The following is a 72,089-nucleotide window of genomic DNA, read 5'->3' as shown; positions in this document are numbered from 1 at the left end:
CCTCATCCAGGATCTTCAGAACAAGGAGTGGTGATTGTGAAGCACAGGAGAGGCCAAGAGGACCTACCCCACGTCCAGGATCAGGATCAGTGTCCTAGAGGAGATACCCCACGTCCAAGGTCAGGAGTGGCAGCTGTAATGAGATACCCCACATCCAAGGTAAGGAGTGGCAGCTGTGCTTTGTTGGAGCAGCCTTGAAGAGATACCCACGTCCAAGTTAAGAGAAACCCAAGTAAGACGGTAGGCACTAAGAGAGGGCATCAGAGGGCAGACAGACTGAAACCACAATCACAGACAGCTAGCTAATCGGATCATACGGACCACAGCCTTGTCTAACTCAGAATATGTAGAAATCTCCAAATACCCAATAACAAAAAAATCAAATACCCTGGTTCAAAACAGGGCAATGGACTTAAATAGACATTTCTCCAAAGAAGATAGAAAATAGCCAATAAGTGCACGAAAAGATGCTCAATATCACTAATCATTAGGAAATGCAAATCACAACTAAAATTAGAGTCTACCTCACGCTTGTATGTAGGTAAGAAGGTATCTAACAAAAAAATCTAGAATATAAGTGTTGTCTAGGATGTGTAGATCAAATTGCCAACATCCGCTGGATCATGGAGAAAGCAAGAGTTTCAGAAAAACATCTATTTCTGCTTCATTGACTATGCCAAAGCCTTTGACTGTGTCGATCACAATAAACTGTGGAACATTCTGAAAGAGATGGGAATCCCAGACCACCTGACCTGCCTCTTGAGAAACTTGTATGCAGGTCAGGAAGCAACATTTAGAACTGGACATGGAACAACGGACTGGTTCCAAATAGGAAAAGGTATACGTCAAGGTTGTATATTGTCACCTTGCTTATTTAACTTATATGCAGAGTACATCATGAGGAACGCTGGGCTGGAAGAAGCACAAACTGGAATCAAGATTGCTGGGAGAAATATCAATAACCTCAGATATGCAGATGACACCACCCTTATGGCAGAAAGTGAAGAGGAACTCAAAAGCCTCTTGATGAAAGCAAAAGAGGAGAGTGAAAAGGTTGGCTTGAAGCTCAACATTCAGAAAACAAAGATCATGGCATCTGGTCCCATCACTTCATGGGAAATAGATGGGGAAACAGTGGAAACAGTGTCAGACTTTATTTTTTTGGGCTCCAAAGTCACTGCAGACACTGATTGCAGCCATGAAATTAAAAGACGCTTGCTCCTTGGAAGGAAAGTTATGACCAACCTTGATAGTATATTAAAAAGCAGAGACATTACTTTGCCAACCAAGGTCCGTCTATTCAAGGCAATGGTTTTTCCCGTGGTCATGTATGGATGTGAGAGTTGGACTGTGAAGAAAGCTGATTGCCGAAGAATCGATGCTTTTGAACTGTGGTGTTGGAGAAGACTCTTGAGATTCCCTTATACTGCAAGGAGATCCAACCAGTCCATTCTAAAGGAGATCAATCCTGGATGTTCATTGGAGGGACTGATGCTAAAGCTGAAACTCCAATACTTTGGCCACCTTATGCGAAGAATTGACTCACTGGAAAAGACTCTGATGCTGGGAAAGGTTGGGGGCAGGAGGAGAACGGGACGACGGAGAATGAGATGGCTGGATAGCATCACCGACTCTGTGGACATGAGTTTGAGTGTGCTCCGGGAGTTGGTGATGGACAGGGAGGCCTGGCATGCTGTGATTCCTGGGTTCGTGGAGAGTTGGACACGACTGAGCGACTGAACTGAACTGAACTGAGGATGTGTAGAAAGTTGCTATCCTTGTACACTACTGATGGTAATATAGAATGGTATAGATGTTGTGGAAAACAATACAGCAATTCCTCAAAAATTTAAAAAATAAAATTACCACAGGATGAAGCAATTCTGCTCCTGGGTATATACTCAAAAGTAATAAAAGCAGGGTCTTAAAGAGAGGTTTGGAGTTTGTTTCTGTGCATTTCCCAGTCTTAACATCCCTTCTCTCCCAGGGCCTCTAATTCTGTGCCATGTGCTGAAGCCCAGAGAAGTTAAGAATCTCGTTTAAAGCCTCAAAGCAGGAGATGCCCGGCACCGGCGGCGCAGGCGCAGACGCGAGAGACGCCAGGCTCCGGCGGCGCAGGCACAGACGTGAGAGACGCCAGGCTCCGACAGCGCAGACGCGAGAGACGCCTGGCTCCGGCGGCGCAGAGGTGAGAGATGCCCGGTTCCAGCGCAACCGACCACGTGCAGAATCGTGGCTGAGATGAGCTACCCCGTGCCCAGGGTTAGGGCGGTGGCCGAGAGGAGCTGTACCACGTTCAGGAGGCGGTGGCTGCTTGGGCACCGGAGGGCCAAGAGGAACTGATCCACATTCAAAACAGGAGGGGCGGCCTTGAGGAGATACCCCTCGTCCAAGGTAAGGTACAGCGGCTGCACCTTGCTGGAGCAGCTGGGAAGAGATACTCCACGACCAAGTGGAATATAAGAATCCAGTGTTCTGGGGAGGAAGGAACAAGATGGCGGAGGGATAAGGTGGGAAGACCACTTTCTCCCCCACAAATTCATCAAAAGAACATTTGAATGCGGAGTAAAGTCCACCAAACAACTTCTGAATACTGGCAGAGGACATCAAGCTCCCAGAAAAGTAGCCCATTGTCTTCTAAAGGAGAGAGAAGAAATCCAGCTCCACCCACCAGAACACCGACACATGCTTCCCTAACCAGGGAACCCGGACAATCACCTGTCCAACCCCACACACAGCGAAGAAACTACGTAATAAAGAGAACTCCACAAACTGCAAGAAGAGGGAAAGGCCACCCCAAGCAAAGCAATACAAGCAAGATGAAGAGGCAGAGAAATACCCAGCAAGTAAAGGAACAAGATAATTGCCCACCAACACAAACAAAAGAAGAAGATATAGGGAATTTACCTGATAAAGAATTTCAAATTTTGATGGTGAAAATGATTCAAAATCTTGAAAGCAAACTGGAGTTACAGATAAATAACCTGGAGAAAAGGATTGAGAAGATGGAAGAAAAATTTAATAAGGACTTAGAAGAAATAAAAAAGAGTCAGTATACAATGAATAATGCAATAGATGAGATCAGAAACACTCTGGAGGGAACAAACGGTAGAATAACAGAGGCAGAAGACAGGATAAGCGAACTAGAAGATAGAATTGTAGAAATAAATGAAACAGAGAGGAAAAAAGAAAAACGAATTAAAAGAAATGAGGACAATATTAGAGACCTCTGGGACAATGTTAAACGCTCCAACATTCGAATCATAGGAGTCCCAGAAGAAGAAGACAAAAAGAAAGACCATGAGAGAATACTTGAGGAGATAATAGTTGAAAACTTCCCTAAAATGGGGAAAGAAATAATCACCCAAGTCCAAGAAACCCAGAGAGTCCTCAACAGGATAAACCCAAGGCGAAATACTCCAAGACACATATTAATCAAATTAACAAAGATCAAACACAAAGAACAAATATTAAAAGCAGCAAGGAAAAAGTAGCAAATAACACATAAGGGAATTCCCATAAGGATAACAGCTGATCTTTCAACAGAAACTCTTCAGGCCAGAAGGGAGTGGCAAGACATACTTAAAGTGATGAAAGAAAATACCCTACAGCCCAGATTACTCTACCCAGCAAGGATCTCATTCAAATATGAAGGAGAAATCAAAAGCTTTACAGACAAGCAAAAGCTGAGGGAATTCAGCATCACCAAACCAGCTCTCCAACAAATGCTAAAGGATCTTCTATAGACAGGAAACACAGAAAGAGTGTATAAACTTGAACCCAAAGCAATAAAGAAAATGGCTACGGGATCGTACTTATCAATAATTACCTTAAACGTAAATGGGTTGAAATTTTCAAAAAGGCTAGGAAACAATTCTCATAGCCATCAATAGTTCAGTGTTGAGTTCATGAATAGTTTTTAAAGTTTGGGACAAACTGTAGTATTTGCTATTTGAAGTACTATTCGTAATTGGCATATTACGATGTAACATTGGTCTTCATTTCCAACTTAAAACGCCTAAAAATGCCTAACACGTTTTTAGATTTGTGAATTTTAGTTGAAATGTATTTTACGATGTTACTAAACCTGCAGAAATATTGAAATATTTCAGAGAACTTATTCACTGTACATTTAATTTATTTTATTTATAAAAGTTATGAACTGTAGAAAGTTTTACTTGTTGGGTCAAATGCTTGTTGCTTCAAATGCTTGTTGCATTTGAAGTGCTATTTACAAGAAAATCAAATACCTTAACTGTATAAATGCTATTAAGTTTTTAAAGGACTCTGGAGTATAAGTAAGTTTGTTTAAAGAAATTTAGTCTGTTCAACTTGAAAAAAAAATTGGATTATTTGATTAAAAAAAATAAAATAAATAATAAAAAAAAGAGAGGTTTATATATCTATGTTCATAGAAGATTATTCAGTGAAGCTAAAATGTGAAAGTAATCCAACTGTCCATTGTTGGATGACTAGATAATTAAAATGCAGTATATACATACAATGGAATATTACTTGGAGTTGGAAAGTGAGGAAATCCTAACACATGCTGCAACATGGAAGAAACTTGAGGACATTATGCTAAGTGAAAGAAGCCAGTCACAAACTGTATCATTCCACTATATTAGGTACTTAGGGTAGTCAAAATCATAAATATAGAAAGTAGAAAGTGGTTGTCAGGGGTTAAGGAAGGGAGAATGGGGAGTTATTGTTTAATGGATGAAAAGAGTTTTATAAGATGAAAAGAGTTATGGAGGTAGATGGTGGTGATGGTTGTGAATATCTTTAATGCCATTAATCTATACATTTAAAATGATAAATATGGTAAATTTTATGTTATGTGTATTTTACCACAATAAAAAAATGAAGAAAAAGGCAATTTATGACAATTCAGACAAAGCACAGAAATCTGCAAAGATTAATTATATTCATAGTAATTTTTTATGTAAATATATTATTATTTCTTCTTGAGCTTTTTTCTTTTTAAATTAACATAAACACAATGTCAGAGCTCTGAATATCAAAGAAATAGAATTTCTGTTATGAACATTTTCTTTGAGCCATGGATTACTTTCTGGAATCTATCACTGCCATAAAAGTGTTCTAGTTCCAAGTTCTTCCAGTTATTATATCTGTAGCTTTGGACAACATATTTGTTTTTGAAGACTTTATTTCCATATTTTTATGTACTATATGTGATAATGACTTTAAATGGTAATTGTTAAGATTAAATATTGTGATAATGCTTCATGAAATGGTTAACCTTATATGTATATGAGGAATTCCTAACATTGTGTGTTTTTTAATCTTCTACATCTAGGGTATATTAAAGGTCAGGACTTATCTTAGATGAATTTTCAATATCATCACCCAAATGTTACTCAGGAATCTCCATCTTAATTCAAAACTATGATATCACCCCACACCTCCTTCCCCCTTCTCATTCTTCTCTAATTCCCAATTGGCTTAATGGCACCATTATCTCCCCATGTTGGAAAGTTGAAAAATATAGTAAACTTCACAGTAAACTTCCTCTTACATAAAAAATCCAGTAATTCCAACTGTTTTGTTATCATAGCTCTCAAATGTGTTCTCTCCATCCATTCTTACTACTTACAGATTTATTTCAAGTCCTTTTGAATTAGGGTCTTGACTACCACGCAGTGTGTTTTATTATCACTCCCTTATGTCTTCTCCTTAAATCCATCCTCCATACCACCATCAGCGTTATTCCTCTAAATTAGATCATATTGCCACCATACTTAAATCTTTTAAGGGTTACCTATCTCCTCTGGAGTGAAATCTAGATTTCCTACCGTGACAAATTTCCTGATTATTTTTCCAATCTTATTTCTTATCAGTCCCTGGTCACACCATGGACTATAATGCACGCTAAGTACAGGCAGTTCCCCAAATGTGCTACGATATTTCTCAGCTGACCTGAAGAACAGAAACTTGGGAATGGAAGGATCAATATTGTTTATAGAAGTGTGAAGCTTTGTGAATAAGGTAGGTCTTGAATTGAGGAAATGTACTGAAAACAATATGGGGCTTGTATATACAAGAAAAACTGTAGTGAAAAAGTGAGCAGACTCATCTAGTTGGAACAGAGGGTTGGATTTAAGTCATAAAAAATAAGCATACAGAGAGAGTGGTGATACATTGATAAAGGACATACATTATCAGTTTTCCTAGGTTAACAAGGTTGAATGGGAAAATAGCAAGTTAAGCAAACAATGAACAATACTGATGAATCTCAACTATTTTAATTTTGTTTACCACACTCATAAAACTATAACAATAATAAACAACAGTAACAATAAAATACTGATTGATTGTGGGTGGTATAAAACCTAGAGTGGTCATTACAATATTAAAAGCATCTATCGTAAGATTTGTCAAAAGTTAAGATCATCTTCTGGAGAAGGAAACTTACACAAAAGATGGAAAGGATTTCTGGTTGAAAAATCTAACTGTACTTTTGAATCATTAACAATACAAAATATTTGTATAGGATTGCTAGAAACGACAGTTTCCTAATTCTAGAGTCTTCCAGAAGCAAAGAAGATGAATGGGGCAATTGTTACTATATATTTTAAAGCAACATTGTTGGCCCCAAAGGACAATAAAGACATAGTAATGTAATGAGAAGAGGGATGTGAGAAAGAATGTATAATAAATAGTGCTCATGGAACTCTGCAATTTTTGAAGTTATTTGCTCATATCCTCAAAACCTTCTTTGCTGTGTCTTTGTCTTTTCCATCTCAACGTATTGTTTTCATTAATCAAGGGCGGAGGTTTTCTCTGCTACCTGTCTGAAGGTTGAGCTGCAACAATAGGGTAAAGAAAACAAACATAAAAACCATGGGAGTTAAAAGTGGTAATGAAAGAAAAAGCATTTTTATCTTCAGACTACTTTAAATAATTATTTAAAGAAAATATTGGGTATCATGGGCCTTGAAAGCTTCAAACCCATGCCCAAGAAACTACTGTGTTGACTTTACAGTTATAGACATAATATTATATATTAAAATACTAAAATAGAACCACATTAATGCTCATTTTGTAACCTAGATATCTGCTAATATTAGGTTGACACAATATTTACTATATTTGATACTTTTAATTACATATTATTAACATATAAATATAATTAACTCTAAATTTTTAATTTTAGGCTCTGATTCTTTTTCATTTAGTAGCTATATGATCATAAAAATTTCTTCATTACATAATGCCTCAGTTTCCTCATCTGTAAAATACGGATAATAGGGAAAATTATGTAATATCATAGGGCTGTTAGGATTAAATAAGCTAATACACATGAAACTCAAGAATGCGTTTCACATAGTGCTATTAAATGTTGGTTATTAAATAGCTGTCTGAAGATTTACCTTAAATTTTATGTATTTTCCAATTTCAATATTGATGTTTCTCCAATATTTTATGTCATATCATATTCTGTTTATAAACTATATTCAATAGTAGTATGAAGTCATGAAAATAGTCATATTGAGAAGTGGATTTTTTCTGAACTTTTGCTTAAAATTCTCACAATTAACAAATCTTAGTCGCAAGTTGAAACGACCCACACCCGCCTTTCATTCAAGTCGAACATCCCTTGCTGGCGACACTAGCAATAGTTCTTCCCCAGCGTCCACAGGCACCAAAACTAACCGGGCAGACCCTAAAAAGTCAGGGAGTCGAGCTGGGAGTCGGGCCAGGAGTCGAGCCAGCAGCCGTCGAGGAAGAGATGCCTCTGACTTTGACCTTTTAGAGACACAGTCTGCGTGTTCAGACACTTCAGAGAGCAGTGCCGCAGCTCCAGGAGAGGGCTCAACAAGCCTTCCAAAATCCCCACCATGTCCAAGAAGACCACCACTGCCTCCCCCAGGACTCCGGGCCCCAAGCGATAACACTGTACAAGCACCCCCAAGCCTCTCTCCACTTTGAATCCTGCTCCATGCATTGGGTGTATATTTATTCTGAATGGGAGAAGTTATATTGTTAAAAGTGTAAAAGAAAAAACAAACAAACAAATCTTAGTCAACTTTTTTCAGATTCAGAATATTGTGAAAGTATTTAGAAATGATCTTTTAAGGGCTTAGAGCAATTCTTTGCTTGTCTGATTATCTACTCTTATGCAGTTAGGATGAATGAAATGTGCTTCTTGGCTGTGACCCATAGACACTGGCAGTATAGCATTTATGAGATGAAATAAAATAATGCTAGTGCTAGTTTCTTCTGTTGTTTACACTTCACTTATTTCTTAACTAACCATATTTTATTCAGGATCTACCAAAATAGAAGGCGTGAATAAATATAGATTTTTCCCAATTTATAAATAAAAGTTGTATTTCAGAAATTCATTTGTAATTTAATCATTTGTAATAAAATTATTTTCTTATTAAAGTCACTATAAAAACTCAGATGGCAATAGCCCTTAAAGTAACACAAAAGCAGAGGAAGTTATATGTGGGGTGTGTGTGTGTGTGTGTGTGTGTGTGTGTGTAGACTTTCTGTGAGATACGGGTATAAAGGAAGTGATGGGGATATATTAGGAGCTCAAGCTTCCAGAGTCAGCAGCTATGCAGTAGAGTTGGCTCAGCACAGCTTGATAGAATAGTTACCTTTTGAGTGGAGTAAGAAGGTCAGGAAGATAGTGTGACCTCAGAAAAGGAAAAACATAAGCTAGCAGTATATAAGTGAGTATCTGTTAAACTAGTGTGCTTATATTTTTGGTAGTTACAACTTTGAAAAGTCTGCAATTGTGTTGTGTGTATGTGATGAGATAAGGGAAGATCAGGAATACAAAGAAAAGTGTTTCTTTTACAAATGAACATAGATTCATATCGGGGTCCAGCCCCGATATGACCCAGGGTATCCTCGGGATGAACGGCGTCGGCGTCAGAGAGAGAGAGAGAGAAAGAAGAGAGAGACAGGGGCTGATGATTCCTTGGTTTACGCTGGAAACCAATAAAACCCCAGCACGGGGCTTGCTCTGTTTACGTAGGCCGCAGGCGCCCTCTCGAATCACTGGAGGCACCCCACCAGGGCACCCCCTCCAGTAAGTCTTAGAAGCCCAGGCAGATAAGTAAACTCAGAGGGCCCAGCGCTCCAAGGATCTCAACCAGAAAAAGGAGAATAGAGAAAAGGATGGAAAAAGAGAAAGAACGACACGGGGAGACCAAGCTTCAGTGAGCAAGGCCCAAAACTTTATTTTCCAGTGCTGCTTTTATACCCTAAGTTATGCGCATAAGAAACAAAGAAAGGGAGGTATAGATTCACACCAAAATCACGTGGGGTCAGCAGTCTTGACCCTTATCAGGATCAGGGCTTATTTTTGTATATCTCATGATAAAAGTTTTTAGGTGGTTTACATCATCTTCTGGCCAGGGGGCCTGCTAACAGTTTATGGCCCTCTCTCCTTACAATAGGTTAGTTAGCAAGTAAAAGACTTTTCTTTTAAGGTGACTTTCCTAAAGTTAGGTGCTAGACACATAACAAAGTTACATTCCTATAAGGCACCGGTGTAGTGAGCTGCAAGAAAGGAACTTATTAACTTAAGATCTGATGTGGTTAAGTCAAAGGATTAATATATTTCCAAGGATACAATAGATAGAGGAAACTGCAGCAAGCATTGATTCAACAATGAAATCTTTTCTAGTACTATTCTAGTGATTTTAACTTCTTCAACAGATTCCTGTATTTTAGGAGCCCGGACAAACTTGTCATGCAAGTTAGAAAGCTATCAGAGGGGCTTGGATTGGAACACTCCTATTAAGCCGAGGAGAACTTTTAAACTACAGCTCTGAATTAATGTTTTCAGAGAAAGGTGGTTGGGGGGAAACCCCCATAAGTATTAGAGGACTTGGTAAGAGGCGTAAGATAGTAAATCAGTCAGATTCCGGTTTTCTTTGGGGTAGATGCTCAGGTAAGTCCAGGGGGCTCCTCGAGTCCTGATTAGCCTTTGCCCGTCAGGCCTCTTCCCCAGTTGACCTTTGCCACGGGTAGGATTTCCCTCGCTGGCTCCCGGCAGATTCAGTTCAGTTCAGTCTCTCAGTCGTGTCCAACTCTCCGCGACCCCATGAATCACAGCACGCCAGGCCTCCCTGTCCATCACCAACTCCCGGAGTTCACTCAAACTCATGTCAATCGAGTCAGTGATGCACAGCCATCTCATTCTCTGTCGTCCCCTTCTCCTCCCACCCCCAATCCTTCCCAGCATCAGAGTCTTTTCAGTGAGTCAACTCGTCGCATGAGGTGGCCAAAGTATTGGAGTTTCAGCTTTAGCATCAGTCCTTCCAATGAACACCCAGGATTGATCTCCTTTAGAATGGACTGGTTGGATCTCCTTGCAGTCCAAGGGACTCTCAAGAGTCTTCTCCAGCACCACAGTTCAAAAGCATCAATTCATCGGCGACCAGCTTTCTTCACAGTCCAACTCTCACATCCATACATGACCATGGGAAAAACCATAGCCTTGACTTAGATTAGCCAGAACATATTGGGATTCAGCAATGTGATAAAACAAAGTAAAGATTACTGAGATCATGTTTATTATTCCACAATATGGCTCTTTCTCCATATAACATTATTTCCTTTGCCTTCTCCTTCAATATACTGCTTTCTTACTGCTGCCTTCTTATCCCCACTCTTCCTTTTATTGAGGAACTGTACTACACTGGATAAACAGGTTTTATCCTTTAAACAACCACTTAATGAACCCAGGTATCTTTAGAAGTAAATTTATTGATTTGATTCATGAGAGACTTCATACTTTGCTTGTTTAATCATTTCACATTTATTGTCTTTGACATCCAAACTCAGGCTCTAAAACTTTGGAAACTTTAGTCTATTACTTGTCCCTCTAAGTAGAAAATGTAACAAATTTAGACACAGCTGTCTTGTTTTTTTCAAACTGGAACACATGGCAGATTATACCGATTCTGCAGTTGTCAAATGCATACTTGTATCACTGCAGCAAATATTTTTGGAATTTAAAATTCTACTGATATCTTTTTGAGAACAAAATGCCTCTTTAGTCAATTATTTAAGATATATGATGCTGAACGACATACTGTCTTTAAGTTCTCCCAGTTTAGTCCTTACCAATATTTGGGCTCAAGTTGATGTGATCGGGCTTTCCTCTGTGTATCTAGATATAATGCATCATTGATCCCATTGCTATATTCGAGGGGGCTGGACCAAAGAACTTGAGCCATTAGGGAAAATATATATTCTGAAATTCCTACAGAAAGAAGGGTATTGGAAAATTTTCTGCAACAGGGGCAGTAACAAAGTGCTCTTTACTTTGAGCTTGGGGCAACTGGTTTTCTTTTGGATTGCCCACCAGAGTCACTGTAGGTTTTATGGCTGGCTCAGAAAACTTCACAATAGTGCAGATAAAGGAAAGAGGCTAGATTCAATCTGAAACCTGCATCTTTAGTTGATTAATGATCATTTTTTCCCAAATTATTCAGGGAGCAGCAGGTCACATTGTCAGCAGAAGGGACATTGTTGATTTGTTCAATATTATTTTGTTATATTCAATTTGATATCTTTTACTGATTCATCCCAAAAGGAATTGACTCTATCACAATTGAACACTTTGAGGACCCTATCTTATCTGACAAGGAATCCAGCAATAAGACACCATGGAAGCACTTTAGTATTATGAAGAAATATTATCAAATTGATGTATAAGAGAGTGACTTTATGAAAATGTTTGGTGCGCAGATGGCCTCAGTAAAGTAGCTTAACAATTAACAGACCTTGATTAAGTTGCCAGCATCTTTGGGTAAGAGGTGATTTGGATGTATCTTAGGCTGAAAATCCCCAGAAAACATGTCTTCCACTGTAACGAAACACAACAAGTTCCTAAAAAGCTAGGAATGGAAAAATAGTTTATTTGCATGTAAATATATTTATTTAAGAAGCTGTTAGGCAAGATATTGCTTTGATTATTTGGAATATGTGGGTACTATATTTATTTGCCTAAAGGATTGGCTTAACTAAAACATTTCAATAAATATTAAGTAGATGAATTAAACTTATTCATGTGCATTCCTGGCTATATAAATGGGAAGGAAGCAATATACTAAGTAGACCATTTTGAATTGAAAGTATGAAAAATTTTGGCCACTTTGAAGACATACTGCAAATTAAGCCTTTCTTGAACAAAGACTTCCTCAAATACTCATGATACTTATAAACAAAAGCATTTTTGTGGTTAATTTTTGAAGCATTTACTAATTCAAGAGAATATTGGTGCAAAAAGCATAACATATTTGATTGGCATTTTCAGACACCCGCTGCTAGGAACGGAGAAGGCAATGGCAAGCCACTCCAGTACTCTTGCCTAGAAAATCCCATGGACGGCGGAGCCTGGTAGGCTGCAGTCCATGGGGTCGCTACAAATAAGACATGACTGAGCAACTTCACTTTCACACATTGGAGAAGGAAATGGCAACCCACTCCAGTGTTCTTGCCTGGAGAATCCCAGGGACAGGGGAGCCTGGCGGGCTGGCGTCTGTGGGGTCACACAGAGTCGGACACGACTGAAGTGACTTAGCAGTAGCAGTAGCAGCAGCTGCTAGGAACGTTTGAATAACTCCATATTCACACAACTCTCATTATAATAGACTGTACTATGTGGAAATTTTTTTTTCAGTGTCACTACTAACTCATCTTTGTACTTTAAAAAATCTACCATTAAATTAGAAGTGTCACCACTTTGAATGACCTTAATGCAACTATTCTTCTGTATATTTGGACCTGTCAAGGACTTAAGTTAAATTCTTGAGCAAATTTTATTAATAAATCAAAGCTATTTTCACAGTTTAAGAAAGGTAGACTCCTAATTTTATCTTTTATATGGAATCAAATTGTTTCTGCAGAATTGTAGCTAAATAACTTATTAAATGACTGTAGATTATGAGTAACATAGTTCTAATACCATTATCCATGGAAGTCAATGATAAACTTCACAAAAAGAAAGAGATTTCAGGAGTTACGATTTTGGTTGTTTCTGAAAAGTGCAAACCAGAATAATAGTCCACACATACACATTTACAACTATTTTAATACATTGGTGATATGTTGTGATCTAAGCAACCAAAATGTTTCTAAACATTCTGGAAACTCAGTAAGAAGCTATTTTATTTGTGTTCATATAGTTTCTACCTTCAAACATCCACTTGTTTTCCTGTTAAGAAAAGTAAACTTCAAGCGCTTTAAAGGGAACTATTTTTTCCACTTAGTCTGTATGTTTTTAAAGCATTCTGTGCTATTTAATTATTAAAAGCTTAATGACTGAATGAATTAAGATGGTATGAATGGATTGACTATATGTTCTGATGCTGAGCTGGCTGTTTGGTTCACTTATAAATGGTAAATAAAAAAAAATTATTCCTTTAAAGTGAGCTTCTCTCACTTCTTAAATTGTTTGAGTGGGGAAAGCACTTTTGTTATCCCCATTATAATTGTGAGGTAAGTATGGACAAGGATATAACAAACCAGGAATATGTGAAAATATCAATGCTCTAAGGAAAAACAATCACCTATTTTTTCCAGAAAAATACTTTGTTAGTGAAGGCAAGCAAAATACATAGTTTCTCAAGCTACTGATGAATGTATTGTGAAGTCTGTTTATCTTCAATGAAAATAAAGTTGCTGCATATATTTCCATTACATAGCCATAGTCAAAAGTTTGGAATTTATGTACCCACAGCATAGTATTTATGGTAGTCTATTAAGTTCTATTAAGAACTACTTTTTATTATTAGGTTTTTGGGGAATCAAATATCTTCCATTAAAAATTTGATTTTTTTGTGTATAGCTTTCACACAAAACCAACATATTTTACATAGCCCAATTTAGGAAACAGCTCTTAGATACTATGATATGAACTGCAAAATGTTATCTGCATTCCTTAACTAGTAAGCTAAAACTTATTATAATCAGATTTTCATTAAGCTAAAATATCAAAGCCATAAAATAAAGCATATTTAAATGCTTTCATACTGCTGTAAAATTTCATTTGTGAAAAACACCTGGGGAAAAATCTCTTTTTTTTTCTGTAATGTTAAATCTTGTATCTGAGCAATATTATTTTTATTAGTTATCATTGACCAACATTACTCTTATGTTTACGTATAGAGAAGGTATATATTCATACTAAGCAATTACAACTATTTCCTTGGAGGTGTGTTCTCTTGGGAAAACCACAAAATTTTCCTCTATTAAAGTACAGGAGCATTAAGAAGATACTGGTTTTGTACTTTCATTTTGGTTATAAGAATATATGCCTTATTTTGAACACAAAGTTAGATTCACTGACACATCCTAATAGAAAACAGTTATTTCAAGTTGCACACTTATGAACACAGACACAACAATCCAAATTAAGTATGTTTGTTCATCATGTCTAATGAACTATAACAAGGCTAAAATTCAAAGCATAGTAAATTATGTCTCAGTGACAACATCCTGGTAAAGTTTAATCAAAAAGAATATTACTTGCTGCTGGTAAAAACAGTTTATCAAACAGCAATCTTTGTGTATGCAATTCAGAGTGTTAGAAGAAACATTTGATAAAGACTTATTAAAATATATTAGTTTTACTTATTTTCATGGGAAACAAGATGCAGTAAATTTTAAGTCAAAAGTATCAAAGGTTTGGGTTTATTTTGTTCTCAAATATCATTTCATCTAATTAATTCAAATTTTATTTATTTAAGTGGGAGATTAGAATATCATGACTATTTCTGAACAACCTTCTTCGTAAAATGGGATTTTTGAGAGATAGTTGGTTTAAAATGTCTTGATCCATGGTATTTAAAGTTCATTTAACTATATTTTCTCTCTGCACATATAAGGAAAGAACGAATACCAGGCCATGTACAGGTTGCCATGTATAGGTGAGAGGAAGTAGGTAAAACATTACTAGATTTAGATAGTATGTTATGAAACCCTTGATAAAGTGGTAGATTAACCAGTCACAGTGCAATCAAGGCCATTCTGCTATTTGTCAGTTGTTTAGCAGCTTGATCTTTTAAATGGAAAAAACATGTTGTTGGATGCAGGGCCAAAGGAGAAGTAATACTGGACACCTTGTCTCCTGTTTTCCATTGTTTGGATATTCAAGTAAAGAAAAATAGAGTTTTTTAAAGCCTGTTCAATGTAACCCTCTGAATTGTAGGAAATGAGAGAAAATAAAATCTACATTTGTATAACCTTACCTTAAAAAATTGATTCACAGCAAGTGATGGCATGGCAAACTTCACAACATCTGGTGGTTCAGCTTCTACTATAATATCAAAACTAGGGAGTGGAATATTTGAATTGGAGTGAAAGTTTAAGCTGGTAAGTTCCTTGATAACAATGGGATTCTGGACATCAGAGAAATCTTTTAAAAAGCCAGATTCCTTGGCATCAAGGACATCCTTGAACTCAGTGGCATGCCTAAAACTAACAGAGTCCATGGGGCCAGGATAATCTTTGAAACAGGGACCAAACTTGTAGTCATCAAAAACTGTATACCTCCTATCAAGCTTAGGTGTATCCGAAAAGTTAGAGGTGGTCAACTTTTCAGGAGTAGAAATATAGTTAGTGCCAGCAACAAAAATTGAGGAGTTACCATAAACAATATTAGGAATAGAGGAACTGGAATTGATTTCTGATTTGGTCTCAGAGAGATTATTAGCATTGCTGGTACTAGAATTATGATGAGTATTTATGATATGATAACTGGGGTTGATGACAAAGTTGGAGCCAATGATATGAGTAAATCTGGGCTCATGGTTAGTGTCTGAGGCACAGTTGGTATAAGTAGGGCTAATAGCACCAGTGCAACTAGTGGTGTAAGTGGTATCAGTGACATTAACAGTGCTAGAAGTAGAGCTGGGACTGGCAGCATAGCTATTTGTTGCCATATAGTTAGGGTTATCTACAAAATTAGAATCTGCATGGGTAAATCCTGGGACATATTCAAGGTTTGAACCACAGTTTGAAATAGCTACATAGTTGTGGCCAGCAGCACTGATGGATTTTGTTTCATAGACAGAGTTAGCATCCCTTTTAGGACTGAAGGCAATATTGTGACTAGAAGCATTACTAAGCCTGGCATTATAGCTAGAATTAGGGTTTTTTTCAAGGCCAGAGCTATTATTATTGGGACCAGGGCTATTATTGTTGAGGCCAGGGATACTGTTGTTTAGGACAGGGCTATTATTGGGTCTAAGGCCATTAATGTTGGGGCCAGAGACACTGCTTCTGGGTCCAAGGCTGAAGGGATGCAGTCTTATATTTTGGGGTCCAGAGCCATTGTTCTGGAGGTCAGATTCATTAATGTTAGGGCCAGGTGCATTGTTGGGGCCAAGTCCATTGTTGAGGTCAATGATACTGTTTGAATCAATGCTGAAACCAGCACCCTTGCAGGAACCAGAAGTGCAGTCTGGGCCAGCTCCATTTTGGAGTCCAGAGGTATAGTTAAGATTAGAGTCATTATTGGAGTCAGTAGTACACTTCTGATAAACATCAATATCTAGGACAAAAACATTTTGTGAATTGTTGGTGTGTTTGTCTTCCTCAAAATCAGTATTGAATTTGGAGTTCGCCTCATTGTTAGTGGCACTATCAATGTTAGAGTCAGGTTCACTGTTGGATTCAGTTCCACTGTTAGAGTCACCATCACTGTTAGGATCAGCTCCACTTGTAGAGTCAGCATCACCGCTGGGATCAGACTCATTGCTTGTGCCTGCATCATTTTCAGCATTACTATCTTTTGGATCAGTGTTATCAGGGTCAGACTTATCTTTGGGATCTTTCCTGTCTTTGGTATTGCTTTCATCTTCAGGGTCTGTTTCATCTTCAGGTTCTTTCTCATCTTCAGAGTCTGTCTCATCTTCATGGTTTGCCTCATCTTTAAAAAGAGGCTTGTCTTTGGTCTTATCTTTGAGATTGCCAGTATTGACCAGTTTAGTCTCATCATCAGGATTGGCCTCATTTTCAAATTTGGCAGTAAGTTTAAACTTACCCTCACTTTCAAGGCCAGCAATGCTGCTGGTGTTGATGACATTGCCTGGGCCAGGAGTACTATGATGGCTGATATTATTTTGAGGATTCATTGGAAAGGTATGAATAACAGTAGATCCCATGAGATTCTGGAGAGCTGAGCAACTTTCACAGTGTAAAAAAGAAGTTGAGCCTAAAGAATATTTATAATCCTCTTGGTGGAAAGGGCAGCAGATGCCCACAGGATGCTCAGGATCCAAGGATCGAGATAATGGGCTGCTCCGAGAAGTCTTGTGGTGTCTAATAGTTCTGGAACTCTGAGAATATTTATAATCCAAGGGAACTTGGAGATATAAAGGACAGTAAGGGTCTGAATCATCATCAAAATTAACGAGACACTTATGAAAAGAAAAATTATTGATTTGTACAAAACATTTAGAACATATAAGAGCTCTAGCATAAGTGTATGTGTTATTTCTGTGAGTCTTGGGACATATAGCAAACCAAGGACTCATGGAAGTAGGGTGGCAGAGAGGCACTAAAAATTCAGAGGTGTAACCATGAGGATTTATGAAATGAATAGGACTCATTTGAGACCTGTAACTCTGAAATTTCTGTTGGTATCTATATTCTGTGTAACAACTCTTACGGACATAAATTTTGCGGCTGACATTTCTGTGATGCTTATTATCCATGAAAGTATTTGGGTTTGATAAAAGGTTGTGGCTGCACTTTTCCATTAACTTTTGCTGTGAGTCTTGCTTATCACTCAGAGTTGGTGATAGCTCTTTGAATCTTACAGTCTTGTCATCACTTGGGTATCTCACAAGCTGAATTTTAGACACTGCTAGAGAGAGAAGAATAAAATATGAGCAAGAACAATGAAAAAAATTGACTTTGACAAACACAATACACATCACACACACACAAATCTGTGCAAAGGAAAAAATGCCATTTCCTTCAATAGGTTCTTACTATTGGATATTTCTAAAGGAAGCCATGAGCCTACAGTTTTTGCTCAAACAGGTGTTATATTGAGCTTATTAAGACACAAAAATGAAACATGGTCATTTATCTTGGATTTTATTCTCTTCATATTCAGGGAGCTTAATCTTTAGTTTAAATAGGAATTCATTGGCATCATTTAGCCAAAATAAAACTTGCTTTTCACATATTGGTTACAGTATATCTATATTAATTTTACCTTGTTTTTAGAAACATTGGGTTGACCAGAAACTTTGGGCTTTTCCATAAGAAGTTATGAATGCAAGTTTTGGCCATTCTGGAATTCCAGTTGAGCTATTTCAAGTCTTGAAAGATGATGCTGTGAAAGTGCTGCACTCAATATGACAGCAGATTTGGAAAACTCAGCAGTGGCCACAGGACTGGAAGAGGTCAGTCTTCATTCCAATCCCAAAGAAAGGCAATGCCAAAGAATGCTCAAACTACCGCACAATTGCACTCATCTCACACGCTAGTAAAGTCATGCTCAAAATTCTACAAGCCAGGCTTCAGCAGTATGTAAACCGTGAACTCCCAGATGTTCAAGCAGGTTTTAGAAAAGGCAGAGGCACCAAAGATAAATGGCCAACTTCCGCTGGATCATGGAGAAAGCAAGAGAGTTTCAGAAAAACATCTATTTCTGCTCCATTGACTATGCCAAAGCCTTTGACTGTGTCGATCACAATAAACTGTGGAACATTCTGAAAGAGATGGGAATCCCAGACCACCTGACCTGCCTCTTGAGAAACCTGTATGCAGGTCAGGAAGCAACAGTTAGAACTGGACATGGAACAACAGACTGGTTCCAAATAGGAAAAGGTGTACGTCAAGGTTGTATATTGTCACCTTGCTTATTTAACTTATATGCAGAGTACATCATGAGGAACGCTGGGCTGGAAGAAGCACAAGCTGGAATCAAGATTGCTGGGAGAAATATCAATAACCTCAGATATGCAGATGACACTACCCTTATGGCAGAAAGTGAAGAGGAACTCAAAAGCCTCTTGATGAAAGTGAAAGAGGAGAGTGAAAAGGTTGGCTTGAAGCTCAACATTGAGAAAACAAAGATCATGGCATCTGGTCCCATCACTTCATGGGAAATAGATGGAAAAACAGTGGAAACAGTGTCAGACTTTATTTTTTTGGGCTCCAAAGTCACTGCAGATGTTGATTGCAGCCATGAAATTAAAAGACGCTTGCTCCTTGGAAGGAAAGTTATGACCAACCTTGATAGTATATTAAAAACCAGAGACATTACTTTGCCAACCAAGGTCCGTCTAGTCAAGGCAATGGTTTTTCCCGTGGTCATGTATGGATGTGAGAGTTGGACTGTGAAGAAAGCTGATCGCCAAAGAATCGATGCTTTTGAACTGTGGTGCTGGAGAAGACTCTTGAGAGTCCCTTATACTGCAAGGAGATCCAACCAGTCCATTCTAAAGGAGATCAATCCTGGATGTTCATTGGAGGGACTGATGCTAAAGCTGAAACTGCAATACTTTGGCCACCTCATGCGGCGAGTTGACTCACTGGAAAAGACTCTGATGTTGGGAAAGGTTGGGGGCGGGAGGAGAAGGGGACGACAGAGAATGAGATGGCTGGATGGCATCACCGACTCTGTGGACATGAGTTTGAGTGTACTCCGGGAGTTGGTGATGGACAGGGAGGCCTGGCGTGCTGTGATTCATGGGGTCGCGGAGAGTCGGACACGACTGAGCGACTGAACTGAACTGAACTGAACTGAATACTGGCAATTTTTTTCTTTCCTGGAATATAATCCCTATAATTTATACAATCTCCATGTTTTAGAAAAAAAAAATTTCTTTGGGCTTGATATGTCAAAATGGCAAAATTTCCTGATAGTAAATGTATTATCAAGGGTCAGTTTTATGTAGCTATCAATAACCCACTGGCATTTACCCGTACCTCAGCTTTAAAATTAAAGTTCAGTAAATGTATGGAATAACTGTTTTTCAGGTACACAGGCAGAAATAAATTAAAAATCATTGTGATTTAATTTTAAAACAGAAGATCTCTTTCCACCATTGCCTTAGGTCCTAAGAACATTTTCCCCATGTTTTGGCATCAAACACTGCATCATATTTGGGGAGGAGCCAAAGAATGCTGAGTAATAGCTTCCATTTAGAAATTGACAGTGACTTTTCATACAGAAGGAGATGTGTCTTCTCATCCAGTTTCTCTTAAGGTCATAAAGAATCCTTAAGATAAATTTTTAATTATATACTCAAAATCTTTACGTATTTACAAAAGAGAAAAAATTAAGTAGGTCCATTCTGAAAAGTATTCATTGAATATATATATATATATATATATATTCAATTTTATATATAAATGATTTGGTCTACTATGAAACATATATATATATATATTCAATTTTATATATAAATGATTTGGTCTACTATGAAACATTTAAAATGTATAGCCTTCATAAAAAAAGGAATTCATATTCTTATAAATACAGGCAGTCGTTATGTTGCCCTCATAGCATTCAATGGTGCATGCATAGTGTAAAATAATGTGGACTTAGTAGTATGCTTTATAGTAAATACTCAAAGCATGACAATAAATTTATTAACCCAAGCTGAGTGCCAGCTAATACTGAAGGAGAGGGGTGACTAGTATTTTCAGTGTCTCTATTCTTCAACAGTATGTACTATATATTTTATTCATACAGTGTTATTATTATAAATTAATGACAAAGGCTTATACACTGACAAAAACAAGAGTGATATAATTTGGCTACTTGTTAGACTTTCTCACATTCAAGATAATAGGGAATATAAAAAGTTATAAGCAATCTGGAAAAAAATTGCAAGTATATGGTATCGAAGGTGTACACAGTTCTTCAACTCAATGAAATACACCATTAGAAAAAAAAAAGGCCCATCATGCATGAGTTTGTATTATTAAACTGGATAGTATCTTGTAATAAGGAATGAGGTATAACACTAAGATGAAAATGAGACAGCAATACACAGGCTGCCCCACAGAGACAGAGAACCTAAATTATAAGCAAGAAAGTAGCTCTCATTTAATAATCTGGAAGATGTATCTTTGATGTCCAGAAGCAAATGAATGCATTCATGTGCAAAAGATGAAACAGAACATCTAAGTCTGTGCTTGCTAAGTCACTACAGTTACATCTGACTCATTGGGACCCTATGGACTGTAGCTTGCCAGACTCCTCTGTCCATAGGATTCTCCAGGAAAGAATACTGGAGTAGGTTGCCGTTCCCTTCTCCAGGGGATATTCAAGACCCAGGAATGTAACTTGTATGTCTAATGTCTCCTGCATTGACATGAGGGTTCTTTACGACTAGTGCCACATGGGAAGCCCAGAACATCTATAATAACCAATTTATTTCTACATGATGATCTGTACCCACAGAGTTTGGTGTGGCTACAAACTACAAGCCCTTTCATTAGAGGAGACTGGAATGCAAAAGCAGGAAGACAAGAAATACCTGGAGTAACAGGAAAATTTGACCTTGGAGTACAGAATAAAGCAGGGCAAAGGCTAAGAGTTTTGCCAAGAAAACGCACTGGTCATAGCAAACACCCTCTTCCAACAACACAAGAGAAGACTCTATATATGGACATCACCAGATAGTCAACACTGAAATCAGACTGATTATATACTTTGCAGCCAAAGATAGAGAAGCTCTATTCAGTCAGCAAAAACAAGACCAGGAGCTGACTGTGGCTCAGATCATGAACTCCTTATTGGCAAATTCAGACTGAAACTGAAGAAAGTATGGGAAACCACTAGACCATTCAGGTATGACCTAAATCAAATCCCTTACGATTATACAGTGTTAGTGACAAATAGATTCAAGGGATTAGATCTGATAGAGTGCCTGAAGAACTATGGATGGAGGTTCGTGACACTGTACAGGAGACAAGGATGAGGATCATCCCCAAGAAAAAGAAATGCAAAAAAGCAAAATGATTGTCTGAGGAGGCCTTACAAAAATCTGTAAAAAGAAGAGAAGCAAAGGCAAAGGAGAAAAGGAAAGATATACCCATCTGAATGCAGAGTTCCAAAGAATAGTAAGGAGAGAGAAGAAAGCCTTCCTCAGTGATCAATGCAAATAAATAGAGGAAAACGATAGAATTGGAAAGACTAGAGATCTCTTCAAGAAAATTAAGAGATCCCAAGGGAACATTTCATGCAAAAATGGGCACAATAAAGGACAGAAATGATACAGCCCTAACAGAAGCAGTATATATTAAGAAGAGGTGGCAAGAATACATGGAAGAACTATACAAAAAGCTCTTCATGACCTAGATAATCACGATGATGTGATCACTCACCTAGAGCCAGACATCCAGGAATGTGAAGTCAAGTGGGCCTTAGGAAGTATCACCATGAACACTATGAGCATCACTATGAAGTGATGGGATTCCAGTGGAGCTATTTCCAATCCTAAAAGACGAATGCTGTTAAGGTTCTTCACTCAATATGCCAGCAAATTTGGAAAATTCAGCAGTGGTCACAGGACTGGAAAAGGTCAGTTTTCATTCCAATACCAAAGTAAAGCAAGTAAAAGAATGTTCAAACTACCACAGAATTGCACTCATCTTACACGCTAGCAAAGTAATGCTCAAACTTCTCCAAGCCAGGCTTCAATAGTACTTGAACTGTGAACTTCCAGATGATCAAGCTGGATTTAGAAAAAGAAGAGGAACCAGAGATCAAATTGCTGACATAAGTTGGATCATAGAGAAAGCAAGAGAGTTCCAGTAAAACATCTACTTCTGCTTTATTGACTACGCCAAAGCCTTTGACTGTGTGAATCAGAAGAAACTGTGGGAAATTCTGAAAGACATGGGAATACCAGACCACCTGACCTGATTCCTGAGAAATCTGTATGCAAGTCAAGAAGCAACAGTTAGAACTGGACATGGAACAACAGACTGGTTCCAAATCAGGAATGGAGTACTTCATGGTTGTATACTGTCACTCTGTTTATTTAATTTATATGCAGAGTCAGTTCAGTTTAGTTCAGTTCAGTCGCTCAGTCGTGTCCGACTCTTTGCAACCCCATGAATCACAGCACGCCAGGCCTCCCTGTCCATCGAGTCGATGATGCCATCCAGCCATCTCATCCTCTGTCGTCCCCTTCTCCTCCTGCCCCAAAATCCTCCCAGCATCAGGATCTTTTCCAGTGAGTCAACTCTTCACATGAGGTGGCCAAAGTATTGGAGTTTCAGCTTTAGCATCAGTCCTTCCAATGAACACCCAGGACTGATTTCCTTTAGGATGGACTGGTTGGATCTCCTTGCAGTCCAAGGGACTCTCAAGAGTCTTCTCCAACACCACAGTTCAAAAGCATCAATTCTTCAGTGCTCAGCTTTCTTCACAGTCTAACTCTCACATCCATACATGAACACTGGAAAAACCATAGCCTTGACTAGATGGACCTTTGTTGGCAAAGTAATGTCTCTGCTTTTTAATATGATATCTAGGTTGGTTATAACTTTCCTTCAAATGAATAAGCATCTTTTAATTTCATGGCTGTAATCACCATCTGCAGTGATTCTGAAGCCCAGAAAAATAAACTCTGACACTGTTTCCACTGTTTCCCCATCGATTTCCCATGAAGTGATGGGACCAGATGCCATGATCTTCGTTTTCTGAATGTTGAGCTTTAAGCCAAATTTTTCACTCTTCTCTTTCACTTTCATCAAGAAACTTTTTAGTTCCTCTTCACTTTCTGCCATAAGGGTGGTGTCATCTGCATATCTGTGGTCATTGTTATTTCGCCCATCAACCTTGATTCCAGCTTGTGCTTCTTCCAGCCCAGCGTTCCTCATGATGCACTTTGCATATAAGTTAGATAAGCAGGGTGACAATATACAGCCTTGACATACTCCTTTTCCTATTTGGAACCAGTCTGTTGTCCCATGTCCAGTTCTAACTATCGCTTCCTGATCTGCATATAGGTTTCTCAAGAGGCAGGTCAGGTGGTCTGGTATTCCCATCTCTTTCAGAATTTTCCAAAGTTTATTGTGATTCACACGGTCAAATGCTTTGGCATAGTCAATAAATGCAGATTACATCATGAGAAATGCATATGAAACATCATATAAATATTATATGAATCCTACGGTAACCACGAACTAAACCCCTACAATATATACACATACATAAAAAGAAAAAAGAATCCAAATATAACAATAAAGATAGTCATCAAATTCCAAGGGCAGAGAGCAAATGAAGAAAAAAATGATTGCAAAACAACCCCCAAACAATTAAGAATATTGCAACAAGTATATATCTACAAATAAAGGTAAATAAAGTACATGCTCCATTCAAAAGATGTAGAGTGGTTGGAATTAATAAAAAACAAAGCCCACCTACACACTCCCTACTGCAGGCTCACTTCAGATCTAAAGACAGAGTGAAAGTGAGGAGATGGAAATCGCCTCCATGTAAACAGAAATGGAAAAAAAAAAGAAAGCTGGAGTAGCAATGCTTATAGTATACAAAACAGATTTAAAACAAAGATGCAATAAGAATCAAAGAAGGACATTACATAATGATAAAGGGATCAATCCCACACGAAGGTACCACAATATTAAATATATATGTATAGAAATACAGGAGTACCTAAATACATATAGCAAATATTAATAAAAATGGAAGGAGAAATTGACACTAACAAAATAGTTGTGGGGAATTTTAACACCCCAATTACATCGATAGACAGATTATCCATTATCCAGATAGAAAATAAAAAAAGAAAACACTGGCCTTAAATGACACATGCTGTTTTTATTGTTTTTTAGTCACTAAGTTATGTCTGACTCTTGTGACCCCATGGACTGTAGCCTGCCAGGCTCCTCTGTCCATGGGATTCTCCAGGCAAGAATACTGAAGTGGATTGCCATTTCCTTCTCCAGGGGATCTTCCCAACTCAGGGAGCAAACCCACATCTCCTGCACTGGCAGGTGGATTCTCTGCCACTGAGCCACCAGGGAAGACCAATTTGGTAACATGTCTGTCTAACCCATATGTCCACTTTAAATTTAGTGTTTTCTTTTCTTATTATTGAGTTTTAAGTATTCTTTTTATGTTCTAGAAACAGTGCTTTACCAGATATATGAGTTGAAAATCTTTTTCATAGTGTATAGCATCTTTTCATTCCTTTACAATTTTCTGGAAAATTGAACTTTTAAATTTTGTTGAAATCCAATTTTTATCAAGTGTTTCTTATATGGATAATGCTCTTCTTGTAGTAAATGATAAATCTTCATCTAACTCAAGGTCACAAAGATTTTTCTTCATCTAGTAGTATACGTTTTTAGGATTTATATTTAGCTGTATTCTCCGTTTGAGTTAATTTTGTATATGATACAAGAAATGAATTAAAATTAACAATTTTTCTTTTGTACTTTGATATCTAATTTTCCCAACATTTGGTGGGAAGGATATCCTTTCTTCATATCAGGTCTTTTCTGATAGCTCAGTTGGTAAAGAATCCACCTTCAATGCAGGAGACCCAGGTTCAGTCTTTGGGTTTGGAAGATCACATAGAGGACAGAATGACTACCCACTGCAGTATTCTTGCTGGAAGAATTCCATGGACTGGGGAGCCTGGCAAGCTACAGTCCATGGGGTCTTAAAGAGTCAGACATGAATAAGTGACTTTCACTTTCAAAGAAATAAAACCATGGGTCTCTGGCCAACTTATTTTTGACAAGGATGCCAAGAACATTCCATGGAGAAATAATAGTCTCTTCAAGTGATATTGGGTAAACTGGACATTCACACGCAAAAGAATTGTTCCCTACATGACACCATACACAAAAAGTAATTCAAAATGGATCAAACTACCAAATTTAAGAATTAAAATTATAGTATTCTTAAAAAAAAGTGTAAATCTTCACAATCTTGGATTTGGCAAGTGACTCTTACACATGACATCTATATTATGAGTAGAAAAAAGACAGGTAATTTTGATGTCAACAAAATTTTTCAAATCTGTGCTTCAAAGGACACCATGAATCAAATGAAAAGATAATCCACAGAATGGAATAAAATATTTGCAAATCATATATATGATAAAAATATGTTTTCAGGATATATAGAAACTCATAATAACAAATATATATATGTAAAAAATAGGATCCTAGTAGACATTTATCCAATAAAGATAGAGAGTGACCGAAAAGTACATAAAAAGATGCTCAACATCATTAGTCATCAAGGAAATTAATGTCAAAACTATTAATTTAGTATTATTTCATAACCACCAGGATGGCTATACAGAAGTCAAATAATGACAAGTGTCAAGGAGGATGTGGCGAAATAGGAATCCTCAAACACTGCAGGTGGGAATATAAAATTATGCAGTCACTTTGGGAAACAGTTTGCAGCTCTTCAAGTAATTAAACATCAAATAACCGTGTAACACAGCAACTCCATTCCTATGTATATATCCAAGAGAAATGGAGATATACCTCTATGTATACAAATGTTCATAGCATCATTATTCATAATAAGCAAAATGTGTTCAGTTTAGTTCAGTTCAGTTGCTCAGTCATGTCCGACTCTCCGCGACCCCATGAATCACAGCACGCCAGGCCTCCCTGTCCATCACCAACTCCCAGAGTTCACTCAAACTCTTGTCCACAGAGTCGGTGACGCCATCCAGCCATCTAATTCTCTCTTGCCCCCTTCTCCTCCTGCCCCCAACCTTTCCCAACATTAGAGTCTTTTCCAGTGAGTCAACTCGTCGCATGAAGTGGCCAAAGTTTCAGCTTTAGCATCAGTCCTTCCAATGAACACCCAGGATTGATCTCTTTTAGAATGGACTGGTTGGATCTCCTTGCAGTCCAAGGGACTCTCAAGAGTCTTCTCCAACACCACAGTTCAAAAGCAACAATTCTTCGGCGATCACCTTTCTTCACAGTCCAACTCTCACATCCATACATGGCCACAGGAAAAACCATAGCCTTGACTAGACGGACCTTGGTTGGCAAAGTAATGTCTCTGCTTTTTAACATACTATCAAGGTTGGTCATAACTTTCCTTCCAAGGAGTAAGCGTCTTTTAATTTCACGGCTGCAATCAGCATCTACAGTGATTTTGGAGCCCAAAAAAATAAAGTCTGACACTGTTTCCACTGTTTCCCCATCTATTTCCCATGAAGTGCTGGGACCAGATGCCATGATCTTTGTTTTCTCAATGTTGAGCTTCAAGCCAACATTTTCACTCTCCTCTTTCACTTTCATCAAGAGGCTTTTGAATTCCTCTTCACTTTCTGCCATAAGGGTAGTGTCATCTGCATATCTGAGGTTATTGATATTTCTCCCAGCAATCTTGATTCCAGCTTGTGCTTCTTCCAGCCCAGCGTTCCTCATGATGTACTCTGCATATAAGTTAAATAAGCAGGGTGACAATATACAGCCTTGACGTACTCCTTTTCCTATTTGGAACCAGTCTGTTGTTCCATGTCCAGTTCTGACTGTTCCTTCCTGACCTGCATACAGGTTTCTCAAGAGGCAGGTCAGGTGGTCTGGTATTGCCATCTCTTTCAGAATGTTCCACAGTTTATTGTGATAAATACAGTCAAAGGCTTTGGCATAGTCAATGGAGCAGAAATAGATGTTTTTCTGGAACTCTCTTGCTTTCTCCATGATCCAGCGGATGTTGGCAATTTGATCTCTGGTGCCTCTGCCTTTTCTAAAGCCTGCTTGAACATCTGGGAGTTCACGGTTCACATACTGCTGAAGCCTGGCTTGGAGATGTTTGAGCATGACTTTACTATGTGTAACTAACTCATATATCCACCAGCTGACAAATATCTAAACAAAATGCAGTATATCCATACAATGAAATATTACTCAGTCATGAAAAGAATGAAGAACTCATACATGCTAGAGTATAGATTAACCTTGAAAGCATTATGCAAATTAAATGAATTTAGTTACAAAAGTCTATGTATTATATGATTCTGTTCATATGAAATGTTCAGGATAGAGGAATCTATAGATACTTAAGTAGATTAGTGGTTTCTTAAGACTAGAGAGAAAATTATACAGTCACTTTGGAAAAAAGTGCAGTTCTTCAACTGCAGGCAGTTGAAGGAGTAAGCAGGTGATAACCACAGAGGATAGTGTTAACTTCTATGATGATAAAAATTATCCAAAACAGTTGTTATTGTTGTACATATATATACTTAAAACCATTACTTGTGTAGCTTAATGGGTAAATTATATCTCAATAAAGCTAAAAAATACACCCTGGGCACTGATAAATCTAGTGAGCTTTCCTCGTAGACAAGACTTCATATATGTCATCATAGTTTTTGGTGGATAAATTAGATGAGTCCAATGGGAGTGGACTTTAGAACCTTGTATTAATACTTAGCTTCCACTATACTTAAAACCATATGCCTTTTCCTTTTATTAATTTACTTTTAGTTTGTATCCTTTCATTGTAATAAATAATAGCTTTGAGTACTATTGTCGGGTAGTGTTTAACAGGAGGATTCCTACGTGCTGTTTCTCACAAGTCCTTTGTTTCTTTTTAAGAGGAGTAGCACACTACTCCTAGGAACTGAGGTCATTGTGTGAGACAGGCTTGAGTTTCCTTTAGTAAACATTCTCTTTATGACAAAACTGCTTAGTCTCTACCCCCTTTCTTGAGATATGGATTGTCTTTTGACCCTGTGACCATTATTATCCCTTGTTCCCTTGGTAACAGTTACTGTACATTTGGTTTTCTGATCTTTATCATTAACGAAATAAATTACTTGTACTACAGCCTATATATACTCACAGAAAAATCATTAAAGCACCTTTGCTCCATCAGAGCTTTGGTCCCCATGTCTTTCTTTCTTTCCTTCTTTCTTTCCTCTCGCTCTCCCTCCCTCTGGCTCTTTCCTTCACTTTCTTATTGTCACCTCTGGACCACAAGGTCCTGGTCCACTCAGTTCAGTTCAGTTCAGTCGCTCAGTCGTGTCTGACTCTTTGCGACCCAATGAATCACAGCACGCCAGGCCTCCCTATCCATCACCAACTCCCTGAGTTCACTCAAACTCATGTCCATCGAGTCGGTGATGCCATCCAGCCATCTCATTCTCTGTCGTCCCTGTTTCCTCCCATCCCCAACCCCTCCTAGCATCAGACTCTTTTCCATGAGTGAAAAGAGTCACGGAAAAAGAGTCATCTTGTTCCATGAGGTGGCCAAAATATTGGGGTTTCAGCTTTAGCATCAGCCTTCCAATGAACACCCAGGATTGATCTCCTTTAGAATGGACTGGTTGGATCTCCTTGCAGTCCAAGGGACTCTCAAGAGTCTTCTCCAGCACCACAGGTCAAAAGAATCAATTCTTCGGCGATCAGCCTTCTTCACAGTTCAACTCTCACATCCATACATGACCACGGGAAAAACATTAGTCTTGACTAGATGGACCTTGGTTGTCAAAGTAATGTCTCTGCTTTTTAATATGTTATCTAGGTTGGTCATAACTTTCCTCCCAAGGAGTAAGCGTCTTTTAATTTCCTGGCTGCAATCAGCATCTGCAGTGATTTTGGAGCCCAAAAAAATAAAGTCTGACACTGTTTCCACTGTTCCCCATCTATTTCCCAAGAAGTGATGGGACCAGATGCCATGATCTTCTTTTTCTGAGTGTTGAGCTTCAAGGCAAACTTTTCACTCTCCTCTTTCACTTTCATCAAGAGGCTTTTGAGTTCCTCTTCACATTCTGCCATAAGGGTGTTATCACCTGCATATCACAGGTTATTGATATTTCTCCCAGCAATCTTGATTCCAGCTTGTGCTTCTTCCAGCCCAGCGTTCCTCATGATGTACTCTGCATATAAGTTAAATAAGCAGGGTGACAATATACAACCTTGACGTACTCCTTTTCCTATTTGGAACCAGTCTGTTGTTCCGTGTCCAGTTCTAACTGTTGCTTCCTGACCCGCATACAGGTTTCTCAAGAGGCAGGTATTCTGCCTCTCAAGATGGTCTGGTATTCCCATCTGTTTAAGAATGTTCCACAGTTTATTGTGATAAATACAGTCAAAGGCTTTGGCATAGTCAATAAAGCAGAAATAGATGTTTTTCTGGAACTCTCTTGCTTTCTCCATGATCCAGCGGATGTTGGCAATTTGATCTCTGGTGCCTCTGCGTTTTCTAAAACCTGCTTGAACTTCTGGAAGTTCACCGTTCACATATTGCTTAAGCCTGGCTTGGAGAATTTAGAGCATGACTTTACTAGCCTCTGAGATGAGTGCAACTGTGAGGAAGTTTTAGCATTCTTTCGCATTGCCTTTCTTTGGGATTGGAATGAAGACTGACCTTTTCCAGTCCTGTGGCCACTGCTGAGTTTCCAAATTTGCTGCCAGATTGAATGCAGCACTTTCACAGCATCATCTTTCAAGATTTGAAATAGCTCATTTGGAATTCCATCACCTCCACTAGCTTTGTTCGTATTGATGCTCTCTAAGGCCCACTTGACTTCACATTCCAAGATTTCTGGCTCCAGGTGAGTGATCACGCCATCGTGATTACCTTCAGCATGAAGGTCTTTTTTGTACAGTTCTTCTCTGTATTATTGCCACCTCTTAATATCTTCTGCTCCTGTTAGGTCCATATCATTTCTGTCCTTTATCGAGCCCATCTTTGCATGAAATGTTCCCTTGATATCTCTAGTTTTCTTGGAAAGATCTCTTGTGTTTCCTATTCTGTTGTTTTCCTCTATTTCTTTACATTGATCGCTGAGGAAGGTTTTCTTATCTCTCCTTGTTATTCTTTGGAAATCTGCATTCAGATGCTTATATCTTTCCTTTTCTCCTTTATTTTTCATTTCTCTTCATTTCACAGCTATTTGTAAGGCCTCCTCAGACAGCTATTTTGCTTTTTTGCATTTCTTTTCCATGGGGATGGTCTTGGTCCCTGTCTCCTGTACAATGCCACGAACCTCCGTCCAGAGTTCATCAGGCACTCTATCTATCAGATCTAGTCCCTTAAATCTATTTCTTACTTCCACTGTTTAATCATAAGGGATTTGATTTAGGTCATATCTGAATGGTCTAATGGTTTTACCTACTTTCTTCAATTTAAGTCTGAATTTGGTAATAAGGAGTTCATGATCTGAGCCACAGTCAGCTCCTGGTCTTGTTTTTGCTAACTCTATAGAACTTCTCCATCTTTGGCTGCAAAGAATATAATCTATCTGATTTTGGTTTTGAACATCTGGTGATGTCCATGTGTAGAGTCTTCTCTTTTGTTGTTGGAAGAGGGTGTTTGCTGGTCTATTAAAGACCCCAATTTTATTTTGTATGCTTTCATTGTAATAAATCATAGCTTTGAGTATTATTATGTCCTGAATTCAGTGAATCCTCCTAGAGAATTTTGGACTTGGATATAGTCTTAGAGATCCCGAATATAAGAAGTCAGGCTTAAAATTTTCCAAATATTTCCCCATTTATATCCTTGCCTCCTTTGTCAAAGATAAGGTGTCCATAGGTGCGTGTATTTATCTCTGGGCTTTCTATTTTGTTCCATGGATCTATATTTCTGTCTTTATGCCAGTACCATAATGTTTTGATGACTATGGCTTTGTAGTAGAGTCTGAAGTCCGGCAGATTGATTCCCCCAGTTCCATTCATCTTCGTCAAGATTGCTTTGGCTATTCGAGGTTTTTTGTATTTCCATACAAATTGTGAGATTATTTGTTCTAGCTCTGTGAAAAATATCATTGGTAGCTTGATAGGGATTGCATTGAATGTATAAATTACTTTGGGTAGTACACTCATTTCACAATATTTATTCTTCTGATCCACGAACACGGTATATTTCTCCATCTATTAGTGTCTTCTCTGATTACTTTCACCAGTGTTTTATAGTTCTCTATGTACAGGTCTTTTGTTTCTTTAGCGAGATATATTCCTAATTATTTTATTCTTTTCGTTGCAACAGTGAATGGAATAGTTTCCTTAATTTCTCTTTCTATTTTCTCATTGGTATATAGGAATGCAAGGGATTTCTGTGTGCTGATTTTATATCCTGCAACTTTACTGTATTCATTGATTAGCTCTAGTAGTTTTCTGGTAGAGTCTTTAGGGTTTTCTATGTAGAGGATCATGTCATCAGCAAACAGTGCAAGTTTTACTTTTTCTTTTCCAATTTGGATTCCATTTATGTCTTTTTCTGCTCGGATTGCTGTGGCCAAAACTTCCAGTACTATGTTGAATAGTAGTGGTGAGAGTGGGCACCCTTGTCATTTTCCTGACTTTAGGGGAAATGTTTTCAGTTTTTCACCATTGAGGATAGTGTTTCCTGTGGGTTTGTCATATATAGCTTTTATTATGTTGAGGTATGTTCCTTCTCTTCCCACCTTCTGGAGGGTTTTTATCATAAATGGATGTTGAATTTTGTCGAAGGCTTTCTCTGCATCAACTGAGATAATCATATGATTTTTATTTTTCAGTTTCTTAATGTGGTGTATTACATTGATTGATTTGCGGATATTGAAGAATCCTTGCATTCCTGGAATAAAGCCCACTTGGTCATGATGTATGATTTTCTTAATGTGTTGTTGGATTCTGATTGCTAGAATTTTGTTAAGGATTTTTGCATCTATGTTCATCAGTGATATTGGCCTGTAGTTTTCTTTTTTTGTGGGATCTTTACCAGGTTTTGGGATTAGGGTGATGGTGGCCTCATAGAATGAGTTTGGAAGTTTCCCTTCCTCAGAAAATTTCTGGAAGAGTTTGAGTAGTATAGGTGTTAGCTCTTCTCGAAATTTTTGGTAGAATTCAGCTGTGAAGCCATCTGGACCTGGGCTTTTGTTTGCTGGAAGATTTTGATTACCGCTTCTATTTCCGTGCTTGTGATGGGTCTGTTCAGATTTTCTATTTCTTCCTGGTTCAGTTTTGGAAAGTTGTAGTTTTCTAAGAATTTGTACATTTCTTCCAAGTTGTTCATTTTATTGCCATATAATTGTTGGTAGTATTCTTTAACAAGTTTTGCTGGGAAAACTGGTCAGCCAGTGGTAAAAGAATGAAACTAGAACACTTCCTAACACCATACACAAAAATAAACTCTAAAAGCATTAAATATCTCAATGTAACACCAGAAACTATAAAACTCCTAGAGGAGAACATAGGCAAAACACTCTCCGATATAAATCACAGCAGAATCCTCCATGACCCACCTCCCAGAATATTGGAAATAAAAGCAAAATTAAACAAATGCACCTAATTAAAATTAAAAGCTTCTGCACAGCAAAGGAAACTATAAATAAGGTGAAAAGACAGTCTTCAGAATGGGAGAAAATAATAGCAAATGAAGCAACTGACAAAGAATTAATCTCCAAAATATACAAGCAGCTCCTGCAGCTCAATTTCAGAAAAATAAACGACCCAATCAAAAAATGGGCCAAAAAACTAAACAGACATTTCTCCAAAGAAGACATAAAGATGGCTAACAAACACATGATAAAATGCTCAACATCACTCATAATCAGATAAATGCAAATCAAAACCACAATGAGATACCATTTCACACCAGTCAGAATGGATGCTATCCAAAAGTGTACATGCAATAAATGCTGGAGAGGGTGTGGAGAGAAAGGAACCCTCTTACACTGTTGGTGGGAATGCAAACTACTACAGCCACTATAGAGAACAGTGTGGAGATTCCTTAAAAACTGGAAATAGAACTGCCATATGATCCAGCAATCACACTCCTGGGCATACACACCGAGGAAACCAGAATTGAAAGAGACACATGTCCTCCAATGTTCATCGCAGCTCTGTTTATAATAGCGAGGACATGGAAGCAACCTAGATGTCCATCTGCAGACAAATGGATAAGAAAGCTTTGGTACATATACACAATGGAGTACTACTCAGCCATTAAGAAGAATGCATTTGAATCAGTACTAATGAGGTGGATGAAACTGGAGCCTATTATACATATTGAAGTAAGCCAGAAAGTAAAACACCAATACAGTATACTAACGCATATATATGGAATTTAGAAAGATGAAAATGTTAAACCTGTATACAAGACAGCAAAAGAGACACAGATGTATAGAACAGTCTTTGGGACTCTGTGGGAGAGGGTGAGGGTGGGATGATTTGGGAGAATGGCATTGAAACATGTATATTATCATACGTTAAACGAATCGCCAGTTCAGGTTCAATGCATGATATAGAATGCTCGGTGCTGGTGTGCAGGATGACCCAGAGTGAGGATAAGGAGAGGAAGGAGTTGGGAGCGGGGTTCAGAAAGGGGAACTCATATACACCTGGGGCGGATTCATGTCAATGTATGGCAAAACCAACCAATATAATATTGTAAAATAATTAGCCTCCAATTAAAAAAAATAAAATAAATAAAAATAAAAAAATTTTCTCAATATTGAATAAAATATATAAAATCCTTTGCCAATTTTTACTGAATATACTCACCTTTGTTATCAATTTGTTGCACAGAGTGTTGTTCTTCAGTTTCCTTTCTTTGGCTATGCGGAGGTGATAGAAAAATAGGCCTCCAAAAACCTATGAACATATTAAACAGACTTAATTATTTTCCAACTCCTAAAAAGTAAGATCATAGAAGGTAAAACTTTATATTATATGATTCTGAAGTGAAAAAAACTTTTCTGATAATATTATTTTTTCTTCAAATATATCTATTCATAACGGTGATCCAATTTTCATGGAGTTTATTAAAGCAATATTGAAAATGAACTTAACAATATTCTAGCATATACTGGTGATATTTTTGCCCCACATAAATATTCAATAGATTCTCAGTTAACTCTCTAAAAGAATTTGTAGCTAGTTCTTGTCCTAATTAATGTAATACTGACTATAAAATTGGCTAATAAGCACCCATGGGATGAATATTATAAAAACACAAAAAGTGACAAGCATTGGTGAGGATGTGGAGAAATTAGACCCTTATGAACTGTGGGTGGGCAGGTAAAATGGTACAGCAATTATAAAAAACAGTATGGCAGTTCCTAAAGAAATTAAAATTAGAATTACTTTACATACCAACAATTCTACTTCTGAGTACATACTCAAAAGAATTGAAAACAAAATTTCAAGATATATTTTTACAACCTTGCTTGTCATGATTCACATTAGCCAAAATGTGGAAGTTACTTAAATGTTCATCAATAGCTAACAGACAAGCAAATTGTGGTATATCCAACATTTTTTAACCTTAAAAAGCAAGAAAATTCTGACACATGCAACGATATGGATCAACCCCAGGGACATTATGCTAATTGAAAGAAGTCATGCAGAAAAGACAATTACTGCATTTGAGATTAATATTTATATGAGATACTTCAGTTCAGTTCAGTCACTCAGTCATGTCCGACTCTTTGAAACCCCCATGAACCGCAGCACGCCAGGCCTCCCTGTCCATCACCAACTCCTGGAGTCCACCCAAACCTATGTCAAAATTTAGTTGGTGATGCCATCCAACCATCTCATCCTCTGTCGTCCCCTTCTCCTCCTGCCCCCAATCTTTCCCAGCATCAGGGTCTTTGCTGGGACACTTAGACTAGTCAAAATTACAGAGACAAAGAGTGTGATGATATTTTGCAGGGATTGGGTGAAATGAGGAAAGAGGAAGTTTATTTTTTGATTGGGACAGAGTTTTAGCTTTTTAACTTTTAAATTATTAAATTCTTAAAGAGACAGGAGTACCAGACCACCTTACATGTCTCCTGAGAAAACTGTATATATGGGTTAAGAAGCAGTAGTTAAATCAGAGATGGAACTACCAACTGTTTCAAAATTAGGAAAGGAGTATGACAAGACTGTATATTGTTACCCTGTTTATTTAACTTATATGCATAGTACATCATGCAAAATACCAGACTAGATGAATCAGAAGCAGGAATCAAGATAGCTGGGAAAAATAGCAACAATTGCTATGATATGCTCAGATATACAGGTGATACCAATCTAATGGCAGAAAGTGAAGAGGAACTAAAGATCCTCTCTATGAGGGTGAAAGAGGAGAGTGAAAAAGGTTTGAAACTCAACGTTCCAAAAACTAAGATCATGGCATCCAGTCCCATTACTTCATGGCAAATAGAAGGGGGAAAAGTGGAAGCAGTGACAGATTTTATTTTCTTGGGCTCCCAAATCACTGTGGATTGTGACTGCAGGCATCAAATAAAAAGACATTTACTCCTTGGAAGTAAACAATGACACGCCTAGACAGCATATTGGACTTCCCAGGTGATACTGGCGCCTGCCAATGCAGGAGACACAAGATACACAGGTTCGATTCCTGGGTGGGGAAGATCTCCTGGAGTAGGAAATGGCAAGTCACTCCAGTATTCTGCCTGGAAAATTCCATGGACAGAGAAGCCTGGTGGGCTACAGTCCACGTGGCAGCAAAGAGTAGGCAGGACACAACTGAGCACAATCAGACAGCATATTAAAAAGCAGAGACATCACTTTACTGACAAAGATCCATATAGTGAAGCTATGGTTTTTCTAACAGTCATGTACAGATGTGAGAGTTGGATTATAAAGAAGGCTGAGTGTGGAAAAGTGATGCTTTCAAATTGTGGTGCTAGAGAAGACACTTGAGAGTCCCTTGGATGGTAAGGAGAACAAATCTGTCAACCCTAAAGGAAATCAGTCCTGAATGCTCATTGGAAGTACTGTTCCTGAAGCTCCTATACTTTGGCCACCTGATGCGAACATCTGACACATTGGGAGAGACCCTGATGCTGGGAAAGACTGAAGGCAAAAGGAGAAGGGGGCAGCAGAGGATAAGATGGTTAGACATCATCACCAACTCAGTGGACATGAATTTGAGAAAACTCTGGAAGACAGTGGAGGACAGAGGAGCCTAGCGTGCTACAGTTCATGACATGACATCACAAAGAGTCACAAAGAGTTGAAAACAACAACACAATTAAAAGAGTTTTGGAGATTGGTTGCATAAAAATGTGAAGGCACTTACTACTGAATTGTACACTTAAAAATTGTAGATACAATAACTTTTATGTTATGTGTATTTTACTACAGCTTTTTTTTTTTTTTTTAATGCCTAACAATAGGCTATGGAGGAGGAGCAAGGACTATATAATGGGGACTGCAGTTCAATGATTCTAAAATGACAGTACTTGGTGTAAAAATTTAAAGTGCAACAAAAATTCTAAACATCACTATGACTTATTAGCAAAGAAGTTAAGAAAGTGAGTAAATATTATTAGTGAGTTTTGGACTGTTCTCAGGAAATACATTTGGTAAACGATATAAACTAAAGTTTTTGCAACCAATTGTTCTTTGATTAAGAAAATAAATCATTATAATTTAGGGTCCACAGTCTCAGGAGAAAATAGACTTAATTCTGGGTCTGGGAGAATTAGCAAGGGCTTCCCTGGTGGCTCAGTGGTAAAAGAATTCGACTGCCAGTGTAAGAGATGAGGGTTTGATCCCTGGGTTTGGAAGATCCCCTAGAGGAGGGCATAGCAACACACTCCAGTATTCTTACCTGGAGAATCCCATAGAAGTGCTAGGGTCACAAAGAATCAGACACGACTGAAGAGACATAGCATGCACACAAGGTGACTTTGCTCATTTGGAAGTGAACATGAGATGAGCAGCACACAGAGAACTTTTTCTTTACCTATGACCTTCACTTTTATTTCTGGGATTTCTTTTTATCACATTTAGCTAATTGGTTTATATTTTCAATATGCAACACCAGAAGAGAGGTGAAAGCAGCTAGAGAAATTTTGATTTTATCTACTTGTGGATTGACCAATGTATGTTTTATATTAAGGATCCATAAATTATATAATTGCAGTCCAATTAATTGGACTGTAATTTAAACAAATATTTAAAATGCGTCAAAATCTTAGAAAAATCCGAAAAAGTAATCTATTACTTTCATGTGTAATAATATTCTCATCTCAATTAGATTATACACTTTATGAAGCTATGACTGTGGTCAAGATAACACTAGACTAGGATTTTCTATGCTTTAGCTTAGCCACTAATTACCTACATGACATTTAGTGAAGTAATCTATTTAAACCTCAGTTTCCTTGTTTTTGAAGCAAGTACAGTAAGTTATACTGTAATAGCAATCTCGGAAGGAGAGAAGTGAGCAATCTTGAAGAAAGATCTCAGTTCCCTGCCCAGTAATTAAACCTGTGTAACCCAGATGACGGAGAAGGCAATGGCAAGCCACTCCAGTACTCTTGCCTAGAAAATCCCATGGATGGAGGAGCCTGGTAGGCTGCAGTCCGTGGGGTCGCTAGGGGTCGGACACGACTGAGTGACTTCACTTTCACTTTTCACTTTCAAACATTGGAGAAGGAAATGGCAACCCACTCCAGTGTTCTTGCCTGGAGAATCCCAGGGATAGGGGAGCCTGGTGGGCTTCCATCTATGGGGTCACACAGAGTCGGACACGACTGAAGTGACTTAGCAGCAGCAGCAGCAACCCAGATGAAAACCAGGAGTCCTCACCACTAGACCACCAGAGGCTAGAGGCTAGAAGCAAAGTGGCCCTGGCTCTTGCCTCTGTTTAAAAGCAAGAAGTTTCAAGGAAGCAAAAACTGTAAAAATAGGTACAAAGTTTATTAGTAGAGACTCAGCACGATGTATGGGAGAGTACACAGGAAAACAGTTTGTTTATCTAATTCAGAAGCAGGGCAGAGAGAAAGGATATGGGCATCCTCTCTAATGAGGAGGAGTGCAGTAAGTCAGAAACCAGGCAGAGACACAGTGGGAGAGAAGTGAGGGCATCCTTAGTGAGGAGGAGCATGAGTCATAAACAAGGCAGAGAGACACAGTGGGAGAGGAGTACAGGCATCCTGAGTGAGGAGGAGCATGGTAAGGAGGTAATATAGAGGACAGTCCTTCCTGGTCTTTGTTTACCTTTGACCAATTATACTGTTTCTTTCTACATGCCTGACTGGTCCATGGACTCTCCCCAAGATGCTTGTGCAACTGTTTTGTGAGGTGGATTCCACCACAGAGGAATATGAGTGCATGTCCACACTTACTAAGGGATGGGGTCCCCTCCTTTTTTGATCCCCAAGAAGCCTTCCTGTACATGTGAAGACTGGGAAGCCCTCCTTGGTCTCAGGAGTGGGCATTTTATCCTCTTGCTTTAGCAGAGCTCAGCTTTTGCCACCAGTTTTGTCCTTGCAGTGTCTGATTGACAAACAAAGGCTCAGTTTTACTCCATCTGATAAATACCAGGTGTCTAGCTCAGAGGCTCACTGTGTTCTATCTCATTCTGTTCTGTTCTGTTCAGTCGCTCAGTCGTGTCCGACTCTTTGCAACCCCGTGGACTGTAGCCTACCAGGCTTCTCCATCCATGGGATTCTCCAGGCAAGAATACTGGAGTGGGTTACCATTTCCTTCTCCAGGGTATCTTCCTGACCCAGGGTTCGAACCCGGGTCTCCCGCATTGGAGGCAGAAGCGTTAACCTCTGAGCCACCAGGGAAGCTTCTAAATTAGAGAACATGAGGTAATACAAGGGTTGAGATACGAGTGACATAATTAAACTGATTAAGAATTGCAAGGAGATCCAACCAGTCCATCCTAAAGGAAATCAATCCTGAATATTCATTGGAAGGACTGATGTTGAAACTGAAACTCCAATACTCTGGCCACCTGATTCAAATAACTAACTCATTTGAAAAGACCCTGATCCTGGGAAAGATTGAAGGCAGGAGGAAAGGGGACGACAGAGGGTGAGATGGTTGGATGGCATCACCAGCTCGATGGACATGAGTTTGAGCAAGCTCCGGGAGATGGTGATGGACAGGGAACCCTGGAGTGCTGCAGTCCGTGGGGTCGCAGAGTTGGACACAACTGAGTGACTGTACTGAACTGAACTGAAGAACTCAGGCTCTAGAGTGAGACAAACCTAGGGTCAAAGTCCAGGGTAAGTCACTTGAACACCTTAGCTTCACATTTCTCACTGTAAAACTGGGATAGTACATATCTTTGGAGAAGGGAACGGCTACCTACTCCAGTATTTTGGCCTGGAGAATTCCATGGACAGAGGAACCTGGCAAGCTGAAGTTCATGGGGTCACAAAGAGTTGGACATGACTGACCAACTAACACTAACATGACTGAGTGATTTTCAGTTTCAGTTTTCACATATCTCTTACAGCTGAAAGATAGTATGTCTTTAATAACAAAGACTTCGGAACATGGATTCATAGCCTGACTCATTTATTGTGTTATCTTAGTTACATAACTTCCTTGTGGCTCAGTTTCTTCACTGGTAAAAGATAATACTGCCTACTTTCTAGGGTTATTGTGAGGTTTTAAAGAATTAATACACATAAAAGTAGTGAACTAGTATTAATTAATTAGTACTAATGAATTAGTGCTAACAAATTAGTACATGTAAACTGTAGGGAAGGATTCCAGGTGGTGCAGCAGCAAAGAATCTGCCTATCAATGCAGGAGATGCAAGAGATGTGGATTCGATCCTTGGGTTGGGAAGATTCCACTGGAGTAGGAAATGGAAACCCACACTAGTATTTTTGCTTGGAAAATTCCATGGGCAGAGGAGCCTGGTGGGTTATAGTTCACAGGGTTGCAAAGAGTCAAACACGACTGAGCACACATGCAAAATGCATGAAATGGTTCCTGGCTGTGTGATATAAAGTTCAGCTATTATCAGTAAAGGGGGATAAAAATGGTAAATGGGATTAGATGTAATAATTAATGTGATTTGTGTAGCACAGCAGTTGACATTCTGTATCAGATGCTATTATTATTTTTAAACTAATGGTATTTGAAAGGTGAAAGGTGCTATATAAATTTAAGGTATTATACATTTATGTATTTATTATAATTTATGTTGAGCATCCTGGAGAAGGAAATGGCAACCCACTCCAGTGTTCTTGCCTTGAAAATCCCTTGGACAGTGGAGCCTGGCAGGCTATAGTCCACGGGGTCGTGAAGAGTTGGAGATGACTGAGCATTATATTGAGCATATAGTAAGCATTTTACTGACAAAATGTTGGAAAGTAAATTAATAACAATGCAGTTAAGTCCCTAAGAAGTGGTTATGCTATTTCACTGGACTTTTATCAGATGATGATAAAAATGCTAAAAACTGAAGCTGGATGGCAAATGTTCATCTTTATTCCCTCCATGGTGATTAATGCAACTATTATAAGATAGCTAGGGGCTTCCTAGGTGACTCAGTGGTAAACAATCTACCTGTCATGCAGGAGATGTGGGTTTGATCCCTGGGTCAGGAAGATACCCTGGAGGAGGAAATGACAACCTACTCCAGTATTATTGTTTGGAAAATTGCATGGATGGGGTGGTCCTAAGGTGGTGGAGAAATAGGACGGGGAGACGACGTTCCTCCCCACAAATTCACTGAAAGATCATTTAAACGATGAGCAAATTCCACAAAACAACTTTTGAATGCTGGCAGAGGACACCAGGCACCCAGAAAGGCAGCCCATTCTCTTTGAAAGGAGATAGGACAAAATACAAATGATAAAAAGAGAGACAAAAGAGTTAGGGAAGGAGACCCGTCCTGGGGAAGGAGTCGTGAAGGAGGAGATGTTTCCAAACACCAGGAAACCCTCTTACCAGTGGGTCTGTGGGGAGTTTTGGAATTTCAGAGGGCAACATATCCAGGAGGAAAAAAACAAAAACAAAACCCCACAGATTACATGCCTAACTGCAACTGCCAGCAGAGAATTAGACCAGATGCTCGTGTCCGCCAGCAGTGAGTGGGGGTTGAACAGGAAGGTGCGGGCTGCATGTTAAGGGTAAGGACCGGGCCTGAATGCCCTGAGGACAATCGTAGGGAGCTAATGTGAGATAGCAGCCCAAACTGTGGGATAGCCAGAGAGAGAGAGAGGAAAAGAGGGAGAGAGAGAGAGAGAACGTTCCCGTGTAAAGCTCCAAGGCACAGCCTGGCCTGATCACAGAACAAAGGATTCAGTGAATACCTGAGGAGAGCTAGCCGGCTGCAGACCAGCCTCTCCCCACGCCAGAGGAAGAGAGGCAGGTGGGTGACATCCAGATCCAGAAGGCTAGGGTCAATCTCAGCCCCAGAGACGGTATTCACCTGTGAGCAGGCTTCCAGTTGCTAACCAAGTCTTCCTGGTATCCTGGACGACTTACATCTGCCAGAAGGGTTGCAGTCAGAGATCGGCTCTCCAGAGGAGACACATGGCACACCTGAAACAACACTCTATCTGTGTATACAGGAAACCAAGGGGCTTGGACCATGGAGGTGATAAGATGCACCGCACACCTGCTCGCCAAGCACCTGGTCACCTGAACTGCTCAGACCTGGGAAGGGCACAAAACGCAGGCACAACTTAGTCTGTGCCTTTGTGGAGTACCTGAGAACCTGAACAAGAGCAGTTTAGACATGGGAAGTGCACGCAACACAGGGTCTGCTTTATATAGTTCCCCTGCAGAGCAACCTGGAGCCTGAGCAGTGTAGACTGGGAAAGCAAACACAGCGTGAGTCAGGGCAAACTCAGAGTGGCCCAGGCACTGTGAGCACTCCTCACACACGCCAGTGATAATTGTTTGCAGGGTTCCTCCCTCCCCACATCACAACTGAACAAGTGAGGCTAAATAAGTGACCACCTTGTCCCCTTGTGTCAGGGTGGAAATTAGACACTGAAGAAATTTGCAAGCAGAAGAAGCCAAAATGAACAAAGAAGAAGGAACTGCTTTGGAAGTGACTGTTGCAACAGATTAAAACCCTATAGTTAGCACTGACTACATTTTGGTTCCAAATAGGAAAAGGAGTACGTCAAGGTTGTATAATGTCACCCTGCTTATTTAACTTACATGTAGAGTACATCATGAGGAACGCTAGGCTGGAAGAAGCACAAGCTGGAATCAAGATTGCTGGGAGAAATATCAATAACCTCAGATATACAGATGACACCACCCTTATGGCAGAAAGTGAAGAGGAACTCAAAAGCCTCTTGATGAAAGTGAAAGAGGAGAGTGAAAAGGTTGGCTTGAAGCTCAACATTCAGAAAACAAAGATCATGGCATCTGGTCCCATCACTTCATGGGAAATAGATGGAAAAACAATGGAAACAGTGTCAGACTTCATTATTTTGGGCTCCAAAATCACTGCGGATGCTGATTGCAGCCAGGAACTTAAAAGACGCTTGCTCCTTGGAAAGAAAGTTATGACCAACCTAGACAGCATATTAAAAAGCAGACACATTACTTTGCCAACAAAGGTCCGTCTAGTCAAGGCAATGGTTTTTCCCGTGGTCATGTATGGATGTGAGAGTTGGACTGTGAAGAAAGCTGATCGCCGAAGAATTGGTGCTTTTGAACTGTGGTGTTGGAGAAGACTATTGAGAGTCCCTTGTATCGCCAGGAGATCCAACCAGTCCATTCTAAGGGAGATCAATCCTGGGTTGATTGATCAATTGGAAGAACTGATGCTAAAGCTGAAGCTGCAATACTTTGGCCACCTCATGCGACGAGTTGACTCACTGGAAAAGACTTTGATGCTGGGAAAGGTTGGGGGCGGGAGGAGAAGGGGAAGACCGAGAATGAGATGGCTGGATGGCATCACCAACTCTGTGGACATGGGTTTGAGTGAACTCCCGGAGTTGGTGATGGACAGGGAGGCCTGGCGTGCTGTGATTCATGGGGTTGCGGAGAGTCGGACACGACTGAGCGACTGAAATGAACTGAACTGAAACTCCACTCTAGATTTTTAACTTTTGCTTTTTGGTATTTGTTATCAGTTTTGTACATTTAAGAATCCAATCCTCAGTATCCATTTTTACTTAGGAGTGTGACTGGCTTTATTTCTCTCTCCTCCTTTACTCTACTTCTTCTTGCCCCAGACACCTCTTGTCTCCACCCTCTCCCTTCTCTTCTCTACCCAACTCTGTGAATCTCTTTGGGAGTTCTGGGCTGTGGAGAACTTTTAGGGATCTCACTATTGGCTGGATCTGTCTTTCTCCTTTTTACTACCCCTCTTCTCTTCCTGGTTACCTCTATCTCTTTCCTCCTTATTCTCTTTTGTATGTAACTGTGTGAACCTCTTTGGGTGTCCCTCACTGGGGTGAATCTTTTCCCCATTAACCTATATGTTTTATAACCAGTGCTATATGGATGGAGAAGTCTTGAGGCTACTGTAAGAATAAGACTGAAAGGCAGTGGCAGGAGGCTTAAATCCAAAACTTGAGACCACCAGAAGACTCCTGACTCCAGGGAACATTAATCGACAAGAGCTCATTCAAGAGCCTCCATACCTACACTGAAAACAAGCTCCACACAAGAGCCAACAAGTTAGATCAAGACATACCATGCTAATTTTCCAACAATGCAGGAACATAACCCTGAGCATTAAAGTACAGGTGGCCAAAAGTCACAAGAAACCCATAGATACCTCAAAACTCACTACTGGATACTTCATTGAACCCCAGAGAGAAGAGATCCAGCTCCACCCACCATAACACCGATAAAAGATTCCCTAACCAGGAAACCTTGACAAGCTGCTCTTCCAACACAACTCACACAGAGGAACCTCCACAATAAAGAGGAAACACAAACTTCCAGCCTACAGAAAGGCAACCCCAAACACAGTAATCTAAACAAGATAAAAAAGCAGATAATATTCAGCAGCTAAAGGACCATGATAAATGCTCACAAAACCAAACAAAAGGTGAGGAGACAGGGAGTCTATCTAAAAATAATTCAGAATAATTATAGTAAACATTCCAAAATCTTGAAAACAAAAAAGGAGTTACAGATAAATAGTCTGGAGACAAAGATTGAGAAGATGCGAAAAAATGTTTATCAAAGACATAGAAAAAAGAAAAAAGAGTCAATCAATAATAAATAATTCAATGACTGAGATCAAAAACACTCTGGAGGGAACCAAAAGTAGAATAACTGAGGCAGAAGACAGGATAAGTGAGGCGGAAGATAGAATGGTGAAAATAAATGAAGCAGAAAGGAAAGAAGAATTGAAAGAAATGAAGACAACCTCAGAGACCACTGGGACAATGTCAAATGCGCCAGCATTCTAATCATAGGAGTCCCAGAAGAAGAAGACAAAAAGAAAGGCCATGAGAAAATACTTGAGAAGATAATAGTTGAAAACCTCCCTAATTTGGTGAAGGAAATAAGTCTCCCAAATCCAAGAAACGTAGAGAGTGCTAAACAGGATAAACCCAAGTAGAAACACCCCAAGACACATATTAATCAAATGAATGAAGATCAAACACAAAGAAAATATTACAAGCAGCAAGGGAAAAGCAATAAATAACACACAAGGGGATTTCTGTAAGAATAACAGTTGATCTTTTAATAGAAATTCTTCAGGCGAGAAGGGAATGGCAGGACATACTTAAAGTCATGAAAGAGAAAAATCTTCAACCCAGATTATTGTACCCAGCAAGGATCTCATTCAAATATGATGGAGAATCAGAAGCTTTACAGACAAACAAAAGCTGAGAGAATTCAGCACCACCAAAGCAGCTCTTCAACAAATGCTAAAGGATCTTTTCTGAACAGGAAACACAGAAAAGGCTTAAAAACTAAAACTAATAAAACAAGGTAAATGGCAATGGGATCATACTTATCAATAATTATCTTAAAGGTAAATGGGTGGAATGCCCCAACCAAAAGAAAACACTGGGTGAATAGATGCAAAAATACCCCACAAAAACCCCTATATATGCTGTCTACAAGAGACCCACCTCAACACAAGGGACACATACAAACTGAAAGTGAAGGTCTGAAAAAAGATTTCAAGCAACCGGAAACCAAAAGAAAGCAGAAGCAGCAATACTCAAATCAGATAAAATACACTTTGAAATAAAGGCTGTGAAAAGAGACAAAGAAGGACACTACATACTGATCAAAGGATCAATACAAGAAGATATAAGAGTTATAAGTATATATGCACCCAACATAGGAGAATCGCACTATGTAAGGCAAATGCTAACAAGTACGAAAGGGGAAATTAACAGTAACAAAATAATACTGGGAGACTTTAACACCCCATTTACAACTATGGATAGATCAACTAAACAGAAAATTAGCAAGGGAACACAAACTTTAAATGATACTATGGACCAGTTCAGTTCAGTTCAGTTCAGTCGCTGTCGTATCCGACTCTTGGCAACCCCATGAATCACAGCACGCCAGGCCTCCCTGTCCATCACCAACTCCTGGAGTTCACTCAAACTCATGTCCATCGAGTCGGTGATGCCAACCAGCCATCTCATTCTCTGTCATCCCTTCACCTGCTGCCCCCAATCCCTACCAGCATCAGAGACTTTTCCAGTGAGTCAACTTGTCGCATGAGGTGGCCAAAGTATTGGAGTTTCAGCTTTAGCATCAGTCCTTCCAATGAACACCCACGACTGATCTCCTTTAGAATGGACTGGTTGGATCTCCTTGCAGTCCAAGGGACTCTCAAGAGTCTTCTCTAGCACCACAGTTCAAAAGCATCAAATCTTCGGCGATCAACATTCTTCACAGTCCAACTTTCACATTCATACATGACCACTGGAAAAATCATAGCCTTGACTAGATGGACTTTTGTTGGCAAAGTAATGTCTCTGCTTCTTAATATACTATCAAGGTTGGTCATAACTTTCCTTCCAAGGAGTAAGCGTCTTTTAATTTCACGTCTGCAATCAGCATGCACAATGATTTTGGAGCCCAAAAAAATAAAGTCTGACACTGTTTCCACTGTTTCCCCATCTATTTCCCATGAAGTGATGGGACCAGATGCCATGATCTTTGTTTTCTGAATGTTGAGCTACAAGCCAACATTTTCACTCTCCTCTTTCACTTTCATCAAGAGGCTCTTTAGTTCCTCTTCACTTTCTGCCATAAGGGTGGTGTCATCTGCAAATCTGGAGAAGGCAATGGAAAGCCACTCCAGTACTCCTGCCTGGAGAATCCCATGGATGGAGGAGCCTGGTGGGCTGCAGTCTGTGGGGTCGCTAAGGGTCAGACATGACTGAGCGACTTCACTTTCACTTTTCACTTTCACACATTGGAGACGGAAATGGCAACCCACTCCAGTGTTCTTGCCTGGAGAATCCCAGGGATGGGGGAGCCTGGTGGCCTTCCGTCTATGGGGTTGCACAGAGTCGGACACGACTGCAGTGACTTAGCAGCAGCATCTGCATACCTGAGGTTATTGATATTCCTCCTGGCAATCTTAATTCCAGCTTGTGCTTCTTCAAGCTCAGCGTTCCTCATGTTGTACACTGCACATAAGTTAAATAAGCAGGGTGACAATATACAACCTTGACTTACTCCTTTTCCTATTTGGAACCAGTCTGTTGTTTCAGGTCCAGTTCTAACTGTTGCGTCCTGACCTGCATACAGGTTTCTCAAGAGGCAGGTCAGGTGGTCTGGTATTCCCATCTCTTTCAGCATTTTCCACAGTTTATTGTGATCCACACAGTCAAAGGATTTGGCAGAGTCAATGAAGCAGAAACAGATGTTTTTCTGGAACTCTCTTGCTTTCTCCATGATTCAGCGGATGTTGGCAATTTGATCTCTGGTGCCTCTGCCTTTTCTAAAACCTGCTTGAACATCTGGAAGTTCACAGTTGAACCATGGCTTGGAGAATTTTGAGCATGACTTTACTAGCGTGTGAGATGAGTGCAATTGTGCGGTAGTTTGAGCATTCTTTGGCATTTCCTTTCTTTGGGATTGGAATGAAGACTGAACTTTTCCAGTCCTGTGGACACTGCTGAGCTTTCTAAATTTGCTGGCATATTGAGTGCAGCACTTTCACAGCATCATCTTTCAGGATGTGAAATAGCTCAACTGGAATTCCATCACCTCCACTAGCTTTGTTCGTAGTGATGCTTTCTAAGGCCCACTTTACCTCACATTCCAAGATGTCTGGCTCCAGGTGAGTGATCACGCCATCGTGATTATCTTGTTTGTGAAGATCTTTTTTTGTATAGTTCTTCTGTGTATTCTTGCACCTCTGCTTAATATCTACTGCTTCTGTTAGATCCATAACATTTCTGTCTTCACCGAACCCATCTTTGCATGAAATGTTCCCTTGGAATCTCTAATTTTCTTGAAGAGATCTCTTGTTTTTCCTATTCTGTTGTTTTCCTCTATTTCTTTGCATTGATCACTGAGGAAGGCTTTCTTATCTCTCCTTGCTCTTCTTTGGAACTCCACATTCAGATGCCTATATCTTTCCTTTTCTCCTTTGCTTTTTGCTTCTCTTGTTTTCAGAGCTATTTGTAAGGCCTCCTCAGACAGCCATTTTGCTTTTTTGTATTTCTTTTCCATGGGGATGGTCTTGGTTCCTGTCTCCTATACAATGTCACGAACCTCCGTCCATAGTTCATCAGGCACTCTATCTAGCATATCTAATCCTATAAATATATTTCTCACTTCCACTGAAAAATCCTAAGGGATTTGATTTAGGTCATATCTCAATGGTCTAGTAGTTTTCCCTACTTTCTTTAATTTAAGTCTTAAACTGGCAATAAGGAGTTCATGATCTGAGCCACAGTCCTGTCCTGGTCTTGTTTTTGCTAACTCTATAGAGCTTCTCCCTCTTTGGCTGCAAAGAATATGATCCAATTGAAACAGAATCCAACAACATATTAAAAAGGTCATACATCATGACCAAGTGGGCTTTATTAGAGTGATGCAAGCATTCTTAAATATTCACAAATCAATGTGATACACAATACTAACAAATTCAAAGATAAATTCCACACAATTATCTCAATAAATGCAGAGGAAGACTTTGACAAAATTCAACATCCATTTATGATAAAAACCCTCCAGAAAGCAGGCAGAGAAGGAACATATTTCAAAATAATACAAGACATAGATGATAAATCTCGAACAAACATTATCCTCAATAGTGAAAAATTAAAAGCAGTTCCCTTAAAAGTCAGGAAGAAGACAAGAGTGCCATCTCTCACCACTACTATTCAACATAATTTTGGAAGTTTTAGCCAAAGCAATCAGAGAAGAAAAAGAAATAAAAGGAACCCAGATTGGAAAAGAAACAAAACTCTCATTGTTTGCAGATGACATGGTCCTCCGCGTAGAAAACATTGAAAACTCAACCAGAAAATTACTAGAGCTAATCAGTGAATATGGTAAAGTTGTAGGATATAAAATTAACACACAGGAATCCTTTGCATTCCTATACACTATCAATGAGAAAAGGGAAACAGAAATTAAGGAAACAATTCCATTCACCATTGCAATGAAAAGAATAAAATACTTAGGAATAAATCTACCTAAAGAAACAAAAGACGTGTATACAGAAAACTATAAAACACTGATGAAAGAAATCAAAGATGACAAAAATAGGTGGAGAAATATACCAAGTTAATGAATCGGAAGAATCAGTATAGTGAAAATGAGTATACAACCCAAAGCAATCTATAGATTCAATGCAGACCCTATCAAGCTATCAATGGTATTTTTCAAGAACTAGAACATATAATTTCACAATTTGAATGGAAATACAAAAAACCTCGAATAGTCAAAGCAATCTTGAGAAAGATGAATGAAACTGGAGGAATCAACCTGCCTAACTTCAGACGATACTACAAAGCTATGGTCATCAAGACATTGTGGTACTGTCACAAGGACAGAAATATAGATCAATGGAACAAAGTAGAAAGTCCAGAGATAAATCCATATACCTATGGACACCTTATCTTTGACAAAGGAGGCAATAATATATACTGGAGAAAAGACAATCTCTATCACAAGTGATTCTGGGAAAACTGGTCAACCACTTGTAAAGGAATGAAACTGGAACACTTTCTAACATCATACACAAAAATCAACTCAAAACGGATTAAAGATGTAAAGGTAAGAGCAGAAAGTGTAAAACTCGTAGAGGAAAACATAGGCAAAACACTATCCGACATAAATCACAGCAGGATCCTCCATGACCCGCCTCCCAGAGTAATGGAAATACAAGCAAAAATATACAAATGGGACCTAATTAAACTTAAAAGCTTTTGCAAAACGAAGGAAACTATAAGTACGGTGAAAAGGTAGCATTCAGAATGGGAGATAATAATAGCAAATGAAGGAACTGACAAAAAATTAATCTGCAAATTATACAAGCAGCTCCTATAGCTCAATTCCAGAAAAATAAATGTCCCATTCAAAAAATGGGCCAAAGAACTAAACAGACATTTCTCCAAAGAAGACATACAGATGGCTAACAAACACGTGAAAAGATGTTCAACATCACTCATTATCAGAAAAATGCAAATCAAAACCACAAAGTACTATCTCTCGCTGGTCAGAATAGCTGCTATCCAAAAGTCTACATGCAATAAATGCTGGAGAGGGAGTGGAGAAAAGGGAACCCTCTTACACTGTTGGTGGGAATGCAACCTAATACAACCACTATGGAAAACAGTGTGGAGATTCCTTAAAAAACTGCAAATAGAACTGCCATATGACCCAGCAATCCTGCTGCTGGGCATATACACCTAGGATACCAGAACTGAAAGAGACACATGTACCCCAATGTTCATTGTAGCACTGTTTACAATAGCCAGGACATGGAAGTAACCTAGATGTCCATCGACAGATGAATGGATAAGAAAGCTGTGGTACATATTATACACAATGGAATATTATTCAGCTGTTAAAAATAATGCATTTGAATCAGTTCTAATGAGTTGGATGAAAATGGAGCCTATTGTACAGAGTGAAGTAAGTCAGAAAGAAAATACCAATACAGTATACTAAGGCATATACATGGAATTTAGAAAAATGTAACCATGACCCTATATGCAATACAGAAAAAGAGACACATGTGTAGCGAAGACTTTTGGACTCTGTGGGAGAAGGCGAGGGTGGGATGATTAGAGAGAATAGGGATGGGGAGGTACATAGGAGGGGAGTTCAGGATGGGGGACACATGTACATCCATGGCTGATTCATGTCCATTTATGGCAAAAACCACTACAATATTGTAAAGTAATTAGCCTCCAATTAAAATAAATTAATTAATTTAAAAAGTGTCAGGGACAGAGGAGTTCATGGAGTCACAAAGAGTGAGACATGTCTGAACAACTGAACACACACACACACACACACACATACAGAATGGATAGCTAATATTACTTCATTAGAACAGAATGATATGGGGTTAGGAGAACATTAACTTAGTGTTACTAAATTCAAATCCAGTGGAAAAAAACTTTTTTTAAGAATTTTCCCCCTTTCCTTATAAAAGGTAGCATGCCTATCTCACCACCCTAACAATACAATGCTTTATAAGAGAAAATCAGAATTTTTCTCACATTAGTTAATTCTTCCCAATAAATTTGCTTTTTTAACTAGAAATAAGAGTTTTCCTCAGAGAATATAAATGATCCAATGAACAGTTTCCTCTCATTTTTGAAAGAAAATATTGCAATAAATATGCCTGTCTGACAAGAAGGGCAACCTCTGGATAATATTTTGTGTTAGCAAATTCCCCAAAACATATATCGCATTTTTAATTTGATCCAATAGCCTACCCTACTGAACAGAATATAACATGGAAAAGTTAATTTTATATAGGAAAAAATGTAAGACCTGTGGGAAAATAGCTTATTAAAATAGGAAATATCTGGTCTGGAGGAAGTCAAGATGGTAGAGGAGTAGCAGGATATGGATTTTATCTCACCCGACACATCCATCAAGAATACATCTACACATGGGACAGTTCTCACAGAGCACTGACTGAACACTAGTAGAAGATGTCGAACACGTAAAAAGACAAGAAAAATCCCTTAGATAACTGGGTAGGATGAAAGAAAGAAGGGAAAAGGAAGAAGAGAGGAAGAATGACAGGATCTGCCTCACTGGCAGGGAAGTTAAAGGAGAGGAGTGGTTCCTGTATCCGAGGAAGTTCCCTTCCTGGTGGGGAGATTGGTTGGGAGAGAAGGGGAGCTTCAGGAGCTACTGGAGGATAGTGCAGGCAGGACAGAGACCTATGCAGATCGACTGTGTCCCAACCCGAGACGTGTGTCCACTGGTGAGCGTGGGAGCTGGGTATTGTAACGTGACATTTGGAAAGCAAACTAGGGAGAGGACTGCTGTTGGCTGCAAGGAGACAGTGTAAGGGGACAGGAGTGAGAAAACCTGTAACCGGGATTGCTTCTGGAAGAAACTCAGTATGCTACAGAAGTGAAGCTGCCCCTGCCTTCCTGGGCACTAGGAAAGGCTGCAGACAGGGCTGGCCCTCTAGAGCCTATGGCAGCCAGCTTCCCCACATGCACCACTGCCACCAAGGCCAGTTCTTCTGTACCTGTGGCCAGGCACTAGGAAAGGTTCCCACTGGAGCCAGCTCTATCACACAAGCCGGCTCCCCAACATTCCCCATCATTACCAGGGCCAGCTCTCCTGGGTCCAGGGCCAGACACTAGGAAAGGCCCCTACTGGGTGCCTGTTCTCTTGCACCCATGATCACTGGCTACTCCATGTACCCTGTCCTCACTGGGGATCCTGGGACCCTGGATTCCACCACCTCTGTGTCCCCTCCTTGCCAGGACAGATGTGTGTGCTCCAGGGTAGTCTCTGGAGCAAACCTCTGTAGGTGGATCACACACAGAGGTTGGGCTTTGGACCCATGCAACTAAGAAAGGCTTAAACTTATCACAGTTACACAAACTACAAACTGACGTCTCTGCAACTGACTTTGTAAACTCAGTGCCTATAGAACATCTTAATGGATAATGAGTGGTCCCACAGCCAAGACAGGTCTAGCTTTTAACAGCTATAGACTTTGTGGAGACATAAGTGTGGGGGTTGTGCCAAGCTAGAGTATGAACTGCACCATAGCAACCATGGTAGGTTCTGATCCATGACTACAGCAATCTTGACACCTGACTTCAGTAGATCTATGTTTGTGGCCTGGTGAAAACAATATCTGAGAGATTGTTGTTTTTGTTCAGTTGCTTAGTCATGTCTGCCTTGATAAACCACATGGACTACAGCACACCAGGCTTCCCTGTCCATCACCATCTCCCGAGCTTGCTCAAACTCGTCCATCAAGTCAGTAATGCGACCCAATCATCTTACCCCGTGTTGTCCCCTTCTCCTGCCGTCAATCTTTCCCAGAGTCAGGGTCTTTACTAATGAGTCGGGTCTTTACGAATGAGTTGGCTCTTTGCATCAGGTGGCCAAAGTATTGGAGTTTCAGCTTTAACATCAGTCCTTTCAATGACTATTCAGGACTGATTTTCTTTAGGATTCACTGATTAGATCTCTTTGCAGTCCCAGGGACTCTCAAGAGTCTTCTCCAACACCACAATTCTAAAGCATCAATTCTTCGGCCCTCTGCTTTCTTCACAGTCCAACTCTCACATCAATTCATGACTACTGCAAAAACCATGGCTTTGACTATACAGATCTTTGTTGACAAAGTAATGTCTCTGCTTTTTAGTATGCTGTCTAGGTTGGTCATAGATTTTCTTCCAGGGAGCAAGTGTCTTTTAATTTCATGGCTTCAGTCACCATCTGCAGTGATTTTGGAGCCCAAGAATATAAAGTCTCACTATTTCCAGTCTCCCCATCTATTTGCTATGAGGTGATGGGACCGGATGTCATGATACTAGTTTTTTGAACGTTGATGTTTAAACCAGCTTTTTCATTTTCCTCTTTCACCTTCATCAAGAAGTTCTTTAGTTTCTCTTCACTTCTGCCATAAGGGTGGTGTCATCTGCATATCTGAGGTTATTGGTATTTCTGTCAGCAATCTTGATTCCAGCTTGTGCTTCATCCATCCTGACAGTTTGCAAGATGTATTCTGCATATAAGTTAAATAAGCTGGGTGACAATATACAGCCTTGACATACTCCTTACCCAATTTTAACGCAGTCCATTGTTCCATACCCGGTTCTAACTGTTGCTTCTTGACCTGCATACAGATTTCCGTATGCATACATGAAGCAGGTAAAGTGATCTGATATGCTCATTTCTTTAAGAATTTTCCATAGTTTGTTGTGATCCACACAGTGAAAGGCTTTATTGTCTTTATTGTATAGTCAATGGAGCAGAAGTAGATTTTTCTGGAATTTTCTTGCTTTTTCTATGATACAACAGATGTTGGCAATTTGATCTCTGGTTTCTTTACCTTTTCTAAATGTATCTTGAACCAGGACCAATTGCTGGCATGCCCACAGTTAAGGTGGAGTTGAGAGCAGTTTCAACAGCAGCGTAATATGAGAGTTCACACAACAGATGAAAGGTGACACATAACAGAGAACATCCACAGATGAAGAAGTCCAGAAGAGAAATAGTGATTTCCCTTCCAGTGGTAGTGTTCCAGTCCTAATTTACCTTATACTGAGATCAGAAACAGCTAAGAAACAGATCTAGGGACCTCTATTCCAATAACTAGTGAGCAGACCCCACCTCTGATAGGGCAATGACAACCATAGAGCAAACAGAAGGCCCTGCTTAATACCCAGTTTGGGTTTTGTCCACCACAGTATCAATCACACCTCCTATAAAGAAAATAATGGCCAGCATACACTGAGGAAAGAGGTGGCAGACATCTATACTAAAAACAATTCTCCTACCCCAAAATATTAAATCCACACTTGCTATGTAGGAATGTTCTCACATTAAAAATCTCCCCAAAGCAGTCCGAGGGTCTGTCATTGAGAGGAAGAACCTGCAGAGCATTTGCCCTTGAAGACCAGCAGGGCTTGAGTGCAGGAGCTGTCTACAGGGCTGGGGGAAAAAGAGACTCCATTCTTGGAGGGCACATAAGGTCTCACAAGCACTGGCACCCATCACAAAGCAGTACTTCTATAGGAAACTGGGCTATACCTACCTAGAGTTCTTGTAGGGTCTCCTGTGGAGGTGAAGGTGAATCATAACTCACTGTGAGAGCAAGGACACTTTGAGTGAACTCTCACATAAGTTCAAATTTCAGCACCAAGTCCTGACACCACACAACAACCAGCAGGCTCCAACCACCAGGATAGGAAAGCCTCAGGTCAAACAACCACCAGGATAGAAATACAAAACTCAACCATCAGAAGACAGGCTGCCTAAAGACATACTGAGATCATAATCACCTCAAAACACATTTCTTGACATGACCCTGTACATCAAATGAACAAGACCCAGCTCTATGCACCAGAGAGTAGGAACCACTCCCTTCTAACAGGAAGCCTGCACAAGCCCCTGGACCAAATTCACCCACCAGGGAACAGACACCAGAAGTAAGAGGAACTACAATCCTGTAGCCTATGGAAAGGAAACACAGACAGAATAAAATAACAGAGAAATATGTTGCAGATGAAGGAACAAGATAAAAACAACTAAATGAGTTGGAAATAAGCAATCTATCTGAAAAGGAACTCAGAGTAATGATAATAAAGTTGATCTAAAATTTCAGAAAAAGAATAGAGTCTCAGACTGAGAAGGTATAAGAAATGTTTAACAAGGTGCTAGAAGTTTTAAAGAAGAAACAAAAGAGATGAACAATACAATGACAGGAGTAAAAAATGAACTAGAAGGAATCAATAGCAGAATAACTGAAGCAGAAGGATGAATAGATGAGCTGGAAGACACAGTGGGGGAAATAACAGCCACAGAACAGAATAAAGAATGAAAAACAATGAAGACAGTTTCAGAGAATTCTGGAACAATATTAAACACACCAACATTCACATTATAGGGGTAGGATAAGGAAAAGCGAAAGAGAAAGAGAAAGTGCCTAAGACAATATTTTAAGATATTATATATGAAAACTTCCTTAACATGGGAAAGGAAACACTCACTCAAATACAGGAAATGCAGAGATTCCCATATAGGAAAAAACCAAGAAAGAACACACAAAGACACATATTTATCAAATTAAAAGTAAAGAAAAAGAAAAAAATATTAAAAGCAACAAGGGAAAAGTAACAAATAACATACAAAGGAATCACCATAATGTTATTAGATAATTTTTCAACAGAAACTTTGCAGTCAGATGGGAGTGGCACAATATGTTTAAAGTGAGGAAAGGGAAAAGCCTACAATAAATAATATTCTATCCAGAAAGACCCTCATTTAGATTCTATGGAGAAGTCAAAGCTTTAAAGACAAGTAAAAGCTAAGAGAAAATTCAGAACCACCAAACTACCTTTACAACAAATGCTAAAACAAACTGCTCTAGGTGGGAAGAAGACCAGAACCTAAAACAACAACCTTGTATACTGCTAAAATCAAAACTTCATGGGAAGAATACACCCAAAAACTACAATAGATACACACACACACACACACACACACACACAAAAGCAACCCGAACAAGAGTCTTACTAAATATGGTCATCAAATCACAAGAGAAGAGAACAAAAGAGGAAGGGAAGAAAAAAGGCCTACCCAAATAAATTCAAAACAATTAAGAAAATGGCAATAGGAACATACATATCAATAATTACCTTAAATATAAATGAATAAGTGCTCCAACCAAAAGACATAAATTGACTGAATGGATACAAAAACAATAACAACAGTGTATATGTTTTCTACAAGAGACACACTTCATGTAGTGGTACATACAGGCTGAAATTGAGGGGATGGGAATATATATTCCATATGAATTGAAATAAAAGAAAAACTGGAGTAGCGATGCTCATATCAGAAAAAAATAGACTTTAAAATAAGGACTATTATAAAAGACAAGGAAGGACACCACATAATGATCAAGGGATCAATCCTAGAAGAAGATATAACAATTGTAAATATATATACACCCATCATAAGAGTACCTCAATATATAAGGGAAATGCCAATATAGATCAACGGGGAAACAAACAGTAACACAATAACAGTGGAGGACTTTAACACCCCATTTATACCAATGGACAGATAATCCACAAAGAAAGTTAATAAGGAACACAAGTCTTTAATGACACATTAGACCAGATAGACTTAATTGATATCAACAGAACATTCCATTCAAAAGCAGCACAATACATGTTCTTCTCAAGTGCACATGGAACATTCCCCAGGATAGAACACATCTTGGATCATAAAGGAATCTTGGCAAATTAATAAAACTGAATTTGCACCAAGCATCTTTTCTGACCACAACACTATGAGACTAGAAATCAGTTATAAGAAAAAACTGTAAAAACATAAACACATGTAGGGTAAACAATATGCTAGTAAACAACCAATGGGTCACTGAAGAAATCAAAGAGGAAATCACAAAATACCTAGAGACATATGACAACATAATCATGACGATCCCAAACCTATGGGATACAACAAAATCATTTGTAAGAGGGAAGTTTATAGCAATTCAATCTTACCTCAGGAAACAAGAAAAATTTCAAATAAACAACATGACCTTGCACCTAAACAACTAGAAAAAGAAGAAAAAACAAAACCTAACATATCTGCAAAAAAGCATCCCAGAAGGGGCTAGCCTCCTAAATATACAAAGAGCTCATGCAGCTCCATATGAATAAAAACAAAAAACGAACAACCCAATAAAAAATGGTTCGAAGAGATAAACAGACATTTCTCCAAGGAAGACATACAGATGACCAAGAAGCACATGAAAAGATCACTAATTATCAGAGAAATGCAAAGAATGGAGAGGACACATGTATACCTATGGCCTATTCATATTGAGGTATGGCAAAACCATAAAAATATTGTAATTATCCTCCAATTAAAATAAATTAATCTAAAAATTAAAAAAAAAATTAAAAACTACAATGAGGTATCACCTCACACTGATCAGAATAACCATCATCAAAAAATGCTGGACAGGGTGGGGAGAAAAGGAAACCTTCCTACACTGTTGGTAGCAATGTAAACTGGTAGAGACAGTGTGGAGAAGGGTATGGAAGTTCTGTATAAAACTAAAAATACAGCTACAATATGATCAATCAATCACACTCCTTGGCATATAGTGGGAGAAAACCATAATTCTACAGTATAAATGCAACCTTATATTCCTTGCAGTACTATTTACAAGAGCCTGGACATGGAAGAAACATAAAAATCCATCAGTAGAGGAAGAGATAAAGAAGATGTGGTGTGACGATGGAATATTAATCAGGCTTTAAAAAGAATGAAATAATGCCATTTGTGGTGATATGGATGGGCCTAGAAATTGTCAGACTGAATGAAGTCAGACAGAGGAAGAAAATATCCTATGTCATGGTTTACATCTAGAATCTAAACTAGTGTAAAAATTAACCTCTTTATAAAACAGAAATAGTCACATATGTAGTAAACAAACATGGCTACTAAGGGGGAAAAACAGGGCACAGATAAATTGGGAGACTGTGATTGACACATATGTACAATATATAAAACAGATAAATACTAAGAAAATCCTCTGGTGGTTTCACAGGTGGCTCAGATGGTAAAGAAACTTCCTGCAATGCAGGAGACACAGATTTGATCCCTGGGTCAGGAAGATACCCTGGAGAGGGAAATGGCTACTCAATCCAGTATTCTTGCCTGGAGAAATCCATGGACAGAGGAGCCTGTTGGGCCACAGTCCATGGGGTCACAAAGAATCAGACACAACTGAGCAATTAACATTTTGACTAACTTGCTTTTTGGAAGGAAAGTTATGACCAATCTAGACAGCATATTAAAAAGCAGAGACATTACTTTGCCAACAAAGTCTAGTCAAAGCTATGGTTTTTCAGTAGTTATGTATGGATGTGAGAGTTGGACTGTGAAGAAAGCTGATCGCCAAAGAATTGATGCTTTTGAACTGTGGTGTTGGAGAAGACTCTTGAGAGTCCCTTGGGCTGCAAGGAGATCCAACCAGTCCATTCTAGAGGAGATCAATCCTGGGTGTTCATTGGAGGGACTGATGTTGAAGCTGAAACTCCAATACTTTGACCACCTGATGCAGAGAGCTGACTCATTTGAAAAGACCCTGATGCTGGGAAAGATTGAGGGCAGGAGGAGAAGGTGTCGACAGAGGATGAGATGGCTGGATGGCATCACTGACACAATGGACATAGGTTTGGGTGGACTCCGGGAGTTGGTGATGGACAGGGAGGCCTGGTGTGCTGCGGTTCAGGGGTCGCAAAGAGTCGGACACGACTGAACGACTGAACTGGAACTGGAAGAATCAACTGTACTGCAGAGAACTCTACTAAATTCTTTATAATGACCTACATGGGACTAGAATATAAAAAAGAGTGGATATATTTGCATGTATCACTGATTCACTTCACTGTACAGTAGAAACTAAAACAACATTTTAAATCAAATATACTGCAATAAACATTAATTAAAAAATAAAATTAGAAATAGTGAACTTACATTAAGTATATACTATTTAAAACAGTGTTGTTAAAAATTCAGTTGAGTTTATTTAGACATAGAATTCCTTCTTTCAGAGGGAATTTCAGAGGGAAACTTTCTTAAAAATGTTCAGGGGCAAGAGACTCCCATAGAGAGTAAACCCAAAGAGAAACATGCCAAGAAAGATATTAATCAAACTAACAAAGATTAAACACAAAGAACAAATATTAAAAGCAGCAAGGGAAAAGCAACAAATAACATATAAGGGGATCCCCATAAGGCTAATAACTGACCTTTCAACAGAAATTCTGTAGGCCAGAAGGGAGTGGCAGGATATACTTAAACTGATGAAAGGAAAAAAAAAAATACACCAAGATTACTCTATACAGAAAGGATCCCATTCACATTTGATGGAAAAATCAAACGTTTTAACAGATATGCAAAAGTTAAGAGACTTCAGCACCAACAATCTAGCCTTACACAAATCCTAAAGGAACTTCTCTAGACAGGAAACACAAGAGAAAGAAAAGACCTATGAAAACAAACCCAAAACAAAATAAATGGTAACAGCATCATACATATCAATACCTACCTTAAATATAAATGGATTAAATGCTCCAACCGAAAGACACAAACTGGCTAAATGAATACAAAGACAAGGAATAGTATATATGCTGTCTACAACAGACCCACTTCAAATCAAAAGACACATATAGACTGAAAGTTGATGCTGCTGCTGCTGCTAAGTCACTTCAGTCGTGTCCGACTCTGTGTGACCCCATAGACGGAAGCCCACCAGGCTCCCCCGTCCCTGGGATTCTCCAGGCAAGAACACTGGAGTGGGTTGCCATTTCCTTCTCCATTGTGTGAAAGTGAAAAGTGAAAGTGAAGTCACTCAGTCGTGTCTGACCCTTAGAGACCCCATGGACTGCAGCCTACCAGGCTCCTCCATCCATGGGATTTTCTAGGCAAGAGTACTGGGGTGACTTGCCATTCCCTTCTCCGAGACTGAAAGTTAGGGGATGGAAAAAGATATTCCATGCAAAGGGAAATAAAAAATGTGGGAGTAGCAATACTCATATCAGATAAAATAGACTTTAATGTAAAGATCATTACAAGAGGCAAGGAAGGACACTATGTAATGATCAAGGGATCAATCCAAGAAGAAGATATAACAATTTTAAATATATATGCAACCAACAAAAAAGCACCTCAATACATGAGGCAAATGCTAACAACCATTAAAGAGGAAATTGACTGTGATGTAATAATAGTTGGAAACTTTAACACCCCACTCACACCAATGGACAGATCATCCAGATAGAAAATTAATAAAGAAACACAAGCTTTAAAGGACACATTGGATCAGTTGGACCTAATTGATGTCGACAGGGCATTTCATTCAAAAACAATACATTTCATTTTTTTTTCTCAAGTGCACATGGAACATTCTCTAGGATAGATCACTTTTGGGTCACAAATCAAGCCTTGATAAATTAAAAAAAAAATATGAAATCATCTCAAGCATCTTTTCTGACCTCAACATTATAAAATTAGATATTAACTACAGGAAAAAAAAAAAAAAAAAAAAAACCTGTAAAACCACAGAGACACTAAGCCATATGCTTCTTAATAACCAGAGCAGTCACTGAAGAAATCAAAGAGGAAATTAAAAAATACCTAGAAACAAATGACAATGAAAACTTGATTACCCAAAACCTATAGGGTACAGTAAAAGCAGGGCTAAGAGGCAAATTTATCACAACACGAGCTTATCTCAAGAAACAAGAGAAACACCAAATAAACAATATAACCTTAAAGCAACTAGAAAATGAAGCACAAAAAAACCGACAAAAAAAGCACAAAAAAATGAAGCACACAAAAAATGTTAGTAGAAGGAAAGAAATCATAAAGATCACAGCAGAAATAAATGAAAAAAAAAAAAAAAAAACAATAACAAACACAAAAGAAAAAATAAAAAAAAAAAAACTAAAAGTTGATTCTTTAAGAAGATAAACAAAATTGACATACCATTAACCAGACTCATTAAGGAAAAAGGAAGACTCAAATCAATAAAATTAGAAATGAGAAAGGAGAAGTTACAACAGACAACATGCTGCTGCTGCTGCTGAGTCACTTCAGTCGTGTCTGACTCTGTGTGACCCCATAGACGGAAGCCCACCAGGCTCCCCCGTCCCTGGGATTCCCCAGGCAAGAACACTGGAGTGGGTTGCCATACATAGAAATACTAAAATCATTAAAAAAAAAAAAAAAAAAACTACTACCAGCAACTATACGCCAATAATATGGACAACCTAGAGGAAATGGACAATTTTTCAGGAAAGTACGACCTTTCAAAACTGGACCAGGAAGAAGTGGAAAGTATGACCAGGCCAATCTCAAGAATAAAAATTGAAACTTTAATCAAAATTCTTCCAAACAAAAGCCCAGGGCCAGATGGCTTCACAGGTGAATTTTACCAAATGTTTCAGTTCAGTTCAGTTAAGTTCAGTCACTCAGTCGTGTCCGACTCTCCGCGACCCCATGAATCACAGCACGCCAGGCCTCCCTGTCCATCACCAACTCCTGGAATTCACTCAAACACATGTCCACAGAGTCGGTGATGCCATCCAGCCATCTCATTCTCCGTCGTCCCCTTCTCCTCCCGCTCCCAACCTTTCCCAGCATCAGAGTCTTTTCCAGTGAGTCAACTCGTTGCATGAGGTTGCCAAAGTATTGCAGTTTCAGCTTTAGCATCAGTCCTTCCAATGAACATCCAGGATTGATCTCCTTTAGAATGGACTGGTTGGATCTCCTTGCAGTATAAGGGACTCTCAAGAGTCTTCTCCAACACCACAGTTCAAAAGCATTGGAACAGCTAATACCTATCCTGCTCCTCCGTTCCGTTCCGTTCCATTGCTCAGTCGTGTCCGACTCTTTGCGACTCCGTGGACTGTAGACTACCAGGCTTCTCCGTCCATGGGATTCTCCAGGCAAGAATACTGGAGTGGGTTACCGTTTCCTATCCTGCTCCTAGTCTTCCAGAAAATGGCAAAGGAAGGAAAACTCCTACCCTCATTATACTTGGCCACTATCACCCTGATATCAAAACCAGACAAAGGTGCCAGAAAAGAGAGAAAATTACATATCAATATCACCGATGAACAAAGATGCAAAAATCCTCAACACAGTTCTAGCAAACAGAACCCAAGAACACATTTAAAGGATCATACATCATGATCAAGTGGACTTTTCCACAGGGAAGCAAGGATTTTTCAATATATACAAATGAAACATGGTGGTACACCATATTAACAAATTGAAAGATAAAAACCATATGATCATATCAATATATGTAGAGAAAGTTTTTGACAAAATTCAACACCCATTTATGATTAAAAAGAACATCTCCATAAAGTAGGCATAGAAGTAACCTGCTGCTGCTAAGTCGCTGAAGTCAAGTCCGACTCTGTGTGACCCCAGAAATGGCAACCCACCAGGCTCCCTCATCCCTGGGATTCTCCAGGCAAGAACACTGGAGTGGGTTGCCATTTCCTTCTCCAATGCATGAAAATGAAAAGTGAAAGTGAAGTCGCTCAGTCGTGTCCAACTCTTAGCGACCCCATGGACTGCAGCCTACCAGGCTCCTCTATCCATGGGATTTTCCAGGTCAGAGTACTGCAGTGGGTTGCCTTTCCTCCTCTGAGAAGGAACCTACCTCAACATAATAAATGCCATATATGATAAACCCACAGCAAACATCATTCACAACAGTGAAAAACTGAAATTATTTCCTTTAATATCAGGAACAAGACAAGGGTGCCCACTCTCATCACTATTATTCAGTGTAATTTTGGAAGTCCTAGCCACAGCAATCAGAGAAGAAAAAGAAATAAAATTAATCCATATTGGAAAATAAGAAGTAAAACTCTAAGTTTGCACATGCATGAGTGTATGCTCAGTTGCTCAGTCCTTTCAGACTCTTTGTGATCCCACGGATGATAGCCTGCCAGGCTTCTCTGTCCATGGAAATTTCCAGGCAGTAATACTGGAGTGGGTTTCAATTTCCTACTACAGGAGATATTCCTGACTCAAGGATCGAACCCATGTCTCCTGCATTTCCTACATTGGCATGTGAATTCTTTACCACTGAGGCACCTGGGAAGCCCTGTTCGCAGACGATATGATACTAAGGAAAAAAACCTTAAAGATAGCACAAGAAAATTACTAGAGCTAATCAATGAATGTAGTAAAGTGGCAGGATATACAATTAATACACAGAATTCCCTTGCATTCCTAGATAGCAACAATGAAAAATCAGAAAGATAAACAAATAATGCCATTAACCATTGCTACAAAATTTAAAATACTATGAATAAATCTACCTGAAGGGAGAAAAGACCTGTATGCAAACAACTATAAGACACTGATGGAAGAAATTAAATACAACACAAACAGATGGAGAAATATACTATGTTCTTGGATTGGAAGAATCAATATTGTGAAAATGACTATACTATCCAAAGCAATCTACAGATTTAATGAAATGCCTATCATACTACAAATGGCATTTTTAACAGAACTATAACAACAAATTTCACAATTTGTATAGAAACACAAAAGACCATGAATAGCTAAAGCAACCTTGAAAAAGAAAAATGGGGTTGGAGGAATCAACCTTCCTGATTTAGACCATACTATAGTGCTACAGTCATCAAGACAGTATGGTACTGGCAAAAAACCCCAGAAATATAGACCAATGGAATGAGATAGACAGCCCATAGATAAACCCACACCAGTGAGCACCTTATCTTTGACTAAAGAGCTGAGAATATACAATGGAGAAAAGACTTCCTTTCCAATAAGTGTTGCTGGGAAAACTAGACAGCTACATGTAAAAGAATGAAACTAGAACACTTCCTAACACCATACACAAAAATAAACTCAAAATGGATTAAAGACTTAAATGTAAGGCCAGAAACTATAAAGCTCTTAGAGAAAGTCACAGGCAGTACATTCCAACATAAATCAAAGCAAGATCCTCTTTGACTTACTTCCTAAAGTAATGGAGATAAAAACAAAAATAAACAAATGGGATTTAAAAGCTTTTGCACACAAAAGGAAACAATAAACAAGATTAAAAGACAAACCTCAGATGGGAGAAAATAATTGCAAACAAAAAAAACTGACAAAGGATCATTCTCAAAAATATATAAGTAACTCATACAGCTCAATATCAAGAAAAACAAATAGCCCAATCAAAAAATTAGTAGAAAACCTAAACAGACATTTCCCCAAAGAGGACATACAGATGACTGATAGACACATGAAAAGACGATCAACACCTCTAATTATTAGAGAAATGCAAATCAAAACTACAATGAGATTATGTCACACCAGTCAGAAGGCCATCATCAAACAAAATCTACAGACAATAAATGCTGGAGAGGATGTGGAGAAAAGGGAACACTATTGCACTGTTGGTGGGAATATAAATTGATACAGTCACTATGGAGAACAGTATGGAGATTCCCTAAAGAGCTAGGATTAAAACTATCATATGACCCAGCAATCCCATGACATGGCATATAACCTCTTGTTTTTCAGTCACTAAGTCATGTCCAACTCTTTGTGAACCAATGCACTGCAGCATGCCAAGTTCCTCTATCCTTTACTATCTCCCTGTGTTTACTCAATCTCATGTCCATTGAGTCAGTGATATCATCCAACCATCTTATCCTCTGTCCCCACCTTCTCCTGTTGCCACCATCAGGGTCTTTTCCAATGAGTCAGCCCTTTGCATCAGGTAACCAAAGTACTGGAGCTTCAGCCTCAGCATCAGTCCTTCCAATGACTATTCAGGGTTGGTTTCCTTTAGGACTGACAGGTTTGATTTCCTTGCTGTCTAGGGGAATCTCAAGAGTCTTCTCCAGCACCACAGTTTGAAAGCATTAATTCTTCAGCCCTCAGCCTTCTTTATGGTACAACTCTCACATTCATACGTGACTACTGGAAAAAACATAGCTTTGACTATATAGATCTTTATTGGCAAGGTGATGTCTCTGCTTTTTAATACACTGTCTAGGTTTGTCATAGCTTTTCCGAGGAACAAGCATATTTTTATTTTTGTGCCTGCAGTCACTCTCTACAGGGATTTTGGATTCCAAGAAAATAAAATCTGTTACAGTTTCTACTTTTCCCCCATTTATTTGCCATGAAGCGATGGGACCAGATGGGCTTTCCAGGTGGTGCTAGTGGTAAAGAACCTGCCTGCCAATGCAGGAGATGTGAGACGTGGGTTTGATCCATGGGTCGGGACGATCCCCTGGAGGAGGGCATGGCAATCCACTCCAGTATTCTTGCCTGGAGAATCCCATGGGAAGAGAAACCTGGTAGGCTAAAGTCCAAAGAGTTGCACAGAGTCACCCACAACTGAAGCGACTTAGCACAAACACACAATGGGACCAGATGCCAAAGACCAGCAGTGGGACAACCAGTGCACTGGGCATGTTGTCCAGTTACATGGAGCAGCTGAAGGGCATGTTCCTGATAGTCAGGGCCTGAAAAACTGGAGGTCGACTGGAGAAGAATGGCAAACCACTTCAGTAGTCTTGCCTTGAGAACTCCATGAATGTGATGAAAAGGGCATATATGCTGAAAAAATCATAATTGAAAAAGGCCCATGTACCCCAATGTTCATGGCAGTGATATTTACATAGTTAGGACATGAAAGCAACTCATATGTTCATCGATATATGAATGGATAAAGAATTTGTGCTATATATATTCAATGCAATATTACTCAGCCATAAAAAAAGAACATATTTGAGTCAGTTCTAGTGAGGTGGATGAACGTAGAGCTTGTCACTCAGAGTGAAGTAAGTCAGAAAGAGAAAAACCAAATATGGTATATTAATGCATATATAAGGAATCTAGAATAATGACATTGATGAACCTATTTGCAGAGAAGGAATGGAGAAGCATGTGTAGAGAATAAACCTGTGGACACAGTGGGGAAGGAAAGAGTAAGATGGATAGAGAAAGTATCATAGATGTATATACACTACCATGTGTAAAATAGATAGCTGGTGAGAGTTTGCTGTTTAACACAGGGAGCCCAGCTATGTACTCTGGTGATCTAGAGGGGTGGGATGAGGGAGAGGATGGAGTCTGAAGAGGAAGGTGATATAAACATAATTTGGCATATTTGTGTTATTGTACAGCAGAAACCATCACAATATTGTAAAGCAATTTTCCTCCAATTAAAAATAAACTTAAAAAAATAAAATTCCATTAAAACACAATAAATGAGGTCTAAAAATTAAATCACATAAAATTAAAATTATACTATTGGGAATTTTGATGACAAGCAATAATTTTTAGTCATTTTTTATTGTAACAAAAAATAATTTAAAAATGAATTGCTATACTGCAGACAAGTAAATAAACTCTGAATTGAAAAAGTCCTCAAGGATCAGGGATCATTCACTTCCTAACAGAATATCTCTCCATCATGATGGAGAAACTTTAACTTATTGATCTTCCCTTGAGAATGTTGGACTGGCATACAGGAGCTGGGAGCTAATGTCAATATCATATACTGCTTTCTGTTTTCTTAGCATTTCAGTGTAAGCATCAAATTAATTTTATATCCAAACCATGGGCATCAGGTAAAATTATCACCAATTTATTTTCTTAGAACAATACTTTAAAGTGGAATAAACTCTTGGTTTTCCTTCCTTTTTCCTGAGGAAATATAATGACAATGTGTGTGTGTATGCTCAGTCACTTCAGGCGTGTCCAACTCTTTGTGACCCTATGGACTGTAGCCTGCCAGGCTTCTCTGTCCATGGCATTCCTCAGGCAAGAATAGTGGAGTGGGTTGCCATGCCCTCCTCCACAGGATCTTCTTGACCCAGGGATTTAACCCAAGTCTCCTGTGTTTCCTGTATTGAAGGCAGATTCTTTACTTCTTGAGCCACCTGGGAAGCCCACTAATAATATACAGTAGGAAACCCCTCAAACATGGCTGAAGAAATGTTCTGATAAAGCAAATGCTGCAAAAATCAGTAAAAGAAAGTAAAGAATTTCTTATGCTGCTAATATTGGATTTGTAATTTGAGCACAATGATATTTTCTCTTAAGTACTTAAATATACTCAAAAAATGTTTGGGGACAAATTATTTTTCACTTCACATGTTTTCACACTCAATAGAAAATGACTAATATGATGAAAAATATCTATGAGATGATAACATATCATAATAAATATACCTTAATAAAATGGCTTAGGAAATGGAGAATTATAATGATTTAGTGTGATAAAGTAAATATGACTAACAAGGTAAATGCCAACTATTAAAATTTATGAAGCTTTAGTAATAACTTTGAGAGAAGCGTGATACATTGAATATTTATATAGTTGTTGCTGCTGCTGAGTTGCTTCAGTCGTGTCCGACTCTGTGCAACCCCATAGACAGAAGCCCACCAGGCTTCCGCGTCCCTGAGATTCTCCAGGCAAGAACACTGGAGTGGGTTGCCATTGCCTTCTCCAATGCATGAAAGTGAAAAGTGAAAGTGAAGTCGCTCAGTTGTGTCCGACTCGTAGCGACACCATGGACTGCAGCCTACCAGGCTCCTCTGTCCATGGGATTTTCCAGGCAAGAGTACCGGAGTGGGTTGCCATTGCCTTCTCCTGCCACACTGCTGCTGCTGCTAAGTCGCTACAGCCGTGTCTGACTCTGTGCGACCCCATAGACGGCAGCCCACCAGGCTCTGCCATCCCTGGGATTCTCCAGGCAAGAACACTGGAGTGGCTTGCCATTGCCTTCTCCAATGCATGAAAGTGAAAAGTGAAAGTGAAGTCGCTCAGTCGTGTCTGACTCTTAGCAACCCCATGGACTGCAGCCCACCAGGCTCTGCCATCCCTGGGATTCTCCAGGCAAGAACACTGGAGTGGGTTGCCATTGCCTTCCTAATTATTTTCCTAATAATTGCAAAAAGTTTATGAATAATCTTTATTTACTCATTCTAGATTCATGGTAAGTAACTTCAACATGCTGTTTCCTAGGCTAGAATAACCATTTTTATTAATAATTCTTTAATTTTCCTTCTTTTAATATATCATGATAAAACTAATAACTAAAGACAGTTAGTTTTGCTAATTTTCCAAAGTGAATTGAAAATCTAGGATTAAGATGCCTTTTCTCTGAATTTCTGATGAAATAATCTCAGGCCCAAATCTGTTAAAGCAACTGCCATTTTGTAAGTATCATCATGTTATTAATTAAACTTGAAAATAAATTGGTTTCAAAAGCCAGAAACATTTATGCTTACCCTGAGGACGGTTAGCTTTTCTGCGAGCACCAAGTCGTTGTGCTTCATCTTCTGAGTCAAGGTCGTGTCTTTCATTGTCAGATACAATCTTGTGCTCTTTTTTACCGTCAGACTTTATGAGGTATTTCCCCCTTTCTTCATCCGTTTGAAGTCTCTCATGTTCAGAGTGCAACAGAGACTGCTCCATCTCCATCATGTGTATATGTCTTTCACTTTCAAATTCATTTTGATACCTTTCATTTTCAAAATCTTTTCTATGTTTTTCAGAATCAGAGTCTATTTGATGTCTTTCAAACTTATCCCAGTGCTTTTGAAGGTAATCTTGACATCTTCCATAACTACCCTGAAATTTTGAAGATCTGTATTGGTATTTTCTAGAGCTGTCCCAGTATCTACTACAGTCAAAGTTCAACTGTTGTCTTTCAGAGCCAGTCAGGTATCTTTCAGATTCATACCTGAGGCCCATCCAGAATCTTTCTGTCAGAGGCTCTTTGGCAATTTTCAGCCTTCATTATGGGATTCACTGAATCAGAGCTTATATCCAGGATTTCAGAATCAAAGTCCACTGTGTGTCTTACAGACCAAGAATCTACATAGTTCCTCTCAGTTTCAGTGCTCAACTGGAATGTGTTAGCATTCATGAGGCATTTCACAGAGGCTGAGGCTAGCTCATATTTTCTTGAGTCTGAGTCCATCCTACATGGTTCAAAGTCAGAGTCCATTATATGTCTCTCAGATCTAATCTCCTGGTGTTTTCCTTCCCCCATCAGATATATCCCAGATGCAGAGTCTGAGTCTATTGCATCCCTTTCCATGTATGAGTCCACCACATATGAATCAGATGCAGAGATTAGCCAGTGTTGTTCAGTCTCCAATCTGAGAGACTGATCTGAGACTAACTTTTTTTCAGACTCCATGAAGCATTTTATAGAATCTGAGGCCATTTGGCATTTTTCTGCCTTCAGCAGGTGTTTCACAGATGCAGAAGCCATGGGATATTTTTTTGAGTATGAGTCTATCCTGGCTCTTTCATTGTCAGAAGCCATCACATATTTTTCAGAAGTAGAGTCTGCCAAGCTTTTTTCTGAATCTGGGTCCATACGGTGTTTCAGAGAGTCAAATTCCAGCTGGCATTGTTCACCTCCAATTAGGTGCTGCTCTAGGTTTGATGCTACCTGGAATTTTTCTGCTTCCAGCAGGTGTTTCTGAGAGTCTGGGTCCATGGAGCAATTTTCTGAATCTGAGTCCATCCCCCATGTTACTGAGTCAGAGTCTTTTGAGTGCTGTTCTAAGTCAGAGTCCATACCAATGCCTCTGTCAGAGTCAGAATCAATCACACAGCTTTCAGAGCCAGAAGTCAGCAGAGGGGCATCACTTTCAATTATTGTTAGGTCTTGGAGACTTTTATAGTCAAAATAACTGGTTGAATTGCCAGAAACTTTTGTATCAGAAACTTCTGTTTCAGATGTGCCTTCTTCATCATGTGGCATGACAATTGATGCTTTATTACTTAAAGAAAAGACAAATATGAATACTTAAAAAATATTTATCAAATGTTGGCAAATACATTATTTCTCTGTTCAAAAGTCTTCTGTAGGAGAATATTATAAAGTACATATTCCTATCAGACTTTAGAAAGCATGTGACATCATTATGTTTCTTGTGAACAAATCAGAAGAAAATTAGTGTAGATTTTACAGTCACTTGCATTTACCTTCATGTTAACTGTTTTCCAGTGCACCTCAAAGTACTCACCTGAATATGATACTTCCTTGCAATGTACTATTTTCTTGTCCTTATCCAGTCAGTGCATCATTATTTTGAAAACTGAATATTATGCTAAAATATGGTAGAAAAATTACTATTTCTATATTCTACTCCAAGTTAAGATTATGTATATATAGACTTGATTAGCAGTGAAACTTACCTTTGAGTGCAGAGCCTTTCTAGAGAAAAATGTTCAAATCTTTTAGGTACTGTTTCATTTGGAATGGGCACATCTTGAAGGGGAAATATACGTTCAATGGGTGAATAAGTTGCAGTTATTGGCTGCAAAGCAAAATAAATCATAAACAAAGTTACAATTTCTTAGTTATATTTAAAGTGAAACATAGCATATTTAGGTATTTTAATTGTGGGAAAAGTGTCACTTCATTATCTGCACTTGTGTTTAAGGGAAAATTATAATGAGGACATTTTTCAAAATTAAACTTCAGAAGTAGCATTTAAGTATGAAAGAAAATATGATAGACACATTGTGAGGTATCTTCCTAGCCTCTACTTTTCCATAAACTAATGTCCATCCCCAAATGCCTGATTGGTGCCATGTTGCCTTGGAGTAATTGGCGTTTGACCCAAATTGGGGCAATAGGATACTTTTTCCTACAGAGTTAGAGTTAGAGTTAGAATTCCCCCTGCTGGTTGCTTGAAAAAAGGACAGACAATCGTGGGCAGTATGAAGAAGTAATGTCTGGCATATGCCTAGAGAAGTTAAAAAAAAAAGTAGAGAGTGTAAATAACAAAATATCTATACATTAAGGAAGTAGAAACAAAGGATCATATGCCTCTAGAGAAACAGATGGATATATTTTCTACCTGAGCTCCTAATTCCAGTTCCTACTAAGTATTAACTCTACTTTCTGCCCTTGAACTCTCTAAGGTAATCAAGATCATTGACTTAATATTTTTTACCATGCTTCCTTTTTTTAAAAAAAATATTTATTTTAATTGGAGGCTAATTACTTTACAATATTGTGGTGGTTTTGACCATACATTGACATGAATCAGTCATGGGTGTACATGTGTCCTTCATCCCAAATTCCCCACCCACCACCCTCCCCATTCCATCCCTCTCGTTGTCCCAGTGCATCAGCTTTGAGTGCCCTGTTTCATGCATCAAACTTAGACTGGTGATCTATTTCACATATGGTAATATACATGTTTCAATGCTATTCTCTCAAATCATCCCACCCTCACCTTTTCCCACAGAGTCCAAAAGTCTGCTCTTTATCTCTGTGTCTCTTTTGCTGTCTCACATACAGGGTTATCATTATCATCTTTCTAAATTCCATATATATGTGTTAGTACACTGTATTGGTGTTTTTCTTTCTGACTTACTTCACTCTGTATAATAGGCTTCAGTTTTATCCACATCATTAGAACAGATTCAAATGCATTCTTTTCAATAGCTGAGTAATATTCCATTGTGTATATGTATCACAGCTTTCTTATCCATTCATCTGCTGATGGACATCTAGGTTGCTTCCATGTCTTGGCTATTGTAAACAGTGTTGCGATGAACATTGGGGGACATGTATCTCTTTCAAATCTGGTTTCCTTGGTGTGTATGCCCAGCAGTGGGACTTCTGGGTCGTATGGCAGTTCTATTTCCAGTTTTTTGAGGAATCTCCACACTGTTCTCCATAGTGGCTGTACTAGTTTGTATTCCC

The 72,089-nt window shown here is 38.9% G+C and overlaps 1 protein-coding gene across 1 annotated transcript; it reads right to left on the bottom strand.

Annotated features, from left to right (window-relative positions):
• Positions 1-14,691: 14,691 nt before the first annotated feature.
• On the bottom strand, positions 14,692-70,684 carry LOC129563949 (uncharacterized). Its single transcript, XM_088833946.1, is given in 5 exon segments — positions 14,692-17,860; positions 34,474-34,563; positions 68,641-69,119; positions 69,121-70,149; positions 70,568-70,684. Coding segments are annotated over 4 exon segments (4,272 nt in total). The 5' UTR covers positions 70,131-70,149; positions 70,568-70,684; the 3' UTR covers positions 14,692-15,167.
• Positions 70,685-72,089: the final 1,405 nt, after the last annotated feature.

This window comes from Moschus berezovskii, chromosome X (assembly GCF_049115385.1).
Source record: "Moschus berezovskii isolate FMDL1 chromosome X, NW_MosBer_1.0, whole genome shotgun sequence".
Lineage (NCBI taxonomy): Eukaryota > Metazoa > Chordata > Mammalia > Artiodactyla > Moschidae > Moschus > Moschus berezovskii.
This window is presented reverse-complemented; position numbering and strand designations above follow the sequence as displayed.